At 39.7% G+C, this 72,089-nt stretch overlaps 3 protein-coding genes across 9 annotated transcripts in view; 1 reads left to right on the plus strand and 2 right to left on the minus strand.

Annotated features, from left to right (window-relative positions):
- Positions 1 to 6,931: 6,931 nt before the first annotated feature.
- LOC117075843 (torsin-1A-interacting protein 2) lies at positions 6,932 to 46,259 on the minus strand. 3 transcript variants are annotated; one of them, XM_033198586.1, is made up of 8 exons: positions 46,118 to 46,259; positions 45,664 to 45,798; positions 32,579 to 32,994; positions 23,520 to 23,632; positions 20,218 to 20,397; positions 16,540 to 17,058; positions 13,555 to 13,656; positions 6,932 to 12,847 (listed from the first exon to the last, which is right to left on the minus strand). In XM_033198586.1, the coding sequence occupies exons 5-8, from the start codon at positions 20,249 to 20,251 to the stop codon at positions 12,090 to 12,092; spliced, it is 1,413 nt and encodes a 470-aa protein (XP_033054477.1). In that variant the 5' UTR covers positions 20,252 to 20,397; positions 23,520 to 23,632; positions 32,579 to 32,994; positions 45,664 to 45,798; positions 46,118 to 46,259; the 3' UTR covers positions 6,932 to 12,089. The 3 variants fall into 3 exon arrangements, with proteins under 3 accessions (XP_033054477.1, XP_033054476.1, XP_033054478.1); XM_033198585.1 differs by lacking the exon at positions 23,520 to 23,632; XM_033198587.1 differs by lacking the exons at positions 23,520 to 23,632; positions 45,664 to 45,798; positions 46,118 to 46,259 and having other exon boundaries at positions 9,549 to 10,131; positions 12,063 to 12,847; positions 32,579 to 32,715.
- LOC117075844 (torsin-1A-interacting protein 2) lies at positions 29,854 to 32,710 on the minus strand. The gene has a single exon (XM_033198588.1). It carries the CDS (start codon positions 32,317 to 32,319, stop codon positions 31,924 to 31,926), a length of 396 nt encoding a protein of 131 aa, XP_033054479.1. The 5' UTR covers positions 32,320 to 32,710; the 3' UTR covers positions 29,854 to 31,923.
- Positions 46,260 to 51,000: 4,741 nt separating the features above from the next.
- TOR1AIP1 (torsin 1A interacting protein 1) overlaps positions 51,001 to 72,089 on the plus strand; it is a 41,016-nt gene continuing 19,927 nt past the window's right edge. For 2 of the 5 annotated variants that reach the window (XM_033198590.1, XM_033198589.1), the window contains exons 1-5: positions 51,001 to 52,359; positions 54,078 to 54,155; positions 60,683 to 60,742; positions 62,003 to 62,047; positions 70,963 to 71,004. In XM_033198590.1, coding sequence (XP_033054481.1) covers positions 51,882 to 52,359; positions 54,078 to 54,155; positions 60,683 to 60,742; positions 62,003 to 62,047; positions 70,963 to 71,004 — 703 coding nt within the window. In that variant the 5' untranslated portion in view covers positions 51,001 to 51,881. The remainder of the gene's footprint in view (positions 52,360 to 54,077; positions 54,156 to 60,682; positions 60,743 to 62,002; positions 62,048 to 70,962; positions 71,005 to 72,089) is intronic. The other 3 variants (XM_033198591.1, XM_033198592.1, XM_033198593.1) reach the window with 3 other exon arrangements.

The following is a 72,089-nucleotide window of genomic DNA, read 5'->3' on the forward strand; positions in this document are numbered from 1 at the left end:
ACTTACATGCGATGCTGCCCACCAGGAAGTAAGGTAAGGCAAAATGATGGGGACTAAATGCTGCCTGAAAAATACCTGCTCCAGCCTGGGCAACGTAGTGAAATTGCGTCTCTAAAGAAAAAAAAATTTTTTTTTTTTGAGACAGAGTTTCACTCTTGTTGCCCAGGCTGGAATGCAATGGTGCGATCTCGGCTCACTGCAACCTCCGCCTCCTGAGTTCAAGTGATTCTCCTGCCTCAGCCTCCTGAGTAGCTGGGATTACAGGCGCCCACCACCACCCCCAGCTAATTTTTTGTATTTTTAGTAGAGACAGGGTTTCACTATGTTGTCCAGGCTGGTCTCAAACTCCTGACCTCAGGCGATCCACCTGACCTGGCCTCCTAAAGTGCTGGGATTACAGGCAAAAAATTAATATTAGCCAGGCACAGTGGTGCGTGCCTATGGTTCCAGCTATTCCAGAGATTGTGGTGGAAGGATCGCTTGAGCATGGGAAGTCAAAGCTGCAGTGAGCTGTGTCCGTGCCAGTGCCCTCCAGCCCAGGTGATGGGGCTAGACTCTGCTAAAAAAAGAAAGAAAGAAAAAAGAAAAACCCTGCTCATGGTGTTCACCTAGTTTATACTTCCCATCAGACTACAGCTCTTCATCTCTTCAAGACTTTTCTGCAAGGTTGCTGCTGCATCCCCATTGGGCCCGAAAGGGTCACCCCTCACATGAGAGGCGTGTTTGCATTTTCTTTCTACCTGGGTTTTGACCTGGGTTCTGTGCATGAAAACTTGTCAGGGGACAACCAGCCCAAATCACAGCTGGGAATATCATTATCTGCTGCAACGAGTAGCAGATAATGACCCATAGGGGCTAGTGGACTAATTCTTTCTAATGCAGGGCTGGCTTCTCCTCCTGTATCCTCTTCGAAGCATGCTGCTACTAAGTCTCAAAATGTTGACCCACTTTGAGACTTTGGACAGCATATTGCTTATGGATACCCTATTGTCAGCAAAAAAGGACATCCTGCCAAACTACATCTTCTTAGTCCTATTTCCCATAGATAGAAGAGGGAGGATCCTATTCAAAGGTTACAAAACTTGGGGTGGAAGGAAATATTCACCCAAACCATACAAGGTTTTTTTTCTCCGTCATTAAGATATTTGTTGTTCAACTCAGTTGTTAGCACAGGTGGGTATTTGGTAAATATTTGTGAATTGAATGTGTAGCCTCATACCCAAGATTACAGAAAGCAAAAGAGTCAGGAGACAAAAGGATTACAGAATTAGGATTACTTGGAGAAGAACTAAGGACCACCAGTGGCTTTGGTATGAGGATGTTTATATTCTTATTCTAGGAATGAATATTTTCACAGAGCTTCTATTATTCAACATCATTTTAAAGATAATCCAGTAGAGAGGGGTTTCCTGTCACAGAAAACCGTGGCAGTTAGGAAGCAACTCAGGCACTGTTTATCTCTGTGAGGATCCTCAGTGAATTGAGTCATTCCAAAGATGAATAAAGATTCCTTGTTTCCAGAAAATGGAAGGAAATCTCCCAGTGCTGGAGGGAGTAGGGGGAGCAGAGATAATCCATTCTCATCTTTCATATTTGAGTATGAAAAAGAATTGGTGTTTTAAACAAACTTAGAACTTCACCAGATGTGGGTTTTTAGATTTCAGACACAACACTTTCTAGCTGCTTCTAGCCATAGTAAAATCATACCCAGAATAGAGTTTGCTTGCTTCTTGGATATGCAGACTTATTGTCATAAAGATGCCAATTTCCAACCAGATCACTAGAAAAATTAATGTAATCCTATGAAAAATACTTACTTTTTAGACAAGGTGATTTTAAAGTTCATTTGAAAGAATAAGTAATAACGCTAGAAAAATTCTGAAAAAAAAAGTAAATGAGCCACCACCAGATATTAAAGCCACAATAATTAAAACTGTGTGGTACTTATGTCTAACAGCCAGGTCAATGGATCAGCATAGAAAATTCAGAAATAAGCACAAATACATATGAGAATCCAGTATGTGACAAAGTGGTATTTCAAATCAGTGAGGAAAAGATGGATTCTCAATAAACTATGTTTGAACAGTTATAGCAATTCAAATGAAGCATGTCATTGATTTCTTAAATTTGAATATTCAGTTATAGCAATTCAAATGAAGCATGTCATTGATTTGTTAAATTTGAATATTCACTTTCAAATATATAAATGCAGTCTATAATGTAACTTGAAGTGGAAATCACCTTGTGTGCATTAGATAAAAATCTACCATTCAATTTAATAAACAGTTATTACTGCAAGAATAAAATGCTGCAATAATTTATGATCAAGAAGTTTATATACAAAAATTATTACGAACCTGAAAATAGGGAAATAAATTGACAGTCGTTAACATTGAGATATCTTTAGAAAAACATTAGATTCTTTTTCAAACAAATGTCATTTTAATATGTTAAAATGTAAATAATACAAAGCAGATAAAAAATTAGACATAATTCTCATCTTCAGATGATTATTAGGGTACTCAACAGAATAGTCTTTAAAAACTATATTTAACTTTGTTTAGGCTATGAGTCTTAAAAAAATTTTAAACAAAAAGTCCTATTAGGAATTCTCCACATTTTGTAAAGATGTATTAAAAATGTCAACTTTGTCCAGATGCAGAGCCCCAGGCCTGTAATCCCAGCACTTTGGGAGGCCGAGACGGGTGGATCACAAGGTCAGGAAATCGAGACCATCCTGGCTAACACAGTGAAACCCCATCTCTACTAAAAATACAAAAAATTAGCCGGGCGTGGTGTCATGCATTTGTAGTCCCAGCTACTCGGGAGGCTGAGGCAGGAGAATCGTTTGAACCCAGGAGGCGGAGGTTGCAGTGAGCAGAGATGGCACCACTGCACTCTAGTTGGGCAACAGAGCGAGACTCCGTCTCAAAAAAAAAAAAAAAAAAAAACTTAGGCAGAGGGCTGTGCTCCTGTAGTCCCAGCTATTCGGGACGCTGAGGCAGGAGGATCACTTGAGCCCAGGAATTCAAGTCCAGCCTGAACAATACAGAGCTCATCTCTTAAAAAAAAAAAAAAAATGAAGCTGACTTGTAGCATACTTTATATAAGACATTCAAACAAGATTTTTTTTTTTAAAGGCTGTGTGAAATAAACTAATTACTGAATATTTGCAGATAACAATACCAATATTGCAGGGCTTCTAACAAGCAATCTGTTTACATAACCTGGTGAGCCTCACGTGAGAACTCCAAGCCCCCAGCAGCCTGCCTGACTTCAAATGCAAGGCCAGCAGGCCTGCGACTTCAGCCCTGCTCACCACTTGGAGTTTTTATTCTGTTTCTGACCCTCAAAGATGCATCTTGTTTTTGAGCCTGCCTCTGTCTTCTAAAATTTTCCTTGAAATATTTTACCTATTATTGTTATATGTTTGAAGTCATAGAGGTGTGCCAACTCCAGGTGAGAGCTTCAAATGGCATCTCAGGTAACAAGATAATAAAACATGTTACTGAATTAATGGTTTATCTTAAATATTGATTTGTATACTTAAGAATTAGTGATCCTAGAAAGTGTCAGACATAGGTCAAAAGAACAAAGTCTTTTATTTTATTTTATTTTATTTTTATTTGTTTGTTTATTTATTTATTTATTTATTTATTTATTTTTGAGACGGAGTCTCGCCCTGTCACCCAGGCTGGAGTGCGGTGGCCGGATCTCAGCTCACTGCACGCTCCGCCTCCCGGGTTCACACCATTCTCCTGCGTCAGCCTCCCGAGTAGCCAGAACTACAGGCGCCCGCCACCTCGCCCAGCTAGTTTTTTGTATTTTTTTAGTAGAGATGGGGTTTCACGGTGTTCGCCAGGATGGTCTCGATCTCCTGACTTCATGATCCGCCCATCTCGGCCTCCCAAAGTGCTGGGATTACAGGCTTGAGCCACCGCGCCCGGCCTTTATTTTTTATTTTTTTCCTGAGACGGAGTCTTGCTCTTGCCCAGGCTGGGATGCAGTGGTGCGATCTCGGCTCACTGCAACCTCCACCTCCTGGGTTGAAGCAATTCTCCTGCCTCAGCCTCCAGAGTAGCTGGGATTACAGGCACCCGCCACCATGCCTGGCTAATATTTGTATTTTTAGTAGAGACGGGGGGTTTCACCATGTTGGCCAGGCTGGTCTTGAACTCCTGACCTTGTGATCAGCCCGCATCGGCCTCTCAAAGTGCTGGGATTATTGGCGTGAGCCACCGTGCCTGGCCTTTTTTTTTTTAAGACAGGGTCTCACTTGGTCACCCAGGCTGGAGTGCAGTGGTGCAATCATGGCTCACTGTGCAGCCTCCATCTCCCCAGGGTCAGGTGATCCTCCCACCTCAGCCTCCTGAGTAGCTGGGACTTACAGGCATGTGCCACCACATCCAGCGAATTTTTTGCATTTGTTGTAGAGACAGGGTTTTACCATGTTGGCCAGGCTGGTGTCAAACTCCTGGACTCAAAGGATCCACAAACCTCGGCCTCCCAAAGTGCTGGATTACTGGCGTGAGCCACCACACCCGGCTAGTGTCTCATTTTCAGTGTGTGTATGGGGGCCTTCTGTGAGCCCTAAAGCCATGTGGGCAGATTCCACAGTAATGAGTGCCCTGAACATATACATAATAGGATCTGCCTACTCATTTCCTTTTCTTAAAGTAGAAAATACCTTGGACCAACAGCAAGATCTTTTCTCAGTTTAGCCTGATGGAGCTGCTTCTGCACCAAACATTCTATGACTCGAACTGCAACTTCAGACTTGAAATCATTTTTATTGTGTCCTGTTTAAAATCACAATTCCTACAGCAACTAAATAATTCATAGCCACTCACTCCCTTGTTAGTATTGAGGCCTGTCTGTTCTAGCGTAGAGCAGAACACTAGTATGTAATATCCTCTAGTGGTGAGTTTATGCATTAAGAAAATCTCATTGCTGCTGATGTACTGTTGATGTTTGTGGAATGGTATTAGGAAATCCTATGCTCTTTGCCTTCAGGCTCATCTTATCGCTTGACTTTAGCCCCTTTCACTGAAAGCTCGCATGTTAAGATATGCTAACTCCCAAAGTTCCTATTTTCCTAAACTGCAAAAACAAGTCTTTCAGATTTTCAAAATTCAATTCAGATTTGTTAGAAAATGATTCTACAAAATGTGTTAATAAGATCTTTGGTTTTAGTTGGGTATGGACGGGGGTGGGGGGGCAGGAAGCTGGGAGAAGGTGGGTGAGGGGCTGAGATGGGTACTCAGGTGCTTCTACTCTGTAATTCTGGTTTGGCAACATCTTAAGGGAGAAATTCTGAACACACCCTGACCTCCCCCATTCCCAACACACAAGGTAAGGGATGTCCACACTTAAAAAACACATTCACAGGCTGGGCGCAGTGGTTCACGCCTGTAATCCCAGCACTTTGGGAGGCCGAGGCAGGCAGATCCACTTGAGCTCAGGGGTTTGAGACTAGGGTGGACAACATGGTGAAACCCTTTCTCTACTAAAAATACAAAAATTTAGCGCAGCATGGTGGTGTGCGTCTGTAGTCCCAGCTACTTGGGAGGCTGAGACAGGAGAACTGCCTGAGCCTAGGAGGCAGAGGTTGCAGTGAGGGGAGATGGCACCTCTGTACTCTAGCCTGGGCAACAGAGCAAGACCTTGTCTCAAAACACACACACACACTCACAACAGCACATGCTGGGGTAGCAGCAATTCCCAGGGATCTACTTCCAACCCCAATGTTTCTCAAATACTCAGGAAAGCCTCGTTAAGTAGGAATAGCACTCGAAGAATGCTACCAAGAGCTGCAACAGATTCTAGGCAGGGTCTGCCCTGTACCATTTCACTGATGGCCACAAATGCCACCCGACAACCCTCACAGGATTCTCTAGCTTCTCAGCTTACTGCCATATGAGGTCAGTTTCCTTTCCCACCACTAATCACCACATGCCCATTTCTATAAACCTATTTTGGGAAGTTTAATCAAGAATCAGTCAACTGAAAAAAATTAAGGAGATTTATTCTTTATTCTGGTAATGACCAGACAACTAATCTGAATAAGGCACATTCATCAGCACCTGTAATAAACAAATACAAAAGCAATCCCTGTTATAAAGAAAGGGAGTGCTGAGAAGTGGGACATTAATACTGACAAAGCCCAAATTTGTTAAGTACAAATAAGCAATATGCAATTGGGTTTGAAAGTCAATGTGCTGTTTCTTTTATGACAGGAAAGGCCAATGGGTTTAAATTTCCCATGCTCTCTGATGAACCAGGAAGAACTGCCTGGAGCGTTGTGTTGATGGTCCTTAGGCCTAGAAGGAACACAGGGAGTAGGGCTGTGACTGCCTGGGGGCCTGGCCAACTCTGCCCCTTGCAAGGTGACTCAGCCTGTTGCTTCCCAAGTCTAAAATGTTCTTTTTGGTTCATGTAACTGCCCTTAGCCAAAGGCAAATTTAGTTTATAAGCCTCAGTGAGGAAAAGCAGGAGACCATTTGCCAAATAAGCACCAATTTATGGGCTTTTCAAGACATCAAAGCAAGAGGACACAGATAATGCAGATAATACTGGAAGGAAAGGTACTGAAGACTAAGGTATTTACCTCTTTGCAGATTAGGGGATACTGATTGTGTTCTCAGGCCATTTGGATTGGCCTATAGAGATACAGAGGTTATAGCACAGTTTACCAACATGGCATGTTCTCACTCGTAGGTGGGAACTGAACAAAGAAAACACTTGGACACAGGGCAGGGAACATCACACACCGGGGCCTCCTGGGGGAGGGACAGCATTAGGAGAAATACCTAATGTAGATGACGGGTTGATGGGTGCAGCACACCAACATGGCACATGTATACCTATGTAACAAACCTGCACGTTGTGCACATATACCCTAGAACTTAAAGTATAATAATAATAATACAAAGAAGTTATAGCACAGTTTATTAGCTCGAAATGAATTTTAACAGCCCCGTCTTGGTCTGAATGAGGCAAATTTAGGCCCATATCATTAGGTATTTCACAACTTAATACCTAAAATTTAACATAAATTTACAAAAATAAGGCTTAAAGTCATCTGGAGAAACTGTTTTACAGATATCTCAACTTTATTTTGCTCTCTCTAGAATTAACATCTTTGCAAATATATTATTCAACCAAGCATTTGCCACAAAGATAAGCATCAGCTTTCCCATTGGACGAGTGTTCCAGCTACTTGAATTGTGAAAAACAAAAAACCACCATGACTTCTCAACAAATACATTTCAAAATGAAATATGCTCAGATTGACAAATGAGATATTAAAATGGAGACTGACATAGAACTACATAGTCAACTTGAAAAACACAAGAAGATAATGCTCCTATAAAATGATATATTACTGGCTTTACAAAGACATACTGGTTTATGTTTACAACTATGTTTTATTTTCAAAGGATAAAGGAAAGGCTTCATGTTGCTATTTGAAAGTACTTCTCAACTAGCCGGGCATGGTGGCGTGTGCCTGTAATCCCTGAAGTAGGAGGATCAACCCCTTGAGGCCAGGAGGTCCAGGCTGCAGTGAGCCGTGATTGAGCCAACTGCACCATAGTTTGGGTGACAGAGTGAGACCCTGTCTTTAAAACAAAGTATTTCTCTGCAAGTAAATTTTATGGATATAATTTTTATTCTGATTAAATAAATGATTACCCTAATCAGCTATTATTTATTATTTTCTATTTAACATCCATTTTTGAAGTGCCAGAGACCTGTTGTGTGGCATAGAGTTTGGTCAGATATACACAAATGCCATGCTGGTGAAGATCATCTGAATAATTATCACTTTCCCATGCTATATTTGTTATATTTTAATATCACTGCTCATTGTGCTTCCTGTCTTTAATAAAGTATAAATCAAGCAATTAAAAGCTGTTTAGGCTGGGTGCGGTGGCTCACGCCTGTAATCCCAGCATTTTGGGAGGCCGAGGCGGGCAGATCACTGGAGGTCAGGAGTTCGAGACCAGCCTGGCCAACGTGGGGAAACCCTGTCTCTACCAAAAATACAAAAATTAGCTGGGCGTGATGGCACGTGCCTGTAATCCAGCTACTTGGGAGCCTGAGGCAGGAGAATCGCTTGAACCTGGGAGGCGGTGGTTGCAGCGAGCCAAGTTTGCACTATTGCACTCCAGCATGGACAAGAAAGAGACTCTGTCTCAAAAAAAAAAAAAAAAAAAAAAAAGCTATTTAAAAGGTCAAAATCATCTCAGCGGCTAGCACTATTTAATGAGTCATTAGCTGAGAGAATGGTGGGTTACCGGCATGCTGAGCCTCACTAACCACCATAAACTTGGGGGCTTCAAATGAAATGTATTGAAATTTCTTTACTGCTTTTTAAAATAGAAATATGAAACAAATTAGCATTACTATTTTAGTGATATGAACCCCTTTAGTGATATGAACTTCTCTGCCAACCCTGGAAACTAAACAGAAAACCTAAAATTTACCCTAAGGGAAGAAAAACCTCAAGTCCAAAGACAGTTTCTGATTCCACCAATTGGTTCTACGATTCTGGGATTACTCAAGAAGTAATTTATATTAATAGACAGCGTAATGAAAGTTGTTCTATGAGAGTAACTAAATGGCAATGTTTAGGTATCATGTACGATATTGTATGCCTACAAACCATTTTTCTAAGTTAAATAAGCAAATTATCTATGACAATAAAAGATGAATTACTAGACACAGAAAAGAAAATCTGAAACCTTAAAAAATGTAAAGAATAGGCCGGGCATGGTGGCTCACGTCTGTAATCCCAGCACTTTGGGAGGCTGAGGCGGGCGGATCACGAGGTCAGGAGATCGAGACAATCCTGGCTAACACAGTGAAACCCTGTCTCTACTAAAAATACAAAAAAAAAAAAATTAGCCAGATGTCGTGGTGGGCACCTGTAGTCCCAGCTACTTGGGAGGCTGAGGCAGGAGAATGGCATGAACCCGGGAGGCGGAGCTTGCAGTGAGCTGAGATCGCACCACTGCACTCCAGCCTGGGCGACAGAGCAAGACTGCGTCTCAACACACACACACACACACACACACACACACAAAGCAAAGAATAGAAACAAATAGAAATTAACCTAAGAGAATACATTAGATAATAGATTTGAATTATCTGTACATTTATAAAACATAGTATCACGTTTAAAAAGTCATTTTAGTAATGAGAAGACCCAGAGCTAATACACTGCTTCTTTTAAAAATGATTTTTGAGGCCAGGTGTGGTGGCTCATGCCTATAACCCTAGCACTTTGAAAGACCAAGGTGGGCGGATCAGTTGAGGCCAGGAGTTCAAGACCAGCCTGGACAACACAGCAAAACTTCGTCTCTAATAAAAATACAAAAATTAGCTGGGCATTGTGGTGTGTGCCTGTAATCCCAGCTACTGGGGAGGCTGAGGCACAAGAATCACTTGAACCCAGGAGGCATAGGTTACAGTGAGGTGAGATTGTGCCACTGCATTTCAGCCTGGGTGACAGAGTAAGACCCTCTCTAAAAAAAAAAAATGTTTGAGGTTGGATGCATTGGGTCACATCTGTAATCCAAACACTTTGGGAGGCCGAGGTGGGAGGATCACTTGAGGCCAGGAGTTCAAGACCAGCCTGGCAACACGGTGAGACCCTGTCTCTATACAAAATAGAGTGGTAGAGTGGTGTGGTAGTATGCACTTGTAGTCCCAGCTACTCAGGAGGCTAAGGTGGGAGGATTGCTTGAGACCAGGAGTTTAAAGCTACAGTGAGCTATGATCAAGCCACTGCACTCCAGCTTGGGAGTCAGAGTGAGACTCCATCTCAAAAAAAAAAAGACTTTCGAAATAGTGGACAGAAAACTAACAACACTCTCAATTGATTGCACTACACGTGGAAGGAAAAGTGTTTTTAAAAAGGCTAAATAAAAGCCATTGTGACTTTAGAAATTTATTTTTCTAAATTATTTTGAAAGGAAATGATGAAAAACCATATTCGACTGAATGACGAAACAAGAATATGCGTCATACTGGTTCCTTTACAGATCTGAGGTAGCACAGGCAGCAGGCCAATATAATAGTTGTACAAGGCAACACTGGTTTTGTGGATGTAATGTTAGCATCTAAGATCTAAAAAGACAGAAAAAATGTGCATATAGTATATAGATTTTCCTTCAATTTCCTCTGCTTCTATACTGGATTGACATTTACATTACATTCACCATGCTTTAACTTTTTGTTCAGGTCTTTTCCCAAATCTCTTAGAAGATTCCTTCAAAGTCCCAAATGCAAATTCTTCCTTCAGGTATGCCCCTACACTCAATTAAGCAATTACTCAATTGTGATCTTTTTAGGTATCAATAAAGATCCCTGTATCGTCTTAGTGTTTCCTAAAATCTTTCCATACTTTTATCAGACTTCTTAAATATATACATACAATCTCATATAATGGAGAGGCCAAAACCTAGTTGCATTCCAGGATTATGATAATAGTCTATATAATAGAACAGACCCTTTGTTAGGTCGAGATCATTTTACTAGAGTTCTGCTTTCAGAGCTCAAATGCTAATCAACTACTGTCTCCATACAAACTGTTTTCAATATTTCTTACAATCACAGGACATGGTCCAACAGTCAGTACTGAACATCAAAACCTCTGAGAATCTACCCACCATTTCTGCTTCCTCTCACTAAGTATAATATCTCTTGGATTTCTCTAATTTTTAACTTAATGGTACTTCTATAACTAGGTGGTCAAGAAATGAGCTGTATTACATAATGTTCCATCACTGCATAGAAATAAACTGGTAAAGTTATGCCAAGTGTTCATATAAAATTTACTATTAAATTGGTTATTCAAAAATAATTTTTTAAAATAAAACAAATAAATTGATTATTAAAATATGTTCTGCTGAAAGTCTACAAACTCTCACCCTAGACAAGTATAAAATTCCAGGCAGAGGGGACAAAAATGATGATTAACAGAAATGAACAAAAGCATCAGAGACATGCTAGTAAATGCTAGCTTATACATTCTGCTGTTCATGTATAGATCTTTAGTGTTCATAAATAATGTATCTATATGATAAACCTGTATTTCATCTTCCTACTCATAAGATTTAATACATTCAATTTTTTTACATATTTCCTATGTCCTAAGATGTTTTTTCACTTAATGGTTTTCAAACTTGAGTATCAGTGAAACTCTTTGTTCCAATGAAATCTCATAGACAACTCTGACATATAAAACAGTTAAAAGCAGAACTGCTCTGATACAAAGGGGAAGGGTGCCAGTAGACACAGTTTGAAAATTACTGCTGTAAATCATTCAAGAAAAGCTGAAGTAGAGATACAGCCAATTGGAATTTCTTCATTTCCAATGATTATAAACAATTTCCCCATTGGTTCTCATTTTTAAGAACGTTTGAGTACAGCTGTTTATTCTGTACTGAGGTACACTTATACCTCAGCTGAATGGAATAAAAGCACAGTGCCTTACATGTAGTATTTAGGTAGGTACTTAATGGTTTGAATTCCTATTTCTTTTATCATACTACTCAAAACTGTAAAATTAATATAAGATATAATCCCATAACTTTAGATTATTAAAGTGAGGTTTGAAAATATTCAACGTGATAGAAAAATTTTCTAAAAGTTATCATTGCTTCATAATTCTAATTGCTTTCATCCAAGTCCAAACACCATCCAAAAGGCTCTTCAGAGTCTCACTCAAGAAAAAAAAAAATCACTCTGTAGTTACTCTAAGAAGTAAGAGTATGTTCCTGTGCAATGTTGCTATATTTTAAAATTTTTTAAAAATTCTCATATATATCATCCATACTTCAAACCTGATTTGGTCCAAATGACAAAGAAAAAAAGTCAGGTTAATTTTTAGTTTTGTCAAGGCTTAGATTAGAAAGATTTTACAAGAAGTAAAAAATAAAAACTTGTTTCTAAAATAAGCTCATTTTTGTTTTTCAGGCTATTTCCTCAACCTATTTTATCAACCTCCTTCCACATAAATGAAAGGCCTTTAAACAAACTTTTTCATAAACATATACCTTCTGTAACCAACTTTGTGCTTAGCTTTAGAAAAGGCACCCCTGTTCTTCAATGCTCCTCACTGGCTGGACTGGCAGTACCAGGTGTGAAATTCGGCTCCACAGCCCACTCAATTTGTCTGAGTCCATGTGGTTGAAGGAGCTGGGAGTGTCAGAGTTGGTAAACTTGGCCCAGAGTAAGTCTCTCACTTTTTCTTCAGTTTCCCTTGGGCCTACACTTGCTTCTAATGTTTCCTCTTCTAGCAGAACAGTCAGGACCAGGGCCACATCTTTAAAGGCAGCATTCTCATGATCACAATACTTGTAGAAGATCAAAGTGGAGCCGGCAGGAAAGGATTCAAAGTGGTGTACCACAGCAGCCTTCTGGCCATTCTCAAACCCATAGCTCAGCTCCAGGTCAACCAACAGCTTGACCGTGTCACTGTCCTGCCAGGTCCTTCCAGCCCCATCAATCTGAATGGCAGAGACTTTCTGGGAAGAAGTGTAGGCATCTGCAACATGGTGGCTCAGGCACTTCAGGGTCTCTCTTCCCTCCTGAGCTGCTGTAAATATGATGGTGGCTGGCTCAGTGGGGTTGGAAGCATTGAGGTGCTTCTGGAGAAACTTCCGTCCTCTCTGCCACAGGAAGGAACTCTGGCCTGGAAATTTATCTTTCAATTGGCTAAACTGGGCCAAAAAGGCCTCCAAAGCTGGATTTTTGGGCACTTGCTGGGCTGGAGAGGAATAGTAGCTATTCACAGAACTTGCCACAACAGCCACAACCAGGAAGAGAAGAAAGATAGGGCCTGTCAAAAGAATGAGAAAAGAACAGAAAATTACAGAGAACACAAGCCAGAAACAAAGCCTATGGTAAACTAAAATGAGGCAGAAATACCATCAGGTTTTACTAGGAGCAATAAGTTTCTTTTGCATAAATTGTTTAAACTTTTAATCCACCAGAAGTACCTCTTTTCTAATCTCTTCTCAGATTTAATTATTTGAAGATATCTTTGTTGAAAGACAAAACCTTCATGGAAGAGTTAAGTACTCAGTAAAAAATTTTAAAAAATAAAAGGTAAAAGCTGAGTCTATGTATTTGTTGTTATAACTAATGATGTAATTTAGACATAAGTGATCAAGATTTTCTTCCATCTTCTCAATGCACCTGCTACCTATAGCTGACCATTTTTTTTAGGAGTCATAACTTTAAAATGCGCTTGAAAATTTAATATTCTCTAATTAGAAAAGCAGTTTTTGTTTCTTATTTAGGAAAAGCTTTTCCTACTGTGAGAAATTTCATTTTGTTAATCACAGCAAAATATCAGCCAGTACCCTTCAGGGAAAAATCCCTAAACCTCTATTTTTCTATTTTACTATGACTTACTACCAATCATTAAATAAGTATATATAAACACAATGTTAAAACTGTTTAAATCTGCTAGTTTTCTAGGCATTTTCACTGAGGATTTCTGAATGTGAATCAACACTGCAGTAAAACCAGGTTTGTTCTCACCATAGCTCCAAAAACCCTTTTTATTAATCTGTCTCATGGTGTCCTGTGCATTCTCTTTAATTTCTTCCAATTTTTGTGTTTGTTGTGGATGACTTCCAGCCTCTGGAGAGGAAAAGAATCAATATTATTTTTAGGCAGTACACTAATGACAGTATGTATACCTTTATATCTCTCACCAAACCAAACAATGATTTGACTAAAAGGATTTCTGTACCTTAGCCAGGTACGGTGGCTCACGCCTATAATCCCAGCACTTTGGGAGGCTGAGGTAGGTGGCTCACTTGGGGTCAGGAGTTCGAGACTAGTCTGGCCAAAAAGGTGAAACCCTTTCTCTACTAAAAATACAAAAATTATCCAGGCATGATGGTGGGTGCCTGTAATCCCAGCTACGTGGGAGGCTGAGGCAGGAGAATCGCTTGAATCCGGGAGGCGGAGGTTGCAGTGAGCCGACATCACACCACTGCACTCCAGTCTGAGGGACAGAGCAAGAGTCTACCTCAAAAAAAGCCCAAAGTTAACATTTTTCCTGTCTTTTCTTTAAGACTATTACTCTTATTCTACTTAGAAGAATAAAATGAAATGCTGTGAAATTCATTCAAGGATAATGTTGCTATATTCACAATTCCTCACTGCCTCTTATATCAAAGACAAAGACATTTAAATACTATGGCCAAACTTACCTAAAATGTGATTCAGCAAAATGTATAAAATTAAGAAGGGATTTAAGAAATGTTGGCTATACACGAGATTCAACTTCACGGGGTAATTGTGCTCTAATTTCAGTGTTCGAGTTTCACATGGTTCCTCAAGACCCCAAATATAAAAATAACAGAAGCACTAAGTTCTGAGATAGGAGAGATTACTGTACAGTTGCAAAATAGCTTATAAAAGCAAATTTGAAACTCTTAATGAAGGATATATACAAAGCAAGGAATATAAGGTGAAGAAAATTCACAAAATATGTAAAAATCCAGGTGTAGGGTGGGCACACCAAGCTTAAAATATGTGGGTGAAAAGACGGGTAACAATTTTTAGCACTCTAAGCTAAATCACACTAGACTCTAAATTTGTGCTTAACCCCAGCCAGGTACTTCTATTAGCATAGATGAGTAGGATCATCTTTACTTATAAAGGATTGCTCATATCACCCCAAAAAGTAGGTTCTTAAAACATCATATCATGGAATTTAGAACTGAAAGGATCTATAATGGACACCTACTCCGGCTGTACTACCTAACCTATCATGAAAAAAGGTCCAGGGAAGATCTTGCCCAAGGTCACATAAAGAGATGTAGCTAAGTTGAAATGAAAACAAGGTTTCTCATCTCTTAGAGTATAGATAACCTCATTCAACTATATTAAGTTGCTTTCCATACATAAACTGCATTTTTTTTTTTAAAAGACAGGATCTCACTCTGTCACCAAGGCTGGAGTGTGGTGGTGAAATTTCAGCTCACCACAGCTTCAACCTCCCGGGCTCAAGCAATCCTCCCACCTCAGCCTCCTGAGGACTACAAGTGCACGCAGCTGTTTTTGTGTTTACTGGAGAGATGGGTTTTCGTCATTTTGCCCAGGCTGGTCTTGAACTCCTAGCCTCAAGTGATCCACCAGCCTTGGCCTCCCAAAGTGCTAGGATCACAGGAGTGAGCCACTGCCCTTGGCCTAAACTGGATTTTTTTAAGCAATATTTTTTTCTACTCACAGTGAACCTACCTAACAGTGAATTTTTTTAAAGAGATGGTGTCTCACTACGTTGCCCAGGTTAGCTAGAATGCAGTGGTTATTCACAGAGGTGATCACAGCACACTGCAGGTTTGAACTCATGGGCTCAAGCATTCCTCCCAACTCAACTTCCCAAGTAACTGGGACTAGAGGCATAAGTAATTGCACCTAGCTCATAACAGTGAAATTCTGACACAGGTCATGGTCCATACAAATCACATTCATTCATTTGACAAAATTTATAAAGGTGTTTCTATGTGCCAGGTGCCAGAGATACACAATGAATGACAGGGACACAGTCCTTGCCTTCACTGAAGTTACAGATTATTCTAATGATTAATAAATAAAACATATATTTGAGATTAGTCATTGATTTGCAGTGAAACATGAATTACTAGCCCTTGCTGAAGTCCCTGATGAACACAGTGTCTTATATTTTATATTCTTTTGCACTGGCAAATAGGCATTTTAGACTGAGCTCTTCAGAGCACTTATAAAATACAAATCCACACACAATCACAGAAGATGACACCTAGAAGAATCCTTGTATATCATCTTGTCCAACTTCTTCATTTTACAAATAGGAAATTGAAGCACCAGGAAGGGAAGAGACTTTCCCAAGGTCACCCAAGTTAGCAAGTGGTAGGGCCACAACCAGAATTCACACCTCTTGAGTTCCAGTTAAGGATTTAGCACCCTGCAACGCTTACCTTCATAAGGGAAGACATGCTCGTTCCTCTTAACATATAGGCAGAGAAAACCAGGTATAGAGAAACTAACTGACTTACTCAAAGTCCTATAAAACTGAAACATGACTGAGTTAAGGACACTGTCCCATTAATGCTCATTTTTAACTATACCCATGTTTTGATTTATGTAACAGTTAGTTTACCAAAAAGTAAAAGATTTTAAAAATTATGTCAAAATATTCTCATAATAAAAAACTAGAAGCAAATTTTTTAAAAGTCATGCCCCTTTTTGTCATATCACATTAATATAAACAGTTAATAAAAACATTGCTTAGAAATGCAGTTTATGTGTAGGAAGCAACTTAATACAGTGGAATGAGCTAGCCTAGATGAGAAAACTCATTTCAAAATCAACTCAAGTCATATGGCTTTGTGTGAGCTTGGGCAAGGCCCAAAGGCCTTAATCCTACGAAAGATAGACGAAAATTCTCTGGAAAGACGGCCTCTGACTTCTGCTGTTTTCTCAGTTAACAGAGCAATACAAAACAGGAGAGTAGTTCAGGGGTTCTCTTACCTGGGGCCAGCAGTCGCCTCCTCAGTGTATCCTCGCCCTCTTGCCCTGCACTGGAATGACCAGGACTCTGGGCCTCCTGGGAGTCTGTAGTAGGTGGTTCCTGAGATGCTCCAGTTCCATCACTTGCTTCATTAGGGAGGGCCACAGAGCGGCTCCCTAAGTGTGCATCTGCTCTTCCTACCTTGTCACTTGGAGAATGGCTGGGATCTGGATCCAAGGGTTCTTCACCCAGATTTTCTGAAGGGAGGTGATGCCCTTTTTCACCATCCAGAAAACTCTGGTTGTTCTCATCTTCTATTTCATCCTTTGGATGTTTCCCCACATTTGCTTCATCTGGACTTTCTGATTTATCACCTGTATCTGCACTTTCCGGACCCACTGTCTCCACCCCTTGGTGGTCTTTGCTAAGACCATAGGCAGAGTGTAGGGTCTGAGCTTCCTCAGCATTACTTGCCATGATTGTGGTCTCCTGCACCTGAGAATTTATTGATGGATCATTTTCCAAATTCTTTTGCGAGTCTATTGAGACAAAAATTTATAATTTTTATTGGAAAAAATTCCCCATAAATTTATATTTTAAAAAGCTCCCTGTTTAATAATAATATTTACATAGATTTTCATGGTTTACAAGACACTCTTCCTAAACATTATTTCTCTTGGCTCCCACTAAAGGTGATTAAAACAACAACAAAAAACTTACGTTAATAAATACAAAATGACACTAATATAAAACAATTTATATGACAGAACCAAATTTTGGTTATATTAAATATATCCTCTTCCCTAATGAAAAGTAATGCTCATCAATGGTAGCAAAACCTTATGCAAAAGGCTGATGGGGACTTTTATGGTGGATGAGCCAGACTGACAACTGCTGAACCCAGTGACCAATCTGAATTCACATCATGAAAACAGGGAAACCCAAACAGATATCATTAACCTCCTAATACAATGCAGTAAGAAGTACTCTAGACCACTTAGGAAGTATTCTTGCCAAACAACTGAACTTAAATCTGATAAGCTTCTAGAGCTACCAGTTTCCAAGAAATACAGGGATAGAGGAATATATTAAATTATGCCTCAAGAATATAATCAGTAAAACCCAGCAGGTAGGAAATTCCAAAAGACTTTGTTTCTTTAATAAAAGTGAGAATGGCCAGACATGGTGGCTCATGCATGTAATCCCAGCACTTCGGGAGGCTGAGGCAGGTGAATCACCTGAGGTCAGGAGTTCAAGACCAGCCTGGCTAACATGGTGAAACCCCATCTCTACTAAAAATACAAAAAATTAGCTGGGTGTGGTGGCGGGTGCCTGTAATCCCAGTTACTCGGGAGGTTGAGGCAGGAGAATCGCTTGAACCTGGGAGGTGGAGGTTGCAGTGAGCCAAGATCATGCCATTGTACTCTAGCCTGGGCAACAAGAGCGAAACTCCATCTCAAAAACAATAAAAAAATAAAAATAAAAATAAAAAACAGTAAGAAATTAAAATAAATGGCAAGAAAAGGGGAAAACAGGAGTCTCTTAACTTACTGATTAAGAGACTTAAGAGACACATCAATCAAATACAATATGTGGACTACGAGGTCTAGATCCAGTTTCGAATAAGCCCATCATTAAAGAAATATTTATGACACAATCAGGAATATCTGAATGCCAGATATTTGATGACATGAAGTAATTATGATTCATCTTTTTAGGTGTGATAAAGGTATTGTAATTACATTTTTTAAAAAGAATCCTCTTTCAGAGATATATTCAAGTATTTATTACTAAAATTATGGATAGCCAGGATTTGCTTCAACTAAACAACATGGGGGAAGGGAGAAATGAGGGCATATGGATGAAACCATATTAGCCATATGTTTTCGTCTTTTTCTTTACTCCACTATATATTAGCTATATGTTGATAGCATATGAAGCTGTTTAATGGGTACACAGAGGTTCGCTTTATCTGTCTACTTTTCTATGTGTTTGAATTTTTTTTTTTTTTTAGAGACGGAGTTTTGCTCTGTCTCCCAGGCTGCAGTGCAGTGGCGCAATCCGGCTCATTGCAAGCTCCATCTCCCAGGTTCACACCATTCTCCTGCCTCAGCCTCCTGAGTAGCAGGTGGCCCACCACCATGCCCGGCTAATTTTTTGTATTTTTAGTAGAGACGGGGTTTCACCGTCTTAGCCAGGATGGTCTCGATCTCCTGACCTTGAGATCCGCCTGCTTCAGCCTCCCAAAGTGCTAGGATTACAGGTGTGAGCCACCCTGCCTGGCCCTGAAATTTTCTACAATACAACTTTAAAAAAGAACAACCTAGAAGCAATAAGAAATCAAATGCAATGTGTGGCCCAACTGTCAAGAAAAAATAAATTATGAGACACTTTGGGAAATGTGAATAATGACAGGATATGAGATGACATGAAGGAATAATTGTTAATCTATTTTTTTAGGTGTGATGACATTTTGGTTATTTTTTAAAAAATAATCTACGAAGAATCTATCTTTAGGAGATGTAAACTATTTACAAATAAAATGATACAATATCATGGATGTACATTAAAATAATCCAAGGCAGGCAACAAGATCAGCATTATGTTGGTAACAGTTGAAGCTGGATGTTGACTGCATAGGGGTTCATATACTATTCTACTCTTATATATTATTTATTTTTTGAGACAGAGTTTCGCTCTCATTGCCCAGGCTGGATGGAGTACAATGGCCCGATCTCAGCTCACTGCAGTCTCCACCTCCTGGGTTCAAGCAATTCTCCTGCCTCAGCCTCCCAAGTAGCTGGTATTACAGGCACGCACTACCACACCCAGCTAATTTTGTATTTTTAGTAAAGATGGAGTTTCTCCATGTTGGTCAGGCTGGTCTCGAACTCCCAACCTCAGGTGATTCACCTGCCTTGGTCTCCCAAAGGGCTGGAATTACAGGCATCAGCCACCGCACCTGGCCTCTACTTTAATATATTTTTTAACTCCCACAACCAAGACTTTAAATAAATGTCCTCTTTCTCTTCTGGAAAATCTATTTCATATTTTGCCTTTATCTCCTATATAAAATATAAGCAGGATGAACTAAAATTTAATTCTTACCCATAACTGAAAGATCTCAGGCCAGAAGCGGTAGTTCACGCCTGTAACCCCAGCACTTTGGGAGGCCGGGGGGGGGGGCAGATCACTTGAGGTCAGAAGTTCGAGACCAGCCAGGCCAACATGGCAAAACCCCGTCTCTACTAAAAACACAAAAATTAGCAGGGTGTGGTGGCAGGCGCCTGTAATCCCAGCTACTCTGGAGGCTGAAGCATGAGAATCGCTTGAGCCTGGGAGGCGGAGGTTGCAGTGAGCTGGGATCACGCCACTGCACTCCAGCCTGGGTAACATAAAAAAAAAAAAAAGAAGAAGAAAGAAAGAGCCCTTCTAAATAGAGCACTGTATTTTTCTATTACTGTAAGTCCCTACTATTGGAGTCTCTAAAACATTTATCTTCCTTATATTATAATTAGGGTTCACATTATAGTAAAATTCAGTAAATTTGAAAGAATAAGTATAATAAAAACAAATGAATCCACTGAATTAGCTTTTTTACTTCAAAACTGCAGATTTTAGTCATCAGAGATTCTCTCTCTCTGCACAGCCCTGGTTTCCCACAGCAGCACCCTCAGTGCTAGACAAATCAGTCTTACCCTCTTGAGGTTCCCTAAGTCCAGTGTCGGCCATGTTTATGCTCTATCTCTTCAGAGTTGGGGGGATACTTTTTTTAGTGCTTGGTTTTCCTTGTTAAGATGTCTTGTCTTCTTCTTGCCCCAAGTCCCAACAGACTCATGCTTCCCGTGGACCCAGGAAATAAGCCATATATACAGTGACTAAAACAAAATGAAAAAAATTAAATGACTTTTTATCCATACAAGGGAGAAATGCCAAGTATCAGCTTTATTAAATATGTTTAGTTTGAGTAATATTTCCTCTCTGAAACCTTTCTGCGTGAAGAAAAGTTCCTTTCATGAGAATCATACTCCAAATCCTAGACTATTGAAAAAAGCTCCAGATTGTTAATCTTTCATGAATTTCATAATCTCCTAATTCATTCCAGAATAGTTGAAAGAGTATAAAAAGTAAGATCAAGTGACCAGAATCTTCAAGAGAATAGCTTGAATTAAAATAAAAAATAAATCTAAGAGTAGAAATTGAAGTCATTGCTGAAACAATCACTGCAGATTTCCTGCATGTCTTCAATTTCTGTCCCAGATGATTTTCTCATAGTCTGCCTATCAGAAGCTTTCACTTATATTAAAAAGTAACAAGGCACAGGAGGTTCCCACAAACTGAGATGGCTGCTGTGAGGTGTACCACGACACATTTGGACTGACTTTGAAGTGGTTCTCTCAAAGTATTCTTTTGTAAAATATGGAGACAGATACCCTTTTATACAATGCCTTTTTATGCAATGCTCAAAGATAAAATTAATAAGATTTACACAAAAGGAGCCAAATCAAAGGCACTTTATAAGCAATTAAAAATAATATTTTATAGTTATTTTTTGTCAAAAACAAATTGATCAGTAAAGTTACTTAACATTCATTCCCTATAAAAATGAGAATAATGATATCTATGAGGCTTAAATACAAAAATATGTAAGAAAAACCTGTGTGAAGTGTTACAGTTTTTTGACAGCCTAGCTGGGAGGCTAGCCAATTTGCCGTCTTTATGTTTTTCTCAGTACTCTTTTGTAAAATTTAATTTTACACATTAAAAACTTTCATCCCCAATGCCTACACGGTGCCTAGTGTATAGTAATAACTCCGTATTTTAACTTAGAAGCATATGAAAAAATAAATGAATGTATAAATAAAGAGTGGTGCCATAGATAAACTGGAAGGGAAGAAAAGAGTTAGGGACAGACTCTTCTTTCTGCCGCTGTGAACACTTAGCATAAGTGTTTGGAGGGTTCCTTATCACTGCTTTTATCTTCTTCAAGTTCCTGGGACTGGGCTTTCAAGCCATTGCATGTTGCAATGAAGTTTTCTCTCCCATCCCAGCTCATGACAGAAAATAAAAAGTCCCCAGTCCTTTTCAAGTTTTGTTAAAAAAATTTTTCCTGCCAGCCAAAACCAAGAAAATAGGTTAAAAGTTTCCTATGTACCAATAACAAAAATTTTCAAAAGCAAAGACGCTACTCACAATAACCATAAGGAACCTAGAATAAAAACTAAAACATACCTAGTATTAAATCCTACAAGAGATATGCAAGATCTTTAGACAGTGGTGAATTTTATGGTATGTAAATTATACCTCAATAAAGCTGTCTCTTTAAAACACAACTTCAGAGAGAAAAATACAGAACTTTATTGAAGTATATAAAAAAGAGACAAGTAAACAGAAAAATATATCATGAGTAGACAATAAGACTCAAAACCATTGATGCCCATTTTCTCCAAATTAATCTACAAATTTAATGCAATTTGAAACAAAATCTCAAGTTTTTTGATTATTGTTGGTCTCTAGTGAAATGGAAAAGCTGATCCTAAAATTCAAAAACAGCAGCAAAGGATCAAGAAGAGTCAGCATAATTCTGAAGAAGAAGGGGGCAATCTTTACCAGGTATCAAACCTTCTTTAAACTTAAAATAGGCTGGGCATGGTGGCTCATGCCTGTAATTCCTGCACTTTGGGAGGCTGAGAAAGGCAGATCACCCAAGGGTCAGGAGTTCGAGACCAGTCTGGCCAATATGGTGAAACCCCATCTCTATTAAAAATACAAAAATTAGCCAGGCATGGTGGTGCATGCCTGTAATCCCAGCTACTCAGGAGGCTGAGGCAGGAGAATCATTTGAACCCAGGAGGCAGAGGTTGTAGTGAGCCCAGATTGCATCACTGCATTCCAGCCTGGGTGACAGAGCAAGACTCCGTCACCAAAAAAAAAAAAATCTTAAAGTAATAAAAGCAATGGAACACTGGCACAGGAATAGACAAACAATATACAGAATAGAGAGTAAAGAAGTATACACAGCATACATACATAAGGAAATTGGCTAATTCAGCACAGGGAAATAATGAATTAGTGAATAAATAGTTTGGGGACAACTGACTATTCAAATGGGGGGAAAATTAGATTTCTGTCTCCTTCATGTAAAAATCAAGTCCATATTAAAGACCTAAATGTAAAAAGTAAAACTTTTAAACTTTGAGAATATCAAATATCTTTATAACTGCAAGGGTTTCTTAAATAAGATATACAATACACAAACCAGAAAGTAAAATTTGACAAACGTGACCCCATTAAAACATTTTTAATTTCTACACAAGATATCAAAATTAAAAGACAAGTCTCTGACTAGAAAAACATCTGCAACATATAAAACCAGTAAGGAGTTAATATCGAGAACACATAAAGAATTCCACAAATCAGTACAAGACAAATAATGCTATGAAAAAGTGGGTAAAGGGATGAACAAGCAGTTCAACAAAGAGGAAATATGAAAACATAATGAATATGAAAAAAGACTAGTTAAGGAAATACAACCCCTAATGGCAATTAAGTAAACTGTTATTACAACTTTAGAGAGAAATATGGCAAAGAAAATTAAGGCACACATATTCTACAAATCAGCAACTTCATTTTTAGACGTATAACAGAGAAACTCATTCATATGCCCCAAAATATCCATTGCTGTATTGTTTAAAATGAGGAAAAATGAGAAAATCTGTATGTTCATTAATAAGAAAGTGGGTATAAAAAATTGTCATATTCTTACAATGTAATATTATAGCAATTCAAATAAATTAGATTATCTTTAAAAGTTGTAAAATTACAGCACTGAAGTACTGATGACCAGCTACAATGGCTCACACCTGTAATATAAGCACTTTCAGAGGTCAAGGCAGACAGATCAATTGAGCTTAGGAGTTCAAGACCAGCCTGGACATGGTGAAATCCCATCTCTACAAAAAAAAAATAACAAAAACTAGCCGGGCGTGGTGGTGCTTACCTGTAGTCCCAGCTGCTGAGGTGGGAGGATCACTTGAGCCCGGGAGGCAGAGGTTGCAGTGAGCCAAGATCACACCACTGCACTCCAGCCTGGGCAACAGAGCAAAACTCCGTCTCAAAAAAGAAAAAAAAAATGTTTAATATCTTTACTGAGGTGGTGGTTCCATTTGTTATCAAACTTAAAATCTGTACGTTAATTGTATGTGACACAGATTATCCTCAATAAACTTTATTGCAAACAAACAGAACTGAGGGCTTTCAAAAATATATTACTTGGTTACTAGGTTGCAGTCCAAAAGAATCTGCAAAGGTGCCATCACAGATATTTCTATAATCTTACAAATGCTTAACATACACTTTTCCTGTCATGAAGCACACACAGATCCTATAGCCCACTTCATTCAGACCTTTTGTAATATATCATCACTGTTTATAGTTGAAATGGTATTTCCCTCACAGTGCAAGAAGCGGGACAAACAAGAGTTCTTGACAAATCCTCAGATAAGATCACATGGCAGGGTATCTGAGAGATCTGGAGGCCACTGTTCCGGAGGCAAGGCAATCTTTCTTTTTTTTTTTTCTTCTCCAAGATAGAATCTTGCTCTATCACATAGACTGGAGTGCAGTGGTGTAATCTTGGCTCATTGCAACCTCCAACTCCCAAGATCAAGCAATTCTCATGCCTCAGCCTTCGTAGCTGGGACTACAGGTGCATACCACCATGCCCAGCTAATTTTTGTGTTTTTAGTACACACAGGGTCTCACCATGTTGCCCAGGCTGGTCTCAAACTCCTGGCCTCAAGTGATCTGCCTGCCTCAGCCTCACAAAGTGCTGGGATTAGTCGTGAGACAACGCGCCCAGCCAGGCAGGTCAATCTTTTGAACAGTGTCTGATCCCTACCAGGATATGTGTTCATTAGGAACCTCGGGACAGCATAATGGAAGTGAGGCAGAGCCTCATCCTGAAGGAAAATGGGGTAGTTGGAGCTTTCTATAGCTGTAGGGAAAACCACTCCATAAGCATGTCCCAAAATAGATGCTTTTGATAGTATCTTCTACAAGGAACTGAGGAGACCTGTGTGCTTCATATGGCAATGAAAGACATTCACTTTGAGTGAATCCCTTGCAAGTTCAATTACGAAATGTTGGTGTTCAGTGCTCTATCCATGGCGGTTCTAGTGATTCAGATTTCTACTTAAATAAAATGTAGCCTCATCACTGACAGTCATTTCCACTTCCCTGTGACCCTGAAATCTGCAGCAAAACTTGCATCATTTTGCTTTAGTTGTCTCCATCAAGGCTTGTAACAGGTTAAGGCTGTAAGGTTTTATTCTCCATTTAAGGAGAACATACTAGATGGCTGGCTGAGGGATGCCTTGCTTAATTTCTATTTCCTGGGACTTCTCTAAGAGGGACACATTTACCTCACTGCTTCCTCTGTAAATGTGGCTGCCTTGTGCTCCGTCTTCTAAGATGTACCCTTTCTGCTTCATCTCACTCACTGTAAAATGGTTAACGCTTTGACTACCCGGTAGGTGACATTGTGTGGTATACCAGATGACTTTTGCGTTGAAGTTACATAACCAAGTTTAGAAGATTCCAACATACAATATTAAGTGCTATAAGGCTAATTACAATTCAATACATACTACATGTTTCTAAATTTGGGCCAGGTATGATGGCTCACACATGTAAGCCAGGATGTTACAAATTCTGCTATGAAAACAAGTAACATATACAGCACACACAACTATAAGTTACTATTTATTGAGTGCCTTCTTTGTGTCAGGCAGCATTTAAATCACTTTATGTATTAACTCATTTAATCTTCACAACACTTTGGGAGGCCAAGGTGGGAGGATTGCTTGAGTCTAGAAGTTCAAGATCAGCCTGGGCAACATAATGAGATGATGTCTCTACAAAAAAAATTTTAAAATTAGCCAGGCATGGTGTCACATGCCTGTAATCCCAGCTACTCAGGAGGCTAAGGAGGACGATCCCTTGAGCCCAGGAGTTCAAGGCTGCAGGGAGCTAAGATCATGCCACTACAATCCAGCCTGAGTGACCCTGTCTCGGGGGGAAAAAACAAACAAAATAAATATATGTACATACATATATATGTGTGTGTATGTATACATATTTGATACTAATGAAGGTTTGAAAGTATTCCATTTTTGTCACTACAGAGTGATATGTACAGCATGTACATGCACAGAAAATAATGTACAGCATTATTTACATATATAAATTTATAACAAAACATAAATACATAAATGGAAAGGATACATATCAACTTCCATTTAGGGCTTGCTTCTGCAAGGAAGAAGAGAGGGTGTCAACTGTACACATAAAGTTTCCTTAAAAAAATAAAAACAACTGAGGTAAATGTGATAAAATGTTCATATATTTGAGATCTGGGCACAGGTCTTGTTATATTATTCTCTGCACTTTTCTACATGTTTGATGTAGTTACTGCCTTTTTAAATGAGTAATAAAATAAATTAGTCTCTGTAAAAAAAATAAGTATCAAAAGGAAAGACCTGTAATGGAAACTCTTTGAGCCTATATGCAATGACCTTACATTACAGAGTATGCTTCTACCATGGCCTCCTAGACATTTTGTCACAACCAGCTGGAAAGAGACAGGACACGGAAAAGCTGCCTTTGAGAACAAAATCAGAGCTGGGAGAGCAAAAGGACCTTACCCATCCTCCACTCTATCCTGCAAACTGCTAGCATTGCCATGGGGACCAGTGAAAAAGAGGGGAGGGGATGGTGACCTGGGGAAAACTTGGGGAGGGGAGGCAGGGTAGGTATCAGAAAGTACTAAGACCATTTTTTAAATGGAGAAGGAAATTAGAAGTTTAGCAGCCAAGAAGAGCACAAAAGAATCAGCCATTCCAGGATGGTAGTTTAGATATAAATGCCATCATGACAAAAGAATGACAGTTGGGATAGAATTAAGTATATATCTTTATTTTTAAACACAATTTTATTTTAGTGAGTGATGCCATTTTAGGCTCTAGGAATAAAAAGAAACCGATATCTTGGCCCTGAAACAAGTAGTTACAATCCTGCTATGAAAACGAGTAACATAAAAAGCATAGACAACAACTATAAGAACTACTATTTATTGAGTGCCTTCTTTGTGCCAGGCATCATTCAAAGCACTTTATTAACTCATTTAATCTTCACAACAATCTTATGAGGTGTAGACTATTAATATTCCTACTATTTTAGAGATGAGGAAACTGAGATACAGAAAAGTTAAGAACCTTACCCAAGAACACATGACTACTGAGGGCAGTCAGGATTTGAACTCAGGTAGTCTAGCTGTGGGACCTAACCATGATACTTTAAAAGACTTGTATTAAGCATACCACAAGCACCCTGACTCTGGAATACTTAAATCTAGGTTTGAATTGTGACTCTAGCACGTATGACCTGAGTGAATTTGTATATATCCTTCAACTTTTCTTTATTTCTTTTCTTTTTCCTCTTCAGGGACCTGCCACTTTAGGAATTTATTTCAGTGTTGTGGAAAGTCTCAGGTGATGTAAGACATATAGCAATTATATCTACCATAATTAAGATTATAAAAAGGGCCTAAACATTGTGACAAAAATCTGCCTTGGGTCATCCATCCCTCCAGGCCTTTTAATCTTTACACCTAAGACCATTTGACTTATGTCACAGGCTCAACCTCATCCCAAAACCAATCTTGTCCTTCATTAGGAGAGATTTAAGAAGTTTTTTGTTTTTGTTTTTAGATACAGGGCCTCACTCTGTTGCCCAGGCTGGAGGGCAGTAGTACCATCATAGCTCACTGAGGCTCAAGTGATCCTCCCAACTCAGCCTACTGAGTTGCTGGGACTACAGGCACATGTCACCACATCCAGCTAATTTTTTTTATTTTTAAAACTTTTTTGTAGAGTTGGGGGGGTCTCACTATAGCTCAGGCTTGTTTTCAACTCCTGGACTTAAGTCATCCTCCTGCCTCAGCCTCCCAAAGTGCTGGGATTACATGTGTGAGCCACCAGCCAATAAGTTTATAATAATTCAGCATCAGTTCAAACAATTGGCTTTAATCCTTGTTCTAAAACTAAGACTCGGTGGACATGGTGGTTCATGCCTATAATCCCAGCACTTCGGGAGGCCGAGCTGAGTGGATTGCTTGAAGCCAGGAGTTCAAGACCAGTCTGGGCAACATGGCGATACTCCATCTCTACAAAAATACAAAAATTAGCTGGGTGTGGTGGTGCAAACCTGTAGTCACAGCTACTTAGGGGGCTGAAGTGGGAGGATCACTTGACCCCAGAAGGTCAAGGCTGCAGTGAGCCATGAAGGCACTACTGCACTCCAGCCTAAGTGACAAAACGAGACTCTCTCAAAAAAACAAAACAAAACAAAACAAGTAAGACTCTACATCATTCCCCAGTTCTAACTTCTGCTTTTGCTTTCTTGCCCTACATCTTTCCTCATCCTAAAGATTTAGTATGTGCCATATGTTTGGTATATGTTATTGCACTTACACCTCACAACAGTATGAGGTGGGTATTATTACACAACCTTTTTCACAGATGAAGAAACTAGATACAGAGAGGTTAAAATGCCTAAGGTCATTTAATAGTGTCAGAATTAGAATACAAACCCAGCTGGCTGCAAGGCCATTATTTTGCCTCTATAAAAAGCAATTTTCAAGCTGTGTCCCCAAAATTCCATGGAGACTCAGGGTTGCCAGGGAGACTGGAGAGATGAAAGGGCTACAGCTCATCTCACTTTTATAGACAGCTATGACATGTGGACTGCAACATATTCTTTGGATGCCATGGACTCATTTCTGCCTTCTTGTTTGCCTGGGCTTCCTTCACCTGTGACTCAGAGACAAATCTCACCTCACTCACTCACATCTCCCAACAGCTACCTCTTTGGTGGATATATTTTCTTTCCAGTCTGCCCTTGCATGTTTCCATTAACCTTTTCACTACCAGGTCTGCCATAAAATAACATGAACTAGTTATAATGGTCATTTTAGAAATGCTACCATAACATATAACCAGTATTACCAACTCTTCCACGCTATAAAAATAGAGACGAGTGTAGCTCACACTATTTAAAACACTGGATAACCCTCCAGATCATTTGTCATTACAACTGATTTTACCAACACAGCATTTGTTTTAATAAAATTCATTATTCATATCAACTATGGAGTATTTTAGAACAACCTGCAATATTTTAAGCCATATGAAGATATACTAGAAAGACCTAAGGTGAAAAGCTTTGTTCAAAGGCTTCCTCAATTTTCTCCTTTGCTCAATTTTATGAGCTCTACTACATGATGTTGATTTCTGACAGCTTACCATATAACAGGTATGTGATAATGTTTGAAGGCAAAGTAACCCTCTTAATATTAAAATTAATATTTTTTATTCATTTTTCTGGCTCATATATTCACATAGTTTATAATGACACCAAACAAAACTGTTTGTGAAGAGGACTGAAACATTCCTGATTAATTTAATTAATGAGAAAAATGTGGCTGAGTTATGACCTAAATTATCAAGAGTGATCTTCAGTCTGACATGAAACCTCTTTTTACATTACCAGTATTAGCAAATAAATGGTACTATCTTGCAGTATTATGACTACTCTGCTCCCACCCTTTTAAACCAGATAAGTAAACACTATGGACATATTACTACAGCATTTCTCAAAGTATGATCCAGAGAGCACCTGCATCAGAATCTCCAAAAGTACTATTTATACCTTTTTGTTGGTTTTTTTTTGAAAGAGACAGGGGTCTCAGGCTGGTCTTGAACTCCTGGGCTCAAGTGATCCTGCTGCCTCAACCTTTGAAGTAGCCGTGGTAACAGGTACACGCCACTGCACTCGGCATGAGGTGTTTTTTATAATATGCAGATTCCTGGGCCCTACAAGCAACCTGAGGAATCAAAATTTCTAAAGCAGACCAAGAAATCTCCATTTTTAAACAAGCTCTCACAGGTACTGCTTAGGTATTGATTTGAGAAATCAATGGTATAAATCCTTTTAATCTGATCTTACTATTTAATGGAGAGATTCACTAAAACAAAAACAAAGACCTTTTCTCTATTTTGCTGATATTTAAATTTTCATATTTGTAGAATGTTTCTTTGTATATGTCCTTACAACGTAAGCATTCTCTAATAATTAAAAAATTTAGGGGCAATAATACTGATCATAATACTATTCTCAAAAGCACTTAAAGTAAATTTTCACTTTTTAGGAAGAACTGTAGGATAGTGAAATTCTTCATTAAAGAGTTAGTGATAAACTAACTAGTCTTCAGTCAATTTAGCAGTTCACATAGTTTATTCAGCAATATAACAGGAGAGAACCTCCATTGTAAGAGACATAAGGCAGATACAGGGTGCATCTCTGGGGTACATTCTTCATACAGACTAACAAATAACTTCAGGTTTCACAACATGTAGCAAGTATGATTTGTTGCACACCAATAGCCATTCATTCCTCATGTTTTCCTTGCTAAAAGAGCCCTGGTCGGGCACAGTGGCTACACCTGTAATCCCAGCACTGTCGGAGACCAGGGCAGGTGGATCATCTGAAGTCAGGAGTTCAAGACCAGCCTGGCCAAGATGGTGAAACCCCGTCTGTACTAAAAACACAAAACTTAGCCAGGTGTGGTGGCAGGCACCTGTAATCCCTGCTACTCGGGAGGCTGAGGCAGGAGAATCGCTTGAACCTAGGATGCAAAGGTTGCAGTAAGCCGAGATCATGCCACTGCACTCCATCCTGGGCGAGACAGCGAGACTCTGTCAGAAAAACAACAAAAAAAAGAGCCCTGATTTTTTCAATGGAGGCAATGTGCCCTACCCAGGCAATGATAACCCTATTCCCCTTTGCCAAGCTTTCCCAGGCTCCCTTGTAAACTGATACTTTATAATAAGATATAAGAAGAAATCTGCTAGAGATTTTTTGGAAAGACTTGATTTCCAAATAAAAGACAGACTTGAAAGAAAGACTTTTGCTCTCTACTTCCAGCCTTTCCTAGGGATTAAAATGTCTGTTACAACAAGAAGTCATATTGTACTCATCGAAAAAAAAAAAAAAATCCTAATGATAAAAAGCAAACATGGATCCTAGGCCGGGTGGGGTGGCTCACGCCTGTAATCCCAGTACCTTGGGAGACCGAGGTAGGAGGACGGCTTGAGCCTAGGAGTTGGAAACCAGCCTGGGCCATATAGCAAGACTTGGTCACTACTTTTAAAAAAGCAATAAAAAAACAACAACAAAAAAGAGGATTCCAAGGGGGAAGGACAGAAAGAAGCTGGGACCTTGATAATATCGCTGAGGTGGTACAAAAGCACTAGATACCTAGATACCTGGCATGTTAAGTGTAATTTAAAAATTGTTCAGTGGCCTTTGAGATGTTTTCAACAGCTTTTTCTAAGTGGCTTAACCCCAACTCTGGGTCCATGATTTTAATGAACAATAGAAGTCCAGAATGCGGCCAATGTTCAGCAGACCTTCTTAGTTCTAAGAAAGATGCCTCCCCTAGACTGTTCATAATATATATGAAGTCAGGCTTGATAATTTCTTTTGTCATACATCTCCTAGATAGGTACTTTTCCATTTCCAGGGGAGGACATTGTAAATTCAGTCACCACAAAGACAAGACAGTCTTTTGTTTATGTAAAGCCACATAAGTATAAACAGGTGGCATTTCTGCATGTTTCTGCATCACCTATGTAGGTGTTTCCTAATAGAACGTGATTTATCTGAGTGACCAGTTATCAATAATGTCACAGCCACACTGAGGATGGGCCAAACAGGGCCAATGATGAATAAATGGCTATATATGGATAAATGTTATCTATATATATATCATCGCTGACCAATGCGTAAGAGGTGAGTTTACAACAGCATAATTTCTTATTAAAATTCACTGGACTAATCTAGGATCCAGCTATAATGAGGCTGCTTTCCTACAAAAGTTATCATTAGAAATACCATTATGAAGCACACAGTATGGGACTTCCCTTCTAGGACTACTTCGTCATATGTCACTCATTAGGCTGCAGAAATTTTTTTAGGAGTGGTAAGTTAGTTCCAAAACAGTTTATAGGAAATATGGATTATTTTATGTATATATGTGTGTGTGTGTGTGTGTGTGTGTGTGTGTGTGTGTGTGTATCTCAGTCTAGATGAATAGTCTGGCTGGAATACTAACTAAATTCATAGTGAATAAAATATGTATAGGCCACAGAAGCAGATCCAACAATTTAAGCAGTTCCCAAAGTAGTGACAATCTGGGTCAGACTTAGAAATTAATTATTTTTCCATCTTCCTTGGGCTACCTACACAAAAGCCTCTAAAGTTGGCAATTTTGACTATTATAGAAGCTATTTGTTTTGACCCAGCTTTTTGTTTAAGGTTTTATCTGTTCTGGTCAAGATTAACTGTAATGCAGGGTTAAAACCAGCTACTCGAGAGTCATGTATTCTTTTTCTAACCAGTGGAGGACCCAGAAGAAATGGGTGGCAAGCTTTCTCAAAGGTCCATCTGGTGAGATTCTGGGGAGCCCACTCAAGTGGGAAAGACCAAGGAAGAACAAGGCTTCTATTAGCAGGATTATCGGGATAACACTCGGGGCAATAATCAGCTCTGTTAATACGGTCTAAGAATACCTGGTAACATTCATTTTCAACAAGTTCAGTTTGGTACAACCAGTGGCCTAGTTCTAAACTAGGGAACCACTGTTGTCCACAATCAGGGCAATGTGAATTATCTGAAAACATCTGGACCTAGAAAGACAACACAGACAGCAATGTAACAGCAAGAGGCAACAATGACAAAGAGAGACACCCAAACACCAGTCCTATTACAGGTTTGGATTACCAATTTCTTAGTTCAACCAATATTATTTGGAGAGCCAAATAAACTTGGCTTGCACCTCAGTGCAATTCTTCAAGATTTCGTTGTCTATTTTTCACTCAATTGCAACTCAGTCTCTGAACTCAGGGACCGATCCAGTTTATAATGTTATCAGTCACTTACTAGCAGTACAGATCTCAAGATAGCTCCTTCAAATCCCAGCTTCTCAAGAAGAGATAGGGCTCTAGTCTAAATTAGTTATATTTTTCGTATGCGTTATCAGCTGCGGGTCGTGTCACACAGAGGCACTTGGCTTACTCTTTGTTGGTAAGGTTACTGTGTCTGCTTGGTGAAACAGAGGAGCTGACAGGTCCAATGGGTCTTTTGTTGGCGCTGGCACTCTTGCTGTTGTAATACACGTACCCAAGTCTTAAGGCCTTGGCACTTTATAACAATGTAGAGGGGTCAGAAAAACCTGGCAGAGTCCTCTTGAGTGTGGATCCAATGAAGTCTGTCTCGGGAGGACATTAATCAGGACCCAGTTGCCGTGCAGGAGCTGATGCTCAGTTGGCTGGAGAGTCTGGGAATGCGTCACATACCTGTAAATGATAAAACTTCAGACGACTCATGGGTTTTGCAGTTGTTCACATTATTATTAGAAACATGCATTTGGAAATTATTCAGGTTAGTTAAGGCAGATAAGAAATGTCTCACTGGTTTTCCCATGACTATTTAACATGGGTTCAAACCAACTGATATGTTGGCACTAGGAAGAATTCTGGATCATTTATACTAGGACTAGCTTAATTTTTTAGGATTGTTATTTCTTCTTTACTCCATGTGTACCTTGGGAATAATAAGGTCTGTATAATCATATCTAACCTGGTAAAACTTAGCAATCTCTTACTTATACATCTCTTCTGTGAAATGGATGCCACTTATGGTATCCCCATAATGAATGGGATAACATTAACAATGACAGCCTTTCGATAATAGGTTTCAATCCATCCAAAAAAAAAAGAAAAAAGCGTACACAGTTTTTAGATAATACTCTTAAAAGCTAACCATAGGAAGTTGGATGAAATCCTTTTGAAGGCTTAAAAAAAAAAAAAAAGTCAAAAATCAAGAGAGGCAGGTCTCATTGCTCACCATCTAGTTGGTTTTTTTGTTGTTGTTGTTTGGTTTTTTTTTTTTCTTTTTTTTTTTTGAGACGGAGTCTCGCTCTGTCGCCCAGGCTGGAGTGCAGTGGCCGGATCTCAGCTCACTGCAAGCTCCGCCTCCCGGGTTTACGCCATTCTCTCGCCTCAGCCTCCCGAGTAGCTGGGACTACAGGCGCCCGCCATCTCGCCCGGCTAATTTTTTGTATATTTTAGTAGAGACGGGGTTTCATCGTGTTAGCCAGGATGGTCTCGATCTCCTGACCTCGTGATCCGCCCGTCTCGGCCTCCCAAAGTGCTGGGATTACAGGCTTGAGCCACCGCGCCCGGCCTTTTTTTTTTCTTTTTGAGACAGAGTTTCATTCTTGTTGCCCAGGTTGGAGTGCAATGGCAAAATCTTGGCTCACCGCAACCTCCGCCTCCTGGGTTCAAGCGATTCTCCTGTTTCAGCCTCCCGAGTAGCTGGAATCACAGGCATGCGCCACCACGCCCGGCTAATTTTGTATTTTTACTAGAGACGGGGTTTCTCCATGTTCGTCAGGCTGGTCTCGAACTTCCAACCTCAGGTGATCCACCCACCTTGGCCTCCCAAAGTGCTGGGACTATAGGAGTAAGCCACCATGCCCAGCTGCCCACCATCTAGTTTTATTGGTTTATACACAGTGTCAGTCTGAGAAGGCAAGTAAGGAACAGCCTTGAGCAATAGTCCTGAGCTATTCTTGGAAAATGCATAGAGTAAATCAGTTGGAATTTGCATATGTTATCATCTTTGCACTCCTTCATGACACCGAATGTAGCATGTAAATAAGGTGGGACAGTACGATGTATGGAGCAACTAGAAGGCCACCTAGAGAGTGCCACAGATTATCAGAGTACTATATATACCATGTCTTTCTCCAATGTTCTTTTTGTAAATTCTGAGACTTGATCCTGTGAGAGTAATAAGATACACTGGGGAGGGCACGAGTTAAAATATAAACATTTGGCCTGAAAAATAGAAGGAATTACAGCCTTAGTTGTGGTAAGCCAAAGCACTTTCCTTACAGAAGTAATAGCTGTGATTCTCAGATTTTAAAATGGTAAATTTAAAAGGCAAATGAAGAGCCTCTGATAGTGCTCCAACAACATGGGGCCCATATTTTGATGGGAGCCCCAGAGCGGGTGAAATAGAGTCAATGTAGATATATTGATGTGTTTTCTGAGGTTAGGTAGCAATGTACGGGTGAAGGCTACTAATTTAGTTCCTCAGGCAGAGTGGACAAAAGGTTGGGTTTCCAACTCAATGACTACATACTTGGTAATGATAGCACAAGGCATAATAGATTTCCATGAGGGTCTGTTGACAAAAGCTACCAGAGTAAAAGCTTCGGCTACTGAATTAAATCTTGGGTCTCTAGTCATGATACAGAGAGATGACAGATAAAACTCCCACACTGGTGGAGCCCAATAAACACATAAGCTAAAAAATAAAAAGTCTGACATTTAATTGATCAGATTTTGGATTTTTAGAGTGAAATCAAGTAAATCCAACAAGATACCACTGTATTATCAGCAAGATACTATTTCACATCTACCACACTACAAAAACTAACAAGTTTGACAAAGGGGGCTCCACATACTAGAGGAAAAACCACTCCTCCCAGAGGACTCCACTAGGAGTCAAGAGAAAACCCTAAAGCTCCAAGTGCTCAGAATAATTCCATCCATTCACCAACCTTCAGTTTTCCAACTTCAGTAATCAAACAAGCACTTGAATTCCAAGTATTCCTGTATCAAGAGAACTCCACCGTTCCATATGTTCCAGACAAGTCTTCCCTCCTCTCCTGGTCCTTTAAACCTCCGTAGGTAAGAGCCAATAGGGGTTCCCAGAACTCCAAATGCTCAGAATAATACCACGCAGTACCAGCTTCCTCACTCATTCTTTAGCCTTAGAGCTACTGGATGAGTAGAAGTGAAGAGAGGGGCCTGGGAAAATGCTCCTGGCAAGATTCCTAACCCCCATCCCCACCCCAACACTCACAGCTTCACTACCATTATCTGCTTGAAAGCATCAGGATCAATCTCATACCTGCATCTCTGTTCATGTCAATCACCACCTGAAACACAGGACTTCTTGGTTATATCCCATCCTCTTAGCCTCAAATCCCCCTACATATGGCTCTATCAGCAATGTAATAACAAGTACTATGCTTGTTTTATTTTTTTTCACATAAAACAGGCACCATTTTGCTACATTATTTATTTTGGCTATTTTTCTCCACTAAAATATAAACTCCCTGAGAGCAGGGCATTTTACCTTTTTATTTACTGCTATAGTGTCCTATAAATATTTCTGGAATGAATAAATGACAAAAATAAAATGCAACTTGAATTCTTATATTCTAATGACAGGACTACAAATTTGTACAATCACTTTTGGAATTGGCATTACCTAGTAAAGCTGAAGATGTGCATTTCCTATAACTCAGCAATTCCACTCTTAGGCACATACCCTAGAGAAATTGTACCTGTACATTTAAAAACATGAATAAAAATATTCATGGTAGCACTGTGTAATAGCAAAATAACAGCCACAATGGCCACAAACAGGAGAATGAAAAAATTGAGGTACTGCTGTACAATAGGATACTGTCATTATAAACATAGATGAAACTCAAGAATGTTGAGCTTAAAAAAAATGTAAGTAGCACAAGGAAAAAAATAAATACATGTACACATTCTTATATAAACTTTCCACTTACATAAAGTTTCAAAAGGATATAAAATTAATGTATTGTTTAGGGAGAAATATGCAATAAAGCTTTTTTCTTTTTTTGATAAGGAGTTTTGCTCTTGTTGCTTAGGCTGGAGTGCAATGGCGCAATCTTCGCTCACCGTAACCTCTGCCTCCTGAATTCAAGCAATTCTCTTGCCTCAGCCTCCTGAGTAGCTGGGATTACAGACATGCACCATCATGCCCGGCTAATTTTGTATTTTTAGTACAGACAGGGTTTCTCCATATTGGTGAGGCTGGTCTCGAACTCCCAACCTCAGGTGATCTGCCCGCCTCAGACTCCCAAAGTGCTGGGATTATAGGCATGAGCCACCATGCCCGGCCCAACTGTGTATTTTTAGTAGAGACGGGGTTTCTCCATGTTGGTCAGGCTGGTCTCGAACTCCCGACCTCAGGTGATCCGCCCGCCTCAGCCTCCCAAAGTGCTGGGATTACAGGCGTAAGCCACCGCGCCCGGCTGCAATAAAGCTTTAAAAACAAAAAAGAAGTATAAGTCCAAACCCGAGGATAATTATTACCTCTGATGGGAGAGGGAAGGGTGGGAGATGAAGGGCATTCAAAGAGTTTCAAAGATAATTGTAATTTTGTTTTCTTTAACTGGGTGAAAGTACAAGAACACCCACTGTATCATAAATCCTAATAGCTTACAGCATCTCTATTCAATATTTTATAATGTTTAAAAAAAGAGGTTAATAAGCAAAACCAAACTTTCACATTGTGGACAAGAAGACCAGTAGCAGTTAATCTGCTCAGAGGCAAAGCAGGCAACTTACGTTGGGATAAAGAAGAGCGAGGCCGGGCGCGGTGGCTCAAGCCTGTAATCCCAGCACTTTGGGAGGCCGAGACAGGCGGATCATGAGGTCAGGAGATCGAGACCATCCTGGCTAATATGGTGAAACCCCGTCTCTACTAAAAAATACAAAAAAAAAAAAAACTAGCCGGGCGAGGTGGCGGGCGCCTGTAGTCCCAGCTGCTCGGGAGGCTGAGGCAGGAGAATGGCGTAAACCCGGGAGGCGGAGCTTGCAGTGAGCTGAGATCCGGCCACTGCACTCCAGCCCAGGCGACAGAGCGAGACTCCGTCTCAAAAAAAAAAAAAAAAAAAAAAACAGAAGAGCGAAATAGAAGGATACGGATCTTTGGTTTCCTCACAAAATTTTAAGCCATCTCTTCATAGAAATAAGGTAAAAAGAAGCCTACCTAATGATTGTACAAAAGAGGGTTTATCTTAGCATACTCTCTGAAGGCATGAATTTGTGTGTAGGGAAGCTGCTATTTCACATGACGCCTTTATACAAATTAGAAAAAGGCACAGTTCCTCCAAGCAATATACAACTCAGAAAACTTTATTCAGCAGGATAAACAGTATACAGTAACCCTCTGTCTATTAGATAATAACATTTAGTAGCTAACACTTATGGAGTGCTATTTTCTGTTCTAAACACTTTATTCGTATTAACTCATTTAATCTGCTCACAAAGCCAAAGGATACTCTTCCACTATGAATAAATATTGGTGGTGGGAGAAATCACCTCTCATAATTTTTCACTTCCACACCAAAAAATACAGGATAAACTTCCAGGAGTCCTGAATCCTCTGGAATTACATATAAAAATCTTTACGGCTGGGCGCAGTGGCTTATGCCTGTAATCCCAGCACTTTGGGAGGCCGAGGCGGGTGGATCACGAGATCAGGAGATGGAGACCATCCTGGCTAACACACGGTGAAACTCTATCTCTACTAAAAATACAAAAAAATTAGCCAGTTGTGGTGGCAGGTGCCTGTAGTCCCAGTTATTCAGGAGGCTAAGGCAGAAGAATGGCGTGAACCCGGAAGGTGGAGCTTGTGGTGAGCCGAGATCACGCCACTGCACTCTAGCCTGGGTGACAGAGCAAGACTCCATCTCAGAAAATAAATAAATAAATAAATCTTCAATACATATGTGCATTTTTTCCCAAAAAGATGGTACATCCTTTTAAACTCCCAGAGGAATCTGAAATGATTCAGGACCATTAGGCACTATGGTTCCTAACCATTTTGCCATCAAAGGTAACTTTTTTCCAACCCTATCCCTCCTCCCCCATTTTGGAAAGATGTCCAAACAATCTGCAGCGTTGTAATAATTTTGTTTTCTAATTTTTAGTAATCAGATAAGTAGATCTGCCAAACAGAATTTCTAATAAAACAAAAAACTAATGCTACCAGTCTTGGTTTAAAAACTTCCAACATTTTAAATTAGACAAAATACGTTACATCCCTATAACATAGAGTTGGAAAGATCTGGATATCCTAAAACTGGCTTCCTTTCTCAATTCCATTAGCTTAAGTCCAAAGCAGCTGATTTAAGGTAAGTATATGACTATCATTAGGTTTTTAAAAATGCTGACAATACCTTGAGAACTACCATTAGTCTATGATTGTTAAACATAAATTGTTTGTTATCTGAGGATCGCATCATGTGCTAGGCCCAATGCCAAGTACTATGGATACAGAAAGAACAATCATTCAGGACTTCTAGATGTCTAGGGAATCCAGACTGGAACCACTGATTTAGGTGAAGGCTAAGGGCTCTTAGAGGGATAAAAAAAAGATCCCCTGTAGAGATCACTGGAAATTTAGGGAGGCCCACAGCAGAAGGTGGGATGCCTGTATTTTCAAACCTCCTTCACTAAAAACAGTGGGCAAAAAAACAAAATTTGAGGAGCTTCTCTGCTGCACAAAAGAAAATACAAATCAGGGGTTTTGTGTATGTGAACTAAAATAAGTTTAAGATCCTTCCTGAAACTTTATTAAAAGAAAATTTAGAAAAGAAAATAGTACTTTCACACTGAAACAGAAAATGTAGTTCTGTTTAATCCACTGAGATTTACATCAACTAACCATGGCAACTTTTTAATCAACTTCTCTAAATAGCCTACCTTGTTCTTTGCTATTTCCTGAATGTATGTTAGTAAGTTCAAATCTGCCTTCAAAAGACAAAAATTCCCTTATTCTTTTTTGTCGTAGCATAATAATTAAGTTTCAGACTGAGTCAGGATTGGAATGACCTTTCCAGGCAATTTATCCCTTATACTTTAGCCTCAATCAATTCCTCATATGATATATATAATCAAGATAGGCACATAGAAAAAGTAAAAATGCTCTAAACTCTCTTGAATTCTCATTTTAAATATTTTCTTCCAGGGGGTATTACAGTCAAGGCTAATCAATAATCATAACTTTTTTTGTATGAGATGGTTTTCTCCAATAAGTTTCATACACAAAGTGAAATCTTAAGAGTTTCCTATTTCACAACTACCTTCTGAATTTAGATAATGAGAGACTAAGAAGTATGAAAAAAGGAATCATTCTTCTTTTTGAATTCATATAATCTAAAATAATTTTGTGTTGAAAATAAAATGCTCCTGGAAAAAAGTCAACTTGTTTTGTGAGAAACTACTTGGAATTTGGCAATCTTGAGATCACTGAGAGAAGGCATATGGATGACAATCTTCAGTACTATGTAGTACACACACTGTTCCCTCTTTAGAACAGATCAGCCAAATAAAAAATATGATCCAAGGTTAGAAAATAGCTGCAGAATGTTCTCCTCTCTCTTGCCCCAAGCAAAACAGGTGTGTATGCATTGCTAGCATACTTTTTGAGGGGGATGGCCATAAAGGAGAACAACTGGTTTAGAAATTTACTGGTACATTTCTGTCTATGTTGCTCTAATGCTCCAAAAGTCCATGGTCCAAATTCTGTCTACAATTTCACTTCAAAACACCAGCGGCCAAACCTTTAAGGCTAATACACAGCTTTCAACACTCAGATCTGGTGCCAAGCTTAGGTATTTCTATAACCTGTGCTAGCTATTTATTGTTTGTCTAAAACTAAATTTCTAAGTCTTGCCCATTCCTCTGTACCATATCCACTGTCATAGTATCCCAGTATTATTATTTTCACAAATGTTCGTTTCTCTGTATTTTCACTAACTGGTGACTTTAGATTTTTGAAAGGGAGTTTGAAAAAGTACTAGCCTAGGAACAAAAAGCACTCTACCTCCCTAGGCAACTGTTTTTTACACAGGAACTGAATGCCTGGCGAAGTTCAAATTCTGTAGATATTTTCTGAGTACAGAAAGTCTTCCTTTCCTACTTAACCTTCTTCCTACTCCCTCCCAACTCCTTTGACTTGTCTCTCTAGTTTCAGTTGACCATGTAGAGGTATTAAGCTATGCACAAAGGATCTAAGAGTTTGCTAAGATTTCTGATAGTGGGTGGCACGACTGGCTGCCAGGTTTAGTTCAACTTCCCTAACCACTTTTAGTATCTACTTCAAGTCAACATATTTTTATTAAACTTTTTATTTTGAACTAATTTTAGACTTACAGAAAAGTTGCAAAAATAGCACAGAGTTCCGTTATATCCTTCATCTAGCATCTTATATAATTATAGTTATCAAAAACAAGAAATCAACATTGATACAATTCAATTAACTAAACCAGAGGCTACGTTCAAATTTCACCATTTCTTTTAGTTGTTATTTTTCCTTAGTCTTCAGTCTATGACAGTTCCTCAGTGTTTACCTGTCATTTGTGGCCTTTTCTTCTTTGTGACCTTCATACTTTTGAAGAATACCGGTCAGTTATTTTGGGTTTAGTGTTTTTTGTTTTTAATTTTTTAAAATAGAGATGTGGTCTTGCTACGTTCCCTAGGCTGGTCTCGAACTCCTGGGCTCAAGTGATCCTCTTGCCTTGGCTTCCCAAAGTGCTGGGATTACAGGCATGAGCCTCGGCACCTGGCCTGGCCAGTTATTTTGTAGAATGTTCCTCAGTTTAGATTTTTATAATAGTTTATCATGATTGGAAAGATAAAAAGATTACGCATTTTTGGCAATAACAAACACCACAGAAATGCCACTGTGTCCTTCTCACTGCATATCTTTGGGTTCATGATGTCCTTGTCTTATTACTGGTGATGTTAACCTTAATCACTTTTTTAACATAGTATCTCCACTGTCAGATTACTATTTTTTCTTTGTAGTTAATAATTATTCTGGGAGAGATACTTTGAGACTATGTAAATACTCTGATTGTCCTCTAACTGGATTTTGTCTGCAACGACGACTAAGGTACTGTTTCCCTAATGGTGGTTTTGTATTTCCTTCTTTCCTTCAATGTTTACTAATCAGAATTCTTCTGTTAGAAAGAGTTGTCCCTTCTCCCCTACTTATTCAGCAATATCAGTATGAACTCATTTTATTTTATGGGTTAAAGTCCAATACTATCATTATTCATTTTACTGCTCAAATTGTTCCAACCTGGATACCAGGAACTCCTTCAAGTTGGCTCCTTTTGACAAGGTCCCTTTTTCTAGCATTTCCTTACTTTCAAGCACCACAGGATGTTTCAGGCTTATCTTGTATTTTCTCTGCCTCTGCACTGAAATCAGCCACTTCTCTAAAAAGTCCTAGTGTCTTTACAAACCAAGATCTCAATGCTCAGTGCTACTGGGGTATAACTATCAAGCCAACAATATGGACAACAATTGTGTGTTTGTTTCCTTACTATATTCAACTCATTAGCCAGGAATCATTAGCATTACCTAGGAGCTTGCTAAAAGAACAAATTCAGGCCCCAACCTAGACCCACTAGACCAGAATCTCTGAGAGCCTCTGGCAGGAGTTTATGTTTTAACAGATTTGCCAGATGACTCTGGTGTTCACTATAAAGTTTAAGGAGCATTGCTTTAAAGTTAGTTTTCCTTCATTATAAATCTTATATTTTTAATTTTAAAAAAGGAAAGCTTGCCGGGCGTGGTGGCTCACGCCTGTAATCCCAGCACTTTGGGAGGCCAAGACGGGCATATCATGATGTCAGGAGATCGAGACCATCCTGGCTAATACGGTGAAACCCCATCTCTACTAAAAATACCAAAAAATTAGCCAGGCATGGTGGCGGGTGCCTGTAGTCCCAGCTACTCGGGAGGCTGAGGCAGGAGAATGGCATGAACTTGGGAGGCAGAGCTGGCAGTGAGCCGAGATCATGCCACTGCACTCCAGCCTGGGCGACAGAACGAGACTCTATCTCAAAAAAAAAAGGAAAACTTAAACCTAATAATTTGCCTTATATATAAATTATATTTTTACTACAACTAATAAAACTATAGGTGAATGGCCTCATCTGTTAAGGAACTAAACATTTCCCTTATCTTCTTTATTTTCCTACAACATTTGTTAAAAATCTAGTGGTCAAAGTAGTTATAAAGGGGGGTAGGGGCAGGAAGCGCAGTGGCTCATGCCTTTAATCCCAGCCTTCTGGGAGCCAAGGTGAGAGAATCATGTCAGGCCGGGAGTTTGAGACCAGCCTGGTCAACACAGTGAGACCCTATGTCTACAAAAATACAAAACATAGCTGGGTGTAGCAGTGTGTGCCTATAGTCTCAGTTACTTGGGAGACTGAGGTGGGAGGATCATTTGAGCTAAGGAGTTCAAGTTTGCAGTAAGCCATGATAGTGCCACTATACTCCAGCCTGGGCAACAGAGCAAGCCCTTGTCTCCACAAAAAAAAAAAAAAGAAAAGAAAAGAAAAAGATAGTTATATACAGTACTTTAAAAAATACTGTAGTCAGGTATGGTGGCTTATGCCTATAATCCCAGGAGGTTCAGGCAGGAGAAGACTGCTTGAGCCCAAGGGTTCAGAGACCAGCCTAGACAACATATCAAGACCTTGTCTATACAAAAAATACAAAAATTAGTCAGGTATGGTGGTCTGTGCCTGTAGTCTCAGCTACTTGGAAGGCTGAGGTGGGAGGATTACTTGAGACTGGGAGGTCAAGGATGCAGTGAGCTGTGATTGTGCCACTGTGCTCCAGCCTGAACAAGAGAGATCCTGTCTCAAAAAAGAAACAAACAAAAAACTGTAAATAATGTTACTTTCATACAAAGAAAGTTGTAAGTCAGCCTCCAGGATCAACTCCTATCTACAAATATGACCTAACATCCATAAAGCAAATCTACCCAACATAAAACCCAATATAGCATTATTCTCTAAGGTCAGACTGCCTAGGCCTGAATGACTGCTCCAGCTTCTGACTTGGTGTTTCTCTTTCTCTCTCTCTGCCCTTGGTTTTCTTTGTTTTTTGTTTTGTTTTTGAGACGGAGTCTCACTCTGTCCCCCAGGCTGGAGTGCAATGGCCCGACCTCAGCTCACAGTAACCTCTGCCTCCCAGGGTCAAACGATTCTCCTGCCTCGAGCCTCCCGAGAAGCTGGGATTACAGGTGTCCGCCACCATGCCCAGCTAATTTCTTTGTATTTTTAGTAGAGATGGGGTTTCACCATGTTGGCCAGGCTGGTCTCAAACTCCTGACCTCAAGTGATCCCACCTTGGCCTCCCAAAATGCTGGGGCTATAGGCGTGAGCCACTGTGCCCAGCCCCTGGCTAACTTTTTCCTTGGTTTTCTTAATTACAAAATGGAATAAAAGTATTCAGATGAAAGAGGCAATGTGAAGATTAAATGAGATAATGTGCAATACTGACAACCACAGGGGCACAAAAGAAGTCCTCAAAAACTGTAAATTGTTATTATTTGAACTACTAAAGGCAAAACCAAATAGCTTCATTTAATTAAAACAAAACCCCAGAAGAATCCAATGTTTTAAAATTTGACTTTTTCCAAAAATGTCATTACATTTACATGATATATACTCATGGTCAAGGGCTGAAGGAAAATCTCTAAAAACCAAACAATTTGATTTGTTGAGGTAGTGGAATTATAGGTGAATTTTCTTCCCAGAAATTTCGATTACCAAAATTATGTGCACAGTTCATAACTGAGTCATGGCACCAAAAAAAAAAAAAAAGTGTCAGCTCCTTTAAATACCAGTAAGGAGGAAAACAGCCCACATAGTGACAAAATAGGAATTCAAACCCAGCTATGACTCCAAAGTCACTGCTCATCACCAATGTTAGGGACACCCTTCCTTATTCCCAAATGTTTGATTTCTGTGCAAAATTTATGATAATGTACGATCGCCTACGAATTCCTTCTTGTGGGGCACAGTTTAATCCAGTAGTTCATATGATGTAGAAATATAATGAAATTTTAACACAATTAAAATTCTAAACAGTAAATAAAACAGCCAATTCTTCATTCTTCAAATTTTTTGGGAGGTTGTCAAATCTCCAAGTTTATGGGCCTTCGCAGTTAACTTAGTGAACAACCTCGAAGTGATAAAGCAGACAAGGCTTCTTGAAGCAGACTTTCCTTCAGGAAATTCAAGTGGCATTTCAAAGAAGTGTGGACTTTCCTGGAATAGAGTTTTGACTTCTGTTTTCCATGGAAATGAATGGAACTCAGAAATGACTTCTTAGGCAAAAATAAGTTATATACAAGATATAATACATTGTTAAAACACCCAATAATCCTCAAATAATTAGCTACATTCTGAAGTTAATTGACTTGTGAATTATTGAAGCTCTCAAGCTAGCACTACCTCTACATTAGGAAAGAAACTAGATAAAATAGTTCTTAAATGAGTCACGAAAGGTTGAGTAACAAACCTGCAGAAAAACAGGTAATCAAGTTGTGGACTGCACATTCAGCATAATAAACATTATTGAGGACAGGCACTCAATTTTCATAGCAAATGTTAGTTTTTCAAACTGTTCTAATCCACACAAAGGCTTCCAAGAACATCTGTAGTTACTCTACCACGAAGTTCCTTTTTTTATTAAATGTTTCCACTGGCCCTTTATATACTCACCTTGTGCTCAAAAAATAAAGCTCAAAAAACATAGATAACTGCCACAGCTTAAAGAAAGGATCTCTCATACAGATCCAAAATAAAATGGGTTAAAACCTAAAGACAGGTAAAACAAAACCAGTATGTTTAATCTATGTAACTCATTTCTGGATCTGTGTAACAGTATAAAGTCTGATAATTAAGCATTACTCATAAAGTAGAGAGTACTATGAACTTTGTTAAAAGAAGGAAAAGGCACAAACTTTTTCATCAGGTATTAAACACAATTGGGAGAATAGTATATATATAATATGTAAGCAAAATGGTAGGAAGTCTTACTAAAACTTCAACGTTGCCCTTTTTAGCACCATTTTTTTTTTAAGTACTATCTTTTCAGGATTAAGATTAAGAATGTCGAGATCCTAGGCATGCTGGGCATGGAGTAATCGCCACCTACACTAGTAGGCAAATTTCCCACTTACATTTCAAACCCTAAAATAATTCTGCTTCTCATATTAAAGTCTAAACCCCAAAATTTACTCACATCTTACCCCGTTTAATATTTATAAGATTCAGTTTCTTTTTATCCCAAAACAAAAATATACCCCCAACCTACCTCGTTTACTGTTTGAGTGAGGCCAGGCGTGGTGGCTCACACCTGTAATCCCAGCACTTTGGGAGGCTGAGGCGGGAAGATCGCTTGAAGCCAGGAGTTCGAGACCCGCCTGGACAATACAGTGGGACCCTGTCTCTACAAAAATAAAAAATAAAGTTATTAGTGGGGCAAGGTGGTGCCGGCCTGTAGTTCCAGCTACTTAGGAAGCTGAGGCGGGAGGATCGCTTGAGCCCAGAAGTATGAGGCTGTGGTGAGCTATAATCACGCCACTGTACTCTAGCCTGAGTGACAGAACAAGTACCTGTCTCAAAAACAATAAAAATTAAAATACCATTTGTGCGGTAGGGAGGTGGGGGTGGGGAGGGACCGTTTCTGGAAGTCCTTTTGAAAAATTCAAGACATCAATTCCAATACTAAAACATGGAAAAGTTGCATAGTCATTTTGTTTACTTACAAATTCTGGCGGGGTTTTAAATCGTAGAACTGTTACTATCAAGAGAGCCCTTCGAGTGGTCTTTCCGCTCCACACCGCTCGGCTGCACCCAGCGGCCGCCGCGGCCCGAATGTCGCCCAGGGTCCCCGCCCATATAACAAACACTTTCCGCCGGAAGGCGCCTGTGGAATGCTGGGACTAGTAGTCTCCGCGCCCTGCCTTCTGCCTTCTCCTCCATCCTCCACCCTCTACTGCCAGGTCGTCTGACCCAGCGACAGGCGCGGTAAATGCGCGACCAAGCCGCGGAGGTCCCCGAGTTCTCACGCTATCTGACAGGATTACAGGCATCTCTGTAAGACGTCGACCACCCTGACCCATATGATCTGACATTCATAGACTGAAGAAACTCATAGGACCAACACAGTGAGAAGCAGTACTAAATGATAATGGCAAGCACCAAGTCCTGGAACACACCCTCTGTGCCATTAAGAGGAGCATGTACTCAAACGAATTGCCTAATCTAAACCTCAGTTTGCTCGTGTATCAAATGGGGACGTTACTTACCTTGTAAGATTGTTACGAGTAAATTAGATGACATATGTAGTATGTCTGCTAAATGACAGTAGTGACAAAAAAATAGCTATTGTTTTGATCTATTAATTTTATAAATGTGAAAATTAAGAGATGGCGAGCAATTTACCCAAGAACACACAATTTGTTGGGGGCAAAATCGAGTAAGTCTAAAATTCCTGTTCTTAAACTACACCAATTCAAGACAAATCTAAACCAATTTCAAGAAGAAATCTACTCATGTAAAACTCCCTTCCCCTTTCCTCAGTTTCTTCCGTAACAGTCCTGACCAACACACTATTTTACTTATTTTGATTTTTGCCTGACTCCTCCCATAGAATATAATCTCCAAGAAGGCAGGAAACATTTTTTTTTTTAATCTATTTTGTTCACTGCTGTATCCCCAGCACAGAGAACAGGGACTGCCTACTACATAGTAGCTCAGGTATTTATTGAATTAATAATGCCTCATTTAATGTGATTTTTGGTGCCTTCACTTCTCAACCATCCTCTTTTGGCAGAAGTGACAGGATATGGTAACACTCTTGGATGGTGTTTAATAATTAACTGCAATTCCTAATTCAACAAAAAGTAGAATACTATATTCCATTCACTTCATTGTGTTTAATTTCAGTATAACATTTCCAGCTATTTTCATTTGTATTAAGTCATTAAAATATTTTTTCTGGCCGGGCGCGGTGGCTCAAGCCTGTAATCCAGCACTTGGGAGGCAGAGACGGGCGGATCACGAGGTCAGGAGATCGAGACCATCCTGGCTAACACGGTGAAACCCTGTCTCTACTTAAAAATACAAAAAACTAGCCGGGCGACGAGGCGGGCGCCTGTAGTCCCAGCTACTCGGGAGGCTGAGGCAGGAGAATGGCATAAACCCGGGAGGCGGAGCTTGCAGTGAGCTGAGATCCGGCCACTGCACTCCAGCCTGGGTGGCAGAGCAAGACTCCGTCTCAAAAAAAAAAAAAAAAAAAAAAAATATTTTTTCTATCATTTGTAAGACTGGGGAATAAATGGAGTCAGCTACTATATCTTTAATTAACTTCCGCCTGTTTGATATTTTAATCATCTTTTCCTTATTAAAATTAAGTGTTGCCCACTTCTACTACTAAGTCACAACAGATAGATGATTTCTCTTTAAATAAATGAATTTCTGCTTACCCTAAGCAAAAAGTTCCTGTACAAAATTTGTTGTTCTAAAATGTTTCATTTAAAATAATTTATTTTGGTCAGGCGTGGTGGCTCATGCCTGTAATCCCACCACTTCGGGAGACCAAGGCGGGTGGATCACCTGAGGTCAGGAGATCAACACCAGCCTTGACAACATGGCAAAACCCCGTCCCTACTAAAAATACACAAATTAGCTGGGCGTGGTGGCAGGCACCTGTAATCCCAGCTACTCAGGAAGCTGAGGCAGGAGATCACTTGAACCCGGAGTGGCGGGAAGCTGCAGTGAGCTGAGATCCGCCACTGCACTCTGGCCTAGGCGAAAGAGTGAGACTCTGTCTCTAAATAAATTAATTAAAAATGAAACAAAATAACTCATTTAGGAACCCAGTCTCAAGAGCACGGGATTTCTAGACCTAGCCCTAATAGTTAAGTGTGTGAATTAATGCCATTTAATCTGAATTGTAATTTTTCATGTTTGTCTTTCCCAATAAATGGCAAATTCCCTAAAGGTAAAGCGATACTTTATCTCATTGCTGGCACAAAACACATGTTTCATAAGTAAATGAATTATTTAGTGTATTCTTTGTTTTAATCATTTCTTTTCTTTTCTTTTTTTTTTTTTGAGACGGAGTCTCGCTCTGTCGCCCAGGCTGGAGTGCAGTGGCCGGATCTCGGCTCACTGCAAGCTCCGCTTCCCGGATTTACGCCATTCTCCTGCCTCAGCCTCCTAAGTAGCTGGGACTACAGGTGCCCGCCACCTCGCCCGGCTAGTTTTTTTGTATTTTTGTAGTAGAGACGGGGGTTTCACCGTGTTAGCCAGGGTGGTCTCGATCTCCTGACCACGTGATCCGCCCGTCTCGGCCTCCCAAAGCGCTAGGATTATAGGCTTGAACCACTGCACCCGGCCTAATCATTTCTTTTCTTACTGGTCTTCTTTTTTGACTCACTGAATTCCTCCAGATTTCTCAAATTCCCAAAGTAACTTTAACATCCAGAGCTGAGTCCTCCTTTTTTAGTGGCCCAGCGCATCCCTTATAATATTGGCTATGAGTCTACTGTCACTGTAATGTCACCTATTTTGAGCAACTCTTATAATCTGGATAATAGCTACAGCAGAGTATCTAGTTTTATAACAGTTTAGCTTTGCCTCAGAGTTAGTAAGTTTGGTATCTGTAAGGTTTCTAGGTGAAGGAGGCAGTCACAGTAGAGGTAGGTTTCTGTATGCTTACAACCTAGACAAGAGGGGGAAAATCCTATGCATATATATATATGTATGTACGTATGTTAGCATTAAAGTTACCATGCCTCGCCGGGCGCGGTGGCTCAAGCCTGTAATCCCAGCACTTTGGGAGGCCGAGACGGGCGGATCACGAGGTCAGGAGATCGAGACCATCCTGGCTAACACGGTGAAACCCCGTCTCTACTAAAAAAAATACAAAAAACTAGCCGGGCGAGGCGGCGGGCGCCTGTAGTCCCAGCTACTCGGGTGGCTGAGGCAGGAGAATGGCATAAACCCGGGAGGCGGAGCTTGCAGTGAGCTGAGATCCGGCCACTGCGCTCCAGCCTGGGCGACAGAGCGAGACTCCGGCTCAAAAATAAATAAATAAATAAAAATAAAAATAAAAAATAAAAAATAAAGTTACCATGCCTCTAATTTTACAGTGTCTCATTAATTTAGTTGAAAGGCCATTCCTAAGCTTTTACAAGCAGTTTTAATTACAAAATATGCATATTCTGACTATTCAATAATATGTAGAACCTCTCATCTTCTCCGATTGTTCAGTATGTAGAATCGCTTCTCTTTTTTAATTTGTCCCTCAAACCTAAGTTTTACAAGCCTGTATCCAAGTTTTATAAGCTAGTATCCCAGTTTCTATATAGTCATCTGTCTTGGTAAAATGTTTCCAGGAGATTTTAATGTTCATAACATGAACTCAATATATTACTGTAAAATTTATATTTAATAATTAAATCTATCAAGGAATTTACACTATTGTGTTACTAATGAGTCATGTAATAGCCACTTTAAAGGGAAAGCCCTACTTAAAACATAAATAAAAGCCACGTATTACCATATCAATACTTATCAGTATTTTGTTGGAAAAATCTAGCAAATTTCTGAAATATACCATCTAATCCAGGCTGACAAGGGAGAGTACCCTTTCCATTTTTCCTTAAAAGACAAGAAGAAAGAAGAAAAAGAAAGAGAGAGAGATAAAGAAGTCTCTTTTGTCACTTTCCTGTAGTTTTTAAAAGCTATATTGTATACAAAGCTACAGTAAACTAAGCTCCTAACAGGCCAAACCCTATCTCACTCTAAAACTCTAATTCTTCCTGCCTGTGGCCAAATTTATGGACAATATTAGTAAAAACACAGTACACTGCCAGGCGCTGTGGCTTATGCCTGTAATCTCAGCACTTTGGGAGGCCGAGGCGGGCAAATCACGAGGTCAAGGGATCGAGACCACCCTGGCTAACACGGTGAAATGCCGTCTCTACTAAAAATACAAAAAAATTAGCCGGATGTGGTGGCTGGCGCCTGTAGTCCCAGCTGCTGGGGAGGCTGAGGCAGGAGAAAGTTGTGAACCCTGGAGGCGGAACTTGCAGTGAGCCAAGATCGTGCCACTGCACTCCAGCCTGGGTGACAGAGCAAACTCCGTCTCAAAATAAAATAAAATAAAAACTAAAAACATAGTACACATTACGACCTAAGTAGTTGAAATTTGTGCCAAGTCTGAGCAACAAATGAGTTGCTCAGAAGCATTTTAAGGTGATTACTTGCAAGAACAAACAAACACCTTCAAACTTTTCAGAATCACTCATTGTAACCGGTATCCAAATTACAATTTTTAAAATCTGTTCACTCCAATCATACAAAGTCCTACAAGAAGTTGTATATTTGAAGGTGATTTGAGCTTTTTTTCAATAATTATTCAGACTTTACACGAACTTAATCGACCTTCTCTGAGTGTGTCTAAATTTGGTTAGGTATTTGCAGATTAGCCACATCTGTAAATACGGTATATGGAGGTGAAACAATTAACTTTTACCATGCTTATTCCAGAAAGTCCAGAAAGCATTCTAAATCAAATGTAAAGTACCACGTCATATCCAGAATAAAAGTAAAAATAATGGATCACAACTTAAAAATCACAGTGCTGTCTTTAATCAAAAAACTTGTTCCTCACTGTGCACAATGTAGCACTAACATGGTCTTCCGAACAGTGCTGCTTGGTATAAAACCAAGAAATATTATAGACCAGGAATAAGGTTATGTTTCCTATGGGTACATTTCGGAAAAGAAAATACATCCAAAGAATATGACTGTAGACAGGATTTTGTACAACCTCAACAGGTGACAAAATTTAAAACTAGGTAACCGCCTTCATAAGGAACTTGAAACTACAATTTTTGCCACGAAAACATGACATGTGCAAAAGTTATCTCTGGCCATCACTCCTGCTAAGGACACTGGGAAGGACATGCTCAACGTAGCAGTCGATCAAAACGATTCCAGGGAAACTGCGCAACAGCCTGGGGCCGAGAAGCGAAACTTGGTCTTCTTCACCCTCGTCTCACTCCTTTTCCCGCAGACTTGGTACTGGGAGATAGGACGGGCGTCTCCTATATGCAGGCAAAACTTGCCACGAGCGGCTAGACTTGGGACAGGCAATTTGCCCTGCCACCTTTCTGTCGCCCCCACCCCTCCTTTAATTAAGGCCGAAGGCAGAGACGTCCTCCTCCCCCTTCTCCTCCTCTTTGGTGCCTCCAGCCAGGAGGCGGGAGCGACCCACAGCAGCTGACCCAGCTCAGGCACTGCCTCTCCCATAGCCCTCAAGACACACCATGGGCCCAGAGGCAGGTTTGCTACACAGCAGCGACGACGCAGGCGGCGGCCCCGGCGACTCGCAACTGCCTCCCTGACCACAGCGACCACCGGCTAACACACCCGAGAAGCCATCGCCGCCATCGGCAGGAGAACCTAGGGCCCATAAAGCCATCTTCGCGATCGGATAAAGCTACGTCAACAACTATGGCGGGCGAGGGACGGCGGGCGGAGGCGGTGCGGGAAGGATGGGGTGTGTACGTCACTCCCAGGGCCCCCATCCGAGAAGGAAGGGGCCGGCTCGCCCCTCAAAATGGCGGCAGCAGCGATGCGCCTGCGTACGGAACTTCTCTGTCGCGCCAGGGCCGGCGGGAAGTGAGGTTCTCGGAGGAGCCGCCAGAAGTGTACGGAGACTTCGAGCCCCTGGTGGCCAAAGAAAGGTCCCCGGTGGGAAAACGAACCCGGCTAGAAGAGTTCCGGCCCGATTCTGCGAAAGAGGAAGTGAGAGAAAGCGCGTACTACCTTCGGTCTAGGCAGCGGCGGAGGCTGCCGCGACTCCAGGAAGCCGAGGAGATGCAGACGCGAAGGGCTACCCGCCTTCAGCAGCAGTACTCACAGCAGCCTCCGCTACAGCCGTCTCCCGTTACCACCAGGAGAGGGCTGCGGGACTGTCATTCCTCTGAAGGTGAGGACCGCAGAGGTAACAGTCCCAGCCGCGAGCCAGGGAACGCGCGGGGGCGGGCGCGTGCCTCCGTGGAGCTCATCCCCGCCTGGGTACTAAGTACTGGGATTGGGTACTGGGTACTCCTCAGCCCCCTCTGGACGTGTGTCGCCGTGCAGGGGCCACCCTGACCCGCAGCGGGGAAGGAAGCGCCGACCCAAGGAGTGGAAAGATGGTCGTACGGAGCGACCCGGGCAGGGCTGGGGCACTCTGCCCAACATCGGGCATCAATTTAGGGGAGTCAGGGCTGCCTTTTTTTGCAGGCCTTCACGAGGGGACAGCGAATTACTCCAGGTTCGGTTTCATTTTGGTTTCCTCTACCCTGCGGATGTTTCTACGGAAACCACTTCCATTTCCTTTTTTAACACTCACAGGCCAGAGTCTCCAGCTGAGGATCTAACCTTTCAGTCGTTTTGCCTCCCCACCCAGGTGGGGAGAGAGAAAGGAGAAATTTTATGAGTGGGCATTTCGAGGGATTGCTGAGTTTAGTTAATTGATTTGAGACCTCACCCAATACTTACACCGAAATGGGGTAACTCATTTTTCCTGAACTCATGTTCCCCAGTGTCTGATAAACTTGAGCTGATTGCTCTTTCTCCATTGTGGTGGTCCCTGCCAAAAATCTGCCACTTTGGTGGCCGTCACTGTAACCTCAAGTAGTCTGGCAAATCAGGCTGACAAAGCAACCTGAAAAATAAGACTATTAATTAGTTTTCGTCTAAATGGACAAAAGGGATGCTGACAGAGTGAATGTATAGTGTTAGGTAAGTCATAGGTGAATCCGTTTCCTTAACCTATCCTCTCCCACCCTGCCCCCGCCCCCCATTTTGGGACCTAACACTGAGTCACAAATGAAGTTTCGTGTTAGTCCCACGTAAGGCACCTGTGAGGTAAAAATCAGCGGATCTGAGTCACAATGGGATGACATAGTTTGTGGTAGACTATTGATATGCGGAGGAGTGGGTTTTCAGCTTACAGCACGGTGATAGGCTGCAAGTTTACCTGCTGACTCGTGAAGGTACTGACAGATTTGAAGACTTGATTTTGGCAACTTTATGTTAAAGTTGTGTCAGTTACTTTTGGGTGTAGCAACTCAAGACAGTTTAGCGCATATATGTATGTGTTTTATCTCTTTTAAGATTACAAAGTTTTTGCAGACAAGGAGCCTATCATATATATTTGATAGTAATTTAAGTACTTGGTTTACTTCAGTATCTTTCAGTACCTGGAAGAATGCTTTGCACAAGGTAGGCAATAAATATGTTACATTGTATTGAGTCCCCCAGAGCCTAGTGCGGTTGTATAGGCTAACATTCTTTTAACAAGTAGAGAATTTACCCCTATTTTATTAAATCTTTAAGGATCTAAACATTTTCACTCTTCTGCATTCTTCCACATCGTTTGTGACTCTCTACCCCATCTTTTTGATTTTCTGGAGTAATATATTTTTGTAAAACAACAATGGCAAATATTATTATGTTCTAATGAATTAGTTGTATTCTGTCCCAAGAGGAGTTCTGACTAGTTTAATTCCTAAGTTTTGGTAAACCTAACCACCTGTTTCTAAAGAAATGAATTTCTTGCATTTTTGCTTATGTATTGTTACAAAAATGCATAATCTGTGCCGTGATCTCCCAGGTCTTATATTCTGGATTTTAGCTCTTGTTACGTCTGTTTTTTAGAGGATGAACCATCTTCCGAAACTGATTTAAGCCAAACGATTTCAAAGAAAACTGTCAGGAGCATACAAGAGGCTCCAGGTAAGAAGAATTAACTTTTTGTTTTTCTCCTTACCTACCAACTTTTTAAATGTTCATTGAATTAAGCAAAGTAAATATGTGTAAAGAAAAGACAAGGGCAGACATGTGAGTACTCAAGAGTACCAGCCACCCATATAACCTTGTAAGATAGATACTATACCAATTTCAAAGAAGAGAAACCTGAAGCACAGAGAAGCTAAGACAATTCTGTAAGATCACATATGTGACTGAGCCAAAATTCAAACCCAGGTTTGTCTTCTCCAGAGCCCTTTCATCTTCCAAGTGCCTCACTATCATTCTCTCGTGTCATAACTAGCTACTCAGTAAAGTTTGTTAAATGTCAACTGAATGAATATGTCATACTGTCCTCTGTTTAAAATGGATTAAGTTTTTCTTTTGATTATTATTATACTTTTAAGTTCTAGGGTACATGTGCACAACATGCAGATTTGTTACGTATGTATACATCTGCCATGTTGGTGTGCTGCACCCGTTAACTCATCATTTACATTAGGTATATCTCCTAATGCTACCCTCCCCCGTACCCCCACCCCATGACAGGCCCCCGTGTGTGATGTTTCCCATCCTGTGTCCAAGTGTTCTCATTGTTCAATTCCCACCTATGAGTGAGAGCATGCGGTGTTTGGTTTTCTGTCCTTGAGATAGTTTGCTGAGAATGATGGTTTCCAGCTTCATCCATGTCCCTACAAAGGACATGAATTCATCCTTTTTTATGGCTGCATAGTATTCCATAGTGTATGTGCCACATTTTCTTAATCCAGTCTATCATTGATGGACATTTGGGTTGGTTCCAAGTTTTTGCTATTGTGAAAAGTGCCACAATAAACATACATGTGTGTATGTCTTTATAGCAGCATGATTTATAATCCTTTGGGTATATCCCCAGTAATGGGATGGCTGGGTCAAATGGTATTTCTAGTTCTAGATCCTTGAGGAATCGCCGCACTGTCTTCCACAATGGTTGAACTAGTTTACAGTCCCACCAACAGTGTAAAAGTGTTCCTGTTTCTCCACATCCTCTCCAGCACCTGTTGTTTCCTGACTTTTTAATGATAAGCCATTCTAACTGGTGTGAGATGGTATCTCATTGTAGTTTTGATTTGCATTTCTCTGATGGCCAGTGATGATGAGCATTTTTTCATATGTCTGTTGGCTGCATAAATGTCTTCTTTTGAGAAATGTCTGTTCGTATCCTTTGCCCACTTTTTGATGGGGTTGTTTGATTTTTTCTTGTAAATTTGATTCAGTTCTTTGTAGATTCTGGATATCAGCGCTTTGTCAGATGGGTAGATTGCAAAAATTTTCTCCCATTCTGTAGGTTGCCTGTTCACTCTGATGGTAGTTTCTTTTGCTGTGCAGAAGCTCTTTAATTAGATCCCCTTTGTCAATTTTGGCTTTTGTTGCCGTTGCTTTTGGTTTTAGATATGAAGTCCTTGCCCATGCCTGTGTCCTAAATGGTATTGCCTAGATTTCCTTCTAGGGTTTTTATGGTTTTAGATCTAACATTTAAGTCTTAAATCCTTTTTTTTTGAGATGGAGTCTCGCTCTGACGCCCAGGCTGGAGTGCAGTGGCCTGATCTCAGCTCACTGCAAGCTCCGCCTCCCAGGTTTATGCCATTCTCCTGCCTCAGCCTCCTGAGTAGCTGGGACTACAGGCGCCCGCCACCTTGCCTGGCTAGTTTTTTGTATTTTTTAGTAGAGACGGGGTTTCACCGTGTTCGCTAGGATGGTCTCTATCTCCTGACCTCGTGATCCACCCATCTTGGCCTCCCAAAGTGCTGGGATTACAGGCTTGAGCCACCGCGCCCGGCTTAAATCTATCTTGAATTAATTTTTGTATAAGGTGTAAGGAAGAGATCCAGTTTCAGCTTTCTACATATGACTAGCCAGTTTTCCCAGCACCATTCATTAAATAGGAAATCCTTTCTCCATTTCTTGTTTTTGTCAGGTTTGTCAAAGATCAGATGGTTGTAGATGTGTGGTATTAAAATGAATTAAGTTTCCTTCATGGTAAAATCTGGACACAATGTGATCAGTCTTTTCAGTTTAACACTGTGGTTTATCAAATCTAAGATGCCATCAACTATAAGAAACACCATCATTGTTTTATGTACCACCTAGCAGGGGGAAATGCTGCCAGTTTTTTGGTAATTTTTAGTAATATGCCATAATTATATGATGCATCCCAATTTCAAAGATGTTAAAGTGTTTTTAAAAATTGTCTTAGAATCAATGTAACATGGAAGTAGGCTACATTTAATAGTTCACTTAAGTTTTAAAAGCTGTTTAATATATTTTAAAAAGCTGGAGAAAGGATCAAGTTCTGTTAAGTTATGAATGCTTTGGGTTTTAGTTCCATTTAATTTTCAATTTGTTTTTTTTAATATCAGGAAAGCCTCAGAATAATAAATGATCATAGCTATTAAAATTGATAATCCTTGGTTTTTAGTACTCAGATCCTGACTTATTTATCTGTTTCTAATAAGATTATACTTTATAATGTGAACTATTCTATTCTAAACTTAGAATAAGTATGTCTGGTTCAAGTTCAGTTTCAAATAAAAACACCTTTATGCTAATTTTGTTTTTCTTTTTTCTTTTTTGAGACAAAGTCTCTCTCTTTTGCCCAGGCTGGAGTGCAGTGGTACCATCTCCGCTTACTGCAACCTTCACCTCCCAGGTTCAAACAATTCTCCTGCCTTAGCCTCCCGAGTAGCTGGGATTACAGGCGCCTGCCACCACACCTGGCTAATTTTTGTATTTTTAGTAGACATAGGGTGATTTCATCATGTTGGCCAGGCTGGTCTCAAACTGCTGACCTTAGGTGATCCACCCACCTTGGCCTCCCAAAGTGCTGGGATTACAGGCATGAGCCATCACACCTGGCCTATCCTATATTCCTTGAATAGTCTGTGTTACTGTGTTAAGATTATAAACTATCTTAGAAAAATGCTTTGAGTAATGATGCTATAATCAGATTTTCTGGGCCATTTTGGGAAGCCATAATTTTGAATTTATTTACGGTAGATTTTATTGTATACCTGGGAAAGCAAAAATGTCAAATTTTTAATCTAGAGTAATTTATTAAAATTATGGAGTTAAGTAAATTGGTATAATGAAGACTACTGAGTGCTAGCCTCCAGACTGTTATAAAACATTATGTAATAGAATGTCTTGAATAGTCTTTTTGGAGTTTATGTTAGGCTTATATTTAAGGACTGCTAATGAAGTACACCATGACTGCATGAGGTTGTGGGAAGAGCATTGGACCTCGGTGAAGTTACTGACCCACCTTGAGCCTTAGGCCTCTATCTGTGTTATTTGCCCTGCATAACTCACAGGGCTTCTGAATAAATGAGATAGTATATTTGAAATCACTTTGTATCCAGTAAAACATGCAAGTGAGGTTTTTTTTTTCTCATAGCACTTTACAAGAGATGTGAAATTCATACAGTTTTGCTTAAGTGTATCCTTCTTCTCAAGAAGCTTATGCTATAAATGGAAATTGAAAATGTTTACCAATGTAAGTGACAGATTAAATGGAATCTGTACATAGATTACCTGAACTGTATCAATAGCATACTGTGCATTCACTATTACTAGAAATAAGAGTATGTCTGTCTTTGAGAGGTTTGAGATACTCAGGATTTTCTTCCTCTAAAAGGTGTTTTTTACTACATCTAATACTTGGCATATTCCCATCCCATGCCTCTTAATGAAAGGAGAGTTTAGGGAATTATTAAATGCTTGTAAAGTCTAAGAGAAATTATTTAGATGGAGTCACTCTTTGATGGAGGACTGCTTTAAGTACAAGTTTAAGGTAAAGATAAGCCCTTCTTCCTCATAGAATGATAGACATTCAGTTTAACTTTGATATTCAAAACAGTCCTATAATTGTATATAAGGCTACCAGTGTGGTCTGAGAGAAAATTATGCAAAGATGCCCTTAAGAATAAAGACCTGGCCGGGCGCGGTGGCTCAAGCCTGTAATCCCAGCACTTTGGGAGGCCGAGACGGGCGGATCACGAGGTCAGGAGATCGAGACCATCCTGGCTAATACGGCGAAACCCCGTCTCTACTAAAAAATACAAAAGACGAGGCGGGCGCCTGTAGTCCCAGCTACTCGGGAGGCTGAGACAGGAGAATGGCGTGAACCCGGGAGGCGGAGCTTGCAGTGAGCTGAGAGCCGGCCACTGCACTCCAGCCTGGGCGGCAGAGCAAGACTCCGTCTCAAAAAAAAAAAAAAAAAAAGAATAAAGACCTAGGCCGGGTGCAGTGGCTCACACCTATAAGCCCAGCACTTTGGGAGGCCAAAGTGGGCGGATCATGAGGTCAGGAGTTCAAGACCAGCCTGGCCAATATGGTGAAAACCCTGTCTCTACGAAAAATACAAAAACTAGCCAGGTATGGTGGTGGGCACCTGTAATCCCAGCTACTCAGGAGGCTGAGGCAAGAGAATCGCTTGAACCTGGGAGGCAGAGGTTGCAGTGAACCAAGATCGTGCCACTGCACTCCAGCCTGGGTGATGGAGCCAGAGTCCGTCTTAAAAAAAAAAAAAAAAAAAAGAATAAAGACCTAAACCAAAGGGCCACCTTATAAAAAAAAAAACATAGTAAAAATACATCATTTGGTCATCTTGTTATTGAAAAACTTGAAAAATGTTGATTAATTCAGAACATATATATAGTTTGAAATCTTCTCATTGTTTGAAATTCCATAATAGAGTTGTTTTCACTTAAAATAGCCGTTAGGTTGTTTAATCAATTCAACTCATATATACCTACATAACAGTTATTCTCCTATGGCCAGATTCATTCCTTTCTGGAAATTATGACGCTAATTTTGTAATCCAAAAATATATTAGGACAAATTTTATTTAATTTTCCAAAAGTTAAATGGGTATTTTTGTTCTAGTAGTGTGGTTTCTAGCTGAATAATTATAAATAGTTGTTCTTAAATGCTTACTATTTTATCATGAACATTTGCTTCTCTAGCTACTGTAGTTAGAGCATTCATTCTCCAGATACTTATGGAGCACCTACTTTGTGCCAGTCTCCATGCTTTGATTTGAGGGTGCAGTGGTGAACAAAAGCAGACAAGTGAGGGAGCCTCCTACCAGAGAAGGGTACTTAATATTTTATTCTCTCATACCTCTGTCTGGTACTCTGTGTCTTTCAAGTACTTTACGTGGGCTATGTATATAGTAGCATATACAGGAAATGCTTCTTAAATGAAAAGATGGGAACTGAAGTAGTGATTGATGTCTGTAGAGTCAGTTTGATTAAACACAGCTTAGTAAAAGCAAACAAACCAAAAACAGATTTTGAGGTTTAGGTTTTAGTTCAACTTAAAAAGGCTAGAAGTACAGAGAAGAAAAAGAGAAAGGTAGTTGTAATATGTGGAGTAACAGGAACTAAAATTTGCCTTTATTATCACGTGTGCAGGGTTTTTGTTTTTGTTTTTGTTTTAAAGAGACAAGGTCACACTGTCACCTAGGCTGGAGTGCAGTGCAGTTATACTGCAGCCACAAACTCCTGGACTGAAGCTATCATCCTCCTGCCTTCGCCTCCCAAATAGCTGGAATTACAGGCACACACCACTATGTCTGGTTAATTTTTTTATTTTATGTGGAGACAGGGTCTCAGTATGTTGCCTAGGCTGGAAAGATTTATTTTTAAAGATATTGATATAAGTTCTAAATACTTGATATGTGAAATACTGAGATAGATATTTCATAGAATCTTAGAGCTGGAATATTTAAGGGGAACGTCAAAGTTCCAGAATGTGGTTTTTGCAACACAGAGCTAAGACATAAAGCTTTTTTATGCAGATGAATGAAACAAAACAATACAATCCAAATTTTGGTAAATATTTGGTTTTAGAATATGTTATGTGAGGTACTTGGAGAAAACATACCTTTATAGCTGGTTTTCTAGACTAAAATTAACATTTTAATAGGATCAGCTTTTCCACTAACCCTATGCTATGGAACTACAGAGGGTCTGAAATGAACCATGGCCCACATTAACGTTTTTATTTAAAATTAACTTGCATTTCTTCAATACAAGGTTAAATAGTTAGAATGAGTGTATTAAGTCTCAGGATGTTAACCCTAAATTAAAATACTCCATAAATAATCCACAATGAGGGTCCATCAAAAATGGAATAGGTAATTGAGTTGGTGCCATAATACAGATTTTGATTCTTAATTGAGCAATTTAGAATATTTTTATTTAGTATTTCTTTCCTTTCTACAACTACGGTTTGCTGAGAAAAATTGCAAATTTTTCCGTCAAGACTATACATTTTATGTGGCAGGAAACTTGTCTCTAGTTCATTGTCATCACTAGTACACAATAGTTGTCACTTAGAAAACTTGTCTCTGCTCCTCTAGCATAAATAAAAGCTCTGTAAACCTTTGTTGAATAAATAAGAGATTATCATATAATAAAGCTAGTGTGTTTCACATTTTATATATTTTTAAATGTTTTCTCTTCCTGTATTAGCAGTGAGTGAAGATCTTGCAATCAGCTTATGTCGACCCCCTCTAAGATACCCACGATCTGGTAAGAGATTATTTTGTCTGTTGGCTTACGTTTTCTATAAATACAGTTCTATTGTCTATTGGCTTACCTTTTCTGTAAATACAGTTCTATTGTCTGTTGGCTTACCTTTTCTATAAATACAATTCTATTTTTAAATATGGTTGTACATGTATTCATATGATTCAGAACTCAAAAGTTACTATAAATGTACATTAAAAAGTCTCCCTGCCCCTCTGTTCTTCAGCCAGCCAGTCTCTCTTTCATCAAAAGCAACCAATGTTGTCAGTTTATATTTTTTGGAGATTTACGGAAATGCATGGATAAAATTATCTTGTCCTTTTTGTAACACAAATTTTGGCTTTATAAACTCTTATTTCTTTTTTTTTTTTAATTAATTTGAGACAAGGTCTAACTCTGTCATCCAGGCTGGAGTGCGGTGGCACAACTAGGGCTGACTACAGCCTCAACCTCTCCGGCTCAAGCAGTCCTCCTGCCTGAGCCCGCCAAGTAGTTGGGACTGTGCATGCACCACCACGCCTGGCTAATTTTTGTATCTTTTGTAGAGATGGGGTTTTGCCATGTTACCCAGGCTGATCTCAAACGCCTGGGTAAGTTATCCACCCACCTCAGCCTCCCAAAGCGCTGGGATTACAGACATGAGCCACGGCACCTGGCTTTCTTTTCTGCACTTTCTTCTTGTTTATTTTTACTTAACATATATACCAGATATATTTCTATATGCATATATAAAGACAATCTCTTTTTTTAAGAGATTGTTTCTTATATATTCCTGTGATTCTTTCTGTTAACTATGATGATTTTAAACTATGGTCAGGGACTTTATTCTTCCAGTATACTGCTAACAGAAAATTCAAGATGGAGCTCTGTGGCACAGGACGACAAAATGTCCCTCCCTCAGTTATCTTTTTGACTAAAACGATTAAAAGTATTGCCCTGAAATTGATTTCATGACTCTGAAGAAAACTAGTAAAGTCACTCCAAGCAATCTACTTTTACTTCATTTTCATTTTTTTTGGTTCTTAAAGATGCTTTATCATGGGAACTAAAAAGGAAATGTATTTATCTTTACATTGGGTTTCGTAGCTTCCCATTCTCTTTAACAAAGAATTATGTTGATTTATTTGGATAGATCGTTGACTATCCTATTAAATATTCCAGTGGTATAGATCTACTAAGGCTTTGTTGATGAACCTGTGGTAAAGAACCATATGATGCATTTCCTTTTCAGCCCTAATCATTCTCTTGCTATGTCTCTTGCAGATTCGACCTACAAAACAAATGAAAATACTAAAATGAGTCAATTAGGTTCGTTTATCTCTTTTTTTTTTTTTTTTTTTTTTTTCTCCAGGCAGGGTCTCACTGTCACCCAGGCTGGAGTGCAGTGGCATGATCTTGGCTCACTGCAACCTCCTCCTCCCACTGTAGTCCCAGCTACTCCGGAGGCTTAACTGAGCCTCCCACCTCAGCCTTCGGAGTAGCTGGGACTACAGTCATGTGCCACCACGCCTGGCTAATTCCTGTATTTTTTATAGAGACAGGGTTTCACCATGTTGCCCAGGCTAGTCTTGAATTCCTGGGCTCTAGCAATCCACCCACTTTGGCCTCCCAAAGTGCTGGGATGATTGGCATGCACCACTGCACCCAACCCTATCTCTAATTCTTATAGGGCCTCTTCAAGGGTCTAGATTAATAGAATACAAGAGTATACATATCTAGTCATTGGCTTGAGAATACTAATTTATTATATCAGCTTGTGGGGACATAGTCCCTATGACTAGGACCTCCCATAAATAGCCTTGGTTTTTGTTGTCTGTAGTTATACCTATATTATTGCTTAAATTCATATAAAAACATTTAATAAATCAATTTAGTCCTTGCTAGTCTTCATGAAATTCACACTATTAGGAAAAAGGAGATAACAACTTACCAATTAAGGTTTTTCTCTTGATTTATTTTGTTTTTGTTTTTGTTTTTGTTTTTCTGAGACAGAGTCTTGCTCTGTCACCCAAGCTGTAGTGCAATGGTGCGATCTTGGGTCACTGCAACCTCCACCTCCCAGGTTCAAGCAATTCTCCTGCCTCAGCCTCCCAAGTAGCTGGGATTACAGGTGCCCACCACCATGCCCGGCTACTTGTTTTGTATTTTTAGTAGAGACAGGGTTTCACCATGTTGGCCAGGCTGGTTTCAAACTCCAGGGTTTCACCACATTGGCAAGGCTGGTTTCAAACTCCCTGACCTTGTGATCTACCCCACTTGGCCTCCCAAAGTGCTGGAATTATAGATGTGAGCCACCGCACCCAGTCCTTCCCTTGATTTTTATTTTTATTTTTTATTTTTATTTATTTATTTTTATTTTTTCGAGACAGGGTCTTGCTCTATCACCCAGGCTGGCGTGCAATGATGTGATCTTGGCCCACTGCAAGCTCCACTTCCTGGGTTCAAGTGATTCTCCTGCCTCAGCCTCTCAAGCATCTGGGATTACAGATGACTACCATGACACCCAGCTAATTTTTGTATATTCAGTAGAGATGGGGTTTCACCATGTTGGTCAGGCTGATCTCGAACTCCTGACCTCAAGCGATCCACCTGCCTTGGCCTCCCAAAGTTTTGAGATTACAGGCCTGAGCCACGGCAGGCAGCCCTTTCTTGATTTAGAAAGTGAATTTGATACTTTGTTCATAGTAAGTTCAGTGCCCTTTGCTATAATATGTTTGTTGAACTGGTTTTAATTCATTTCAGTGTCTGTCTGGCTGTAGGACATGACATACCACGATTTCTGGTTTTAAATGAATCTACACTGAATGTCATTGGAATTCGTTTTTTTTACATTTTAATTTTTTTCTAAATTTGAAGATGAGCCAAAAGGGAAACGCTTCATTTTTCTTTATAAATCATTGCACATTCTTCTAATTCATCTTTCACTTAAGTTCAGGCCACTTCTTTAGATACTTAAGAAAACTTTTTAGGCTGAGTGTAGTAACTCACACGTGTAATCCCAGCACTTTGGGAGGCCGAGGCGGGTGGATCACCTGAGAGGTCAGGAGTTCAAGACCAGCCTGGCCAGCATGGCAAAACCCTGTCTTTACTAAAAATACAAAATTAGCCAGGCGTGGTGGTGCTGCGCACCTGTAACCCCAGCTACTTGGGAGGCTAAGGCAGGAGAATCACTTATACGCAGGAGGCAGAGGTTGCAGTGAGCCAAGATTGCGCCACTGCACTCCAGCCTGGGCAAAAAGTAATAAAACTCTGTCTCAAAAAAAAAAAAAAACTTTTAAAAAAAGATAATTTGGAGCTGAAATAACCTAACACTCTTTGCTAGATTTAAAAATCATTTTTATGAGCACCTTGTAATAAAAACTTTGTTTTTTATTGTCTGAAATTGTCATATTATTTAAATTCATTTTTTTCTGTGATTGTAAATTTAAAAAAGAGATTTTCATTTTAAAGTAATTTTCTGTGGGTTTAATACAAAGAATGAGGCTGGGCGCGGTGGCCCATGCGTATAATCCCTTCACTTTGGGAGGCCGAGGCAAGTGGGTCACCTGAGGTCAGGAGTTTGAGACCATCCTGGCCAACATAGTGAAACCCTGTCTCTACTAAAAATACAAAAAATTAATCGGGCATGGTGGTGGGCGCCTGTAATCCCAACTGCTTGGGAGGCTGAGGCAGGGAGAACTGCCTGAACCGGGGAGGTGGAGGTTGCAGTGAGCCGAAATTGTGCCATTGCACTCCAGCCTGGGCGATAGAGCGAGATTCGGTCTCAAAAAAAAAAAAAAAAGAATGACATTCTTCAATTCCTTTATAGTAACGTTAGTACACCTTGGAGTATATGAAATGGCCATTCGTGGAGTTTGAATACTAGTGATATCACCAGACTATTCTTTGCTCTCTCTTCCTGCTGCCCCACTCTTGACTGTATTCTCAAAAGCATGATTGGCATCAAATAGTCTTTTTTTTTTTTTTTTTTTTTTTGAGACAGTCTCACTCTGTCACCCAGGCTGGACTGTAGTGGTGCAATCTCAGCTCACTGCAACCTCCACCTCCTAGGCTTAAGCGATTCTCTGGCTTCGGCCTCCCATGTAGCTGGGATTACAGACACATGACACTATGCCTGGCTAATTTTTGTATTTTTAGCAGAGACAGCGTTTCACCATGCTTGCCAGGTTGGTCCTGAACTCCTGACCTCGAATGATACACCTTCCTTGGCCTCCCAAAGTGCTGGGATTACAGGCGTAAGCCACCATGCCCAGCGGATAGTCTTAAAACTCTCTACCAGGGGTCAGCAAGCTACAGCTTCTGGGTGAAATTGGCCTACAATCTTTTTATTCAGCCCATGAACTAAGAAGGAATTTTTACACTCCTGAAAAAAACAAAGCATGTAACAGAGACCTTATGTGACTCACAAAGCTTAAAATATCTACTATTTAGTCCTTTATAAAAAAAAAGTTTGCTGACCCCTGATTTATAGTGATGGCAAGAATAAAGACGACAAATCACCCAAATGGTCGTTTGTTGTCAGAGTAAATTCAGAAGTTACATACTTGCCTGAACATATATTTATTACAACACTCCATACTAGGTTGTACCTAGAGCACAAGAAGAAAGGAAACAAGTCAGGCGTGGTAGCTCACGTCTGTAATCCCAGCACTTTGGGAGGCTGAGGTGGACGGAATCTGAGATCAGGAGTTCGAGATGAGCCTGGCCAACATGGTGAAACCCCATCTCTACTAAAATTACAAAAATTAGTCAGTCGTGGTGGTGGGCACCTATAATTCCAGCTACTTGGGAGGCTAAGGCAGGAGAATCGCTTGAACCCGGGAGTTGGAGGTTGTAGTGAGCCGAGATCGTGCCATCACACGCCCTGAGCGACAAGAACGAGACTCCATCTCAAAAAAAAAAAAAAAAAAACGAAGAAAGGAAACAATGACTCCTGTGTTCTATCCAGTATTCCTTTGAGAAAGCACAGTGGTCTTATTTATATTTTTATGTCTGTCCCCAAAGCACAAAGTAAGCCAAGTTTATATTTTCTTGAGTGGCCTTTGCTCCTCACACCAAGTACCTCCCACAAATCTCTAGGAATAGCAAAATCTACAGGAGAAATGTAGATGCTTTGGCACCTGGGCTTTCAAAATAACTAGGGAATTTTGTAAGTTGTAAAAAGCTGGGTTATACCTAAGGTTTGAATTCCTTAAAAGCTGTGGCCAAGTAAAAGAAAGTAAATAGAGAGTGGCACAATTAGTGCTTGGTTTTCACTAGAGGGGATGACTATTAAGTGATCTATCTTAAAACTAACATAAAGACCTGGGACTTCTGAAAGTAGCTTTTCCTAATTGGTTGAGGTTATTGGAAACACCTTCTTAAACAGCATGGTTTAATTATTACCATTTGTCTATTTGTTAAAGCCACAGCCTTTATGATTTTCTCAATAATGTCTTAATACTAAGGATTTTTTGCTCAAAATATGATTTTTAATTCTCAGAGCTTCTATATGAACATTGGAAAGAGTGATACCTTTTTTAAAAAAGAATTTTTTTAAGGCCAGGCATGGTGGCTCATGCTTGTAATCCCAGCTCTTTGGGAGGCCCAGAAAGGTGGATCACTTGAACCCAGGAATTTAGCCTGGGCAACATGGCGAAACCTCATCTCTACAGAAAAAAAATGCAACTGTTAGCTGGGTGTGGTGGCATGTGCCTACTATAGTCCCAGTTACTTGGGAGGCTGAGTCTGGAGGATCACTTGAACCCAGGACGCAGAGATTGCAGTGAGCTGAGATTGTGCCACTGCACTTCAGCCTAGGCAACAAAAAGAGACCTTGTCTCAAAAGAAAAAAGAGGCTGGGTGCAGTGGCTCACACCTGTAATCCCAGCACTTTGGGAGGCCGAGGCAGGTGGATCACCTGAGGTCAGGAGTTCGAGACCAGCCTGGCCAACATGGCGAAACCCTGTCTCTACTAAAAATACAAAAATTAGCCAGGTGTGGTGGCACACGCCTGTAGTCCCAGCTACTCAGGAGACTGAGGTAGGAAAATCACTTGAACCCTAGAGGCGGAGGTTGCAGTGAGCCGACATCGCACCACTGCACTCCAGCCTGGGTGACAGAGTGAGACTCTGTCCCAAAAAAAAAACAAAAACAAAAAAAATCTAATGCTTTAACTTTCTACATGTAGCAGCCAAGTTTAAAATAAAGGTAGCTGAATAACAAAAGAGGGAAATGAAATTAAAGCTTATGTAGTCATAGCTACTGATTCATCATCAGATCACACTTAAATATTTATTTCCATTATTTGCAGGTTGGGTAAAAAGGGGAAAACAGGTAGAATGTTTAAAACCTTGCAGGTAATCTAATTATTGAGCACTAATTTTAGACTTTTTCTTAAGTTGCTAAGTAACATTAATCATAGTATGAGAAATATTAGCAAAAGTCTAGACTTAACAGACTTTATCCTGTAATCATAAAATATATTTTATTCATGGAACAAACATTTTTATTTTTTAATTTTTTTTCGAGACAGGGTCTCACTCTGTCACCCAGGCTGGATTGCAGTAGCGTGATCTTGGCTCACTGCAGCCTCCACCTCAAAGTGCTGGGATTACAAGGCATGAGCCACCATGCCTAGCCAAACATTTTTAAACACCTTCTTTATGTCAATGACTGACCTAAATACTAGGCTCATAAATAGCCATTCGGTTTTTTTTTTTTTTTCCTCTACCTCTTAGATGTACGTGAGGTAATGGCAAAGAAAAACAAGTTTACAAATCATTTTTTTTAAAGTGCTAAATAGTGATATATGTCTGTGGGAGCCTAGACGAGAAGCACCCTACTCAGTGGAAGAGGTTGAGGCAGCTTTATGAGTTGGAAATGACATTTGGATTGAATTTTGAGGGACGAATAGCAGGCAGGATGAGGACGGAGACGCAAATACTACAGTTTGCTTTATAATAGACATTATTTTACCTTTAGAGAGCATGCAATATGAGAAATAAAGTCCTTTATATTACAGACAATACTCTCACACTAGCCATGATTCTTTATCTGAGACATTAAATAATTTTTAGAAGGACATTCTAAATCGTATCAGGCTTGGGTTTCTTGAGCTTTGTTTACCAGAATGAAAACCATGTTTTAAAACGTATCTGTAGCCAAGACAGTGGATAACCTGATTCAATAATGATTGTTCTTCAAATCTACAGGGATTATTATTATTTACGATATCTAATTCATAGATATTATTGGATTATTAAACACGAAATAGTACTTTTTTTTGGTTTTAGTGATGGGATCAAGACAGCATTGCATAACTAGTTATTCCTGTTTTGAATACTATTGGTAAATACTTATTGTCAGGAACATAGAATCTAAAACACGATCATTAGTCACTAGATTAAATCCAGAAGTCTGAAAAGTATTGAAAAATGGATAGAATCCATGATTTATTAGATACTTCAAATGGGGAGCTCCCTTATGTAAGCTGGCTAAAAAATAATTATTAAACCATCCATGCTAATTAGATAACACATGGATAAATAGAAAAAAGCAGACTGAATTTTAGGCAACTTGGTATATGGAGGATTAAATATTAAGTGAATTGGCTCTAGACAAATTGACCTGGAGCTTCAAATGTGGACAGAAATAAAACATATCTTCAAATGTATACAGATAAAACATGCCTATCAAATGAGAAAAGGAGGGATTACTGTACTATGTACTATACTGTTCTGATAGCTCAACAAATGGATGTAAATCTCCAACATATCCTTTCCATTATTATGGATTCTAAAATCCATTCAGCCATAGTTAAAGAGGTTTTGTCTACCATCTAATTTTTAAAGTAATTATGTAAAACATAACACTGAAATGTAAATGGGACTTTAGTAAAGCCTACTGTATTACATGAATTACACTTAGAAGTTTGTTGGAACCTCTCATGTTAGGAAAAGTTCAGCTGTCAGCCTTTTCTTTATTCATTTATTCAAAAAATTGGCCGAGCACAGTGGCTCGTGCCTGTAACGCCAGCACTTTGGGAGGCCGAGGCAGGCGGATTATTTAGCTCAAGAGTTCGAGACCAGCTGGGCAACATGGCAAACAAAACCCTGTCTCTACAAAAAGGACAAATATTAGCAGGATATGGTGACATGTGCCTGTAGTCACAGCTACTCGGGAGGCTGATGTGGGAGGATGGCTTGAGCCTAGGAGGTAGGGGTTGCAGTGAGCCAAGATCACACCACTACACTTCAGCCTGGACAACAGACCATGTCTCAAAACAAACAAAAAATTATTGAGTGCTTATTATGTGCTATTATGAACAAGACTGATGAGGTGGTAGAATTGTAATAGACTGGAAGTCAGAAGAGCCTGTGGTCTTCTAGCTTTTTTTATTATTACATTAGTCCTATACCCTTAGACAAGTCACTTGATATCTATGAACCTTACTTATGAAAATCTTCCCTCATGATGAGATGGGAATCAGATAACATTCGTGAAGGCATCATGCAAATATTAAGGACTTAGCATTTTAAGATAATAACAAAAGTATGATTATTGATTAAGAAAGCATCTTGTATTTGCATGCTATGTGAATAGTTACATAAATGAATAAAGTAAAACTGCTGTACAAAAATACGAAGTACTATAATAATTATGCACTTAGAGAATAAAACTCCAAAAAGAGAACAATACCTTTTTGTAGGAATGGAAACATTAGTTAAAAATTTTTGGCCAGCTGTGTAGCTCATGACAGTAATCCCAGCACTTTAAGACACCAAAGTGCTGGGATTACAGGCTAGGAGATGGGAGGATTTCTTGAGGCCAGGAGTTTGAGACCAGCCTGGTCATCATGTGAAACCCCATCTCTTGTTTTAAATTAAAATGTTTTTTTGACTTTTCCTTTTTCTCCCTCAAAAAAGAGAAAAAGAAAGGACAGTGTTCCTAAGGAACCTAGAGCAAAATAGTACCTAATACACCAGAGTCTAGCTCTTTAAGAGTAACATGGTGTTATCAGCAGTTTTCTCTGGGTTAGTTTTTTTTTTTTTTTTTTTAATTAAAAAATTCTGGCAAATATATTTCAGATACTGATTTGCACTTGCCACTGACAAGAGGAAGTATTTTCAGTGGAACTCAAAGCTTGACTAGTATTATACTAATCTAATTAAATTGATTTAAAAGAAATATTTTCAAATTCACCATATAATGTGTTGGCAGTTGCTTTCTATAATACTATTGTCCCTTTTAATAAGAAAATTGAGGTTAAAATCAGTAGAGCTAAAAACTGAAATTTTCTCAGTTTTGTTGAAGAAATCTAAATCACGCTACTTCTCCACATATGATCCTTCAGTGATATTTTAAACCAATTGTGCAATACCTGCATTTGGGTACATCTCACTTTTTTTTTTTTTTAATTTCACAGTAGTCCATGTAAAAATACTATGTTCCAAGTTTATTTGATGTGTTTTGCTTATTTATTTTTGTTCAAATTCTCTGTTGCTCTGGAAAACAGTGATGTACATGGACCCGCCGGAAGTAGAATTTTCTTTACGTTTCCTCCTCTTTGGATATACTGGTGCCCTAAAGAACTGGTTCATCAGTCCAATTAGTGTAGTTGGTTTTTAAAGGGAGTATAGGGGATTTGGCAAATAAGAGAATGAGAATATAGTAAACCTATACACACTAGAATATTTCTCAATGTAGAATTTAATGGTTTTTTTGCATATGAAGGTTACATTTTAGAGTAAAAATAGACCTGCGACTGAAGGAAAATTAAACACTTCATTTCCTTTTTTGGTTTGTTTTGAGACAGAGTCTTGCTCTATCGCCCAGGCTGGTGTATAGTGGCGCGATCTCGGCTCACTGCAACCTCTGTTTCCCAGGTTCAAACTGTTCTCCTGCCTCAGGCTTCCGAGTAGCTGGCACGCACAACCACGCCTGGCTGAGTTTTGTATTTTTAGTAGAGACAGGGTTTTACCATGTTGACCAGGCTGGTCTCAGACTCCTGACCTCAAGTGATCCACCCACCTTGGCCTCCCAAAGTGCTGGGATTATAGGCGTGAGCCACTACCCCCGGCCAATTCTTAGTGATTTAACAGGAAAAGAATGTATTTAATGTGTCCTTACGTTCATTTTCCTAAATGAGATGCTTTTTTTATTCCTAAGCTTTAACTTTTTTTCCTAAGCTTTAACTTTTGATGTTATATGTTTAATATTTGATGTATGCTTTTCTCTTCTAGAAGCCACCAGTGTCCAACAGAAGGTCAATTTCTCTGAAGAAGGTATTTTATTTGTAAATACCATACAATAAATATTTTAAGTCTTTTTCTTTACATTAGAAGCCATTCTGATAGATACTTAAGAAGTGAGAGCAGAGCCGGGGACTGTGGCACATGCCTGTAGTCCCAGCTACTCAGGATGCTGAGGCAGGAGGATCACTTGAGTCCAGGAGTTCTGGGCTGTCTGTAGTGTGCTATGCCGACCGGGTGTCTGCACTAAGTTTGGCATCAATATGGTGGCCTCCCGGGAGCGGGGGACCACCGTGTTGCCTAAAGAGGGGTGAATCCATTCAGTTCAGAAACGGACCAGGTCAAAACTCCCATGCTGATCAGTAGTGGGATTGTACCTGTGAATAGCCACTGCACTCCAGCCTGGGCAACGTAGTGAGACCCCATCTCTTAAAAAAGTGAGAACAGAAAATAATGTATTTTTCTTCATGAAAAAAATCATGCTTATCTAAACTGTTAACTGGGCAGAAATAATAGGAAAGATAGAATGAGTGATGACAGCCTTACATTTTAATCATCTTTTGTCTATTTGGGTTCGTTTTAAGCAAAGGTAATATTTGCTATTATGGTATTAAAATAATCAGTTTTCCAAATTCTCATAATCAGTTTATGTTTGAAAAGTACAGGAGTAAAATTTAGCTTTTTTTGAAGCCCAGCATGATCTGAGGGTGGTCACCTGCATAATAGAATGTTTGTGTGCAGGTGTGTGTACACTACCCCTCCACCACCAACACACACACACAAACACACATCTGAATTTAACTACACACTAATTATATGTAGTTTTCCTCCCCATAAACTTTTTCCACTGTTTAATGCTCATCCGTTCATTTTTGACTCCACATTAAAGGCTTAGAATATAGTTTTTTAGATATTACTGTGAATATTTATTTAGGAAAGTATTATGTGCCCCAGAGAACACAAACTAAGCTCAATTTTAGTTCATTTGGAACTTTGGGATTTAAAATAATAAGCATGATAAACAAACAGCAGATCTGTATCTGATAACCTAAAAGCCTTCTCTTAATGTTAAATTACTTGCTTGGTTTTTTAAAATTCAGATCTTTTGAGCATTAAAA

This window comes from Trachypithecus francoisi, unplaced genomic scaffold (genome assembly GCF_009764315.1).
Source record: "Trachypithecus francoisi isolate TF-2019V2 unplaced genomic scaffold, Tfra_2.0 Lachesis_group5, whole genome shotgun sequence".
In the NCBI taxonomy this organism is placed as follows: Eukaryota; Metazoa; Chordata; class Mammalia; order Primates; family Cercopithecidae; genus Trachypithecus; species Trachypithecus francoisi.

Excerpts from the sequence above, each read along its gene's own strand:
- LOC117075843 (XM_033198585.1), bottom strand. The coding sequence starts at position 20,251 with ATGGCCGACACTGGACTTAGGGAACCTCAAGAGG. Across the intron at positions 17,059-20,217 it reads ACTTAGGGAACCTCAAGAGG|ACTCGCAAAAGAATTTGGAA; the intron begins GTAAGACTGATT and ends TTGTCTCAATAG. Across the intron at positions 12,848-13,554 it reads AAAGGGTTTTTGGAGCTATG|GCCCTATCTTTCTTCTCTTC; the intron begins GTGAGAACAAAC and ends TTCTTTTGACAG.
- LOC117075844 (XM_033198588.1), bottom strand. The coding sequence starts at position 32,319 with ATGTTTTCAGATAATTCACATTGCCCTGATTGTGGACAACAGTGGTTC.